The sequence below is a fragment of the Eschscholzia californica genome, unplaced genomic scaffold (assembly GCF_041429995.1).
Source record: "Eschscholzia californica isolate CP2 unplaced genomic scaffold, dmEscCali1.0.p SCAF_4, whole genome shotgun sequence".
Lineage (NCBI taxonomy): Eukaryota > Viridiplantae > Streptophyta > Magnoliopsida > Ranunculales > Papaveraceae > Eschscholzia > Eschscholzia californica.
Window position 1 is genome coordinate 45,936,116 of NW_028238461.1, and position 72,089 is coordinate 46,008,204.

Genomic DNA, 72,089 nt, shown 5'->3' on the forward strand with positions numbered 1-72,089 from the left:
GAAAACTTTTGTGACTTCCTAACAGAAGTAATGAAAGTAGATGACATAGAACCTTTTACCTCAACACAAATATTCACTGCTCTCTGGGTTATTTGGAAAACAAGATGTGAAGTCTTATATCAAAGTAAACATCCTAAACTTCATGAGTGCCTCCACAAGGTGAGAAGTCTAGTGGACATCCAATTAAAAAACAAAGTAGACACTCTTCCTAAACAACCCGTTCCCACCTCATGGATACCTCCACCTCCAAATATATTCAAATGCAACTTCGATATCTCTTTCAAATCTATCGATGAAGATGCTGCCATTGGAGTGGTACTACATAATCATGAGGGTATTTGTATTGCAGAGAAAACTGTTCTTGTCAAGTGCAGATCCGTAGATGAAGGTGAAACCATGGCGGCGCTAAATGCTATACTCTTGGCCAAACAAATGCAGGTGAAACAAATAATGTTGGAGGGAGATTCAAGAAACATCATCTCTGGTCTTAAAGGAGATTTATCCTCAGCTCACTGGACCAGTAAGCAATGGATATTAAAAACCAGAAGTCATAGAAACTTTTTTGAGTTTGTTTCTTTTAATCATGTACTTCGACAAGCAAACAGCAAGGCTAATGATCTTGCAAAACAAACCAGGTTATCGAAGGTTTCACGAGAATGGTGTCACAATGTAAATGTATCTAGGTCCCTCTCGTTGAACTATATCTCTTTGTATCCTAACTCTTATCAGTAATATTATACAGTTCCTTTAAAAAAAAAACTTTCATATTGGAGATGCTATCTACTCTATTATTTATGTCATCATAAGCCTCCTCTTTTCACCCCTCAAACTACTCCAAAACAACAATGAGAAGTATAAGACATTTCAACCATCATTTTTCTTCTTTTCTTAAGGATTAGGATCACTACAAACAGGGGCGGATCCATGGGGGTGCGAGGGGGTGCGGCCGCACCCCCTGGATCATCCCGAAAAAGAAAAATAGTAGTAATATTTTTGTATTTATGCATAGGTATATCAAGTTTATATATACATTATGATGTACTTGAGAAACACAAGGAAGCATCAGCTCAGTGGTTTAATTGTGGGTTGAGATGCTTCTTCGAGTGTGAGAACCTGGGTTCGAGCTTAGCCACAAGCATTTTATTTTTCTTTTTTGATGTATATATATATATATATATATATATATATGTATTTACACCTATTAATATAACCATGTGTGTGAATAACATCAAGTACCCCCTGTGCTGAGGTTGAGTAGTGGGAGAGTTAAAATGTTCCTGTGTGTCCCAATTGTAAGTTGAAATATTTTGACTTTTCTATATTGAAATTCGACCACTATTAGTAATTCGAAGTATTTTAATTTTTTTGTATTGAAATTATATAATTCAACTATCCTATATTCCTATAAAATTTAATTCTGCTACACTAACTCTTATAAAATATAATTTATTTAACATAAATCTATACAAACTTCAATTAATCTACTACAAATCCTATAAAAATCGATTTATCTATCCTAAACCCTGTAAACTTCAACTCATCTACCATAAATCTCTACAAATTTCATTTTATCTATCAAAAATCTTATAAAATTCAATTCATTTACCTAAATCTTATAAACTTCAATTTATCTACCATAAACTCCTACAAACTACAATTGACAAGTATTACAAAGAAAAGACCAAGATATTGTGACTGGCATAGATTTTGTTGAATCATCAAGTTAGAATCCAATATGTACGAGACCATGAGTGTCATTATTGATTTGGAGTGTTTTCTACTTTTGCTTATCACTTTAGGACGAACTTTGTCGGTTACAACTGTTTCCGTTGAAAGAGTTTTTTTTCAGCTATGAAACTAGTTAAAACACGCTTAAGAAACAAGATGAGTGATCTGTGGCTGAATGAGAAAAAAATTCTTAATGAAATTAACAATGAGTCAATTATGCGAACATTTCAGAATATGAACTCTCGTAGAGGTCAATTGTGTTTGTAATCTTTGATGTATTAATATGATTAATGAAAAGAAATATATTGTTAATTACTGTGTTTACAAAAAAAAAAAATTATTTAAGTATATAAATTCGCACCCCCAAAGTGAAAATCCTGGATCCGTCCCATCCAGACATCTTTTCAAAGGATAAGTATATGTTTTCAGACAAATAACACACCTATCAAAGTAAATGAAAGAATGACGTTATCTTCTTCTTAATTTGGTAAATTTTTTGTCTTTCCCAAATAGAGGACAAAACCCACACTTAATCCTCATTTTACCCCTCTCCTTTTAACATTATTACAATTTACACCCAAACATTGATTTTCTCTGCTAAAAAAAACTTCCTGAAACTAGAAAAAACAACAGTATAATCAATGAAGATTTAAAACAGAGAGAGAGAGAGCTACCCAAATTTCTTACACTCCATTAATGGCTTCTGAACTCCACCTTGACAGAAGAATAAAGATCTAGGGCACCTATATAAACAGTTATCAACTAGACTTATAATTGCTGAACCAGGTTTCAAAGCCATTAACGACCTTGGAATTGGTCCAAACAAGTAGTTCCCACCAAGTAATAATCTTACAAATGGGGAAGTTCCCATTGCAGGAGAAACAGTTCTGAGAGCATACTGTGATAGAATCTTCCCTGTAAATCTGTTCTTCTCCAATGTCAGAGCTGAAAGTTTAGGCATTTCCGCCATGAAAGCTGGTAATTCTCCTACAAGCTCATTATAGCTCAAATCCAAAGCTATTAACTTACTTTTTGTGACAGAATTTCTGGGTATTTGTAAAGATGAAAACTTGTTGTGAGAAAGAGTAACTTGTTGTAGAGATTGATGATCAAATATGATTGAAGAAACAGAGCCAGAAAGTTGATTATGATTTAAATCAATAACTTGTAAAAAACCCAAATCTTTAATGCTATTTGGAAGTTCCCCAGTTAGGTAATTGTTTCTCATCAGAATCTGAACTAGGGATGATGGTAAATTAGCCGGAATTCGACCAGAGATTTCATTATTACTGGCATCAATAGAAATTAGGTTTTTGAGAGAACCCAAGTTGGGAAACTCACCATTGAGCTTGTTTCCTTGAATTTCTAATCTTTTTAAGCTCAAAAGATTGTTGAAATTTGATGGAATTGGTCCTTGGAGATGGTTATTGTCAAGGTAAAGTTCTTCAAGTTTAGAGAGAGAAACAATGGAAGTGGGTATGTAACCAGAGAATGAATTTCTAGAGAGAATGAGTTTTTTGAGTCGGACCAGGTTGGATAACGAGTTTGGGATTGCCCCAGTAAAGAAATTATCTGTTAAATCTAGGGTTTCTAAGTAAGGGAAGTTGAATTTGGAAGAAGAAAGAGAACCAGAATAACCAGCACGGTCAAGACTGATTTCTGTGACTCGGTTTAACCCGGAAATGACTCGGTCACATCTAAACCCACAAGTGAATCGGTCACTAAAAAGATGGTCACATGGGTCAAGAGAAAAATCCCATGAACTCAAACAAGAACCAGGAGTCAATGATTTTGGGTCAACCCCATTTTTCAGCTCTTTCAATCCTTCTATATCTCTCCAAAATGTTTTTGAATCTCCTTTAGTGATCAACTCTAAAATTGTTACAAAGAGAACTAAAGAAGTTAGAGAGAAGGTATAAAGATTACCCATTTTTTCTTTCTCTACAAAACTCTCAAATATTGGAGGTTTATGAGAGGTTTTTAGAGATAAGGAAGGAGAAAAGTGAAGGTGTGAAAGAGAGAGAAGTTTGAAACAAGTAACCTTTGATGTTTCTAGAGAGAGAGAGAGAGAGTGGTAAGAGAGAGAGAGAGGTTGTGTAAGAGAGAAGTAGAATGTGGGTCTTTTATAATAGATTGAGGTTAACAGAGATACCACTTTCCATGATTGGATGGGGATGTGTTTGGTTTGGTGCTAGTGTGGGCTGGCAAAACCTATCTTCTTAATGCATCATAATCATGAAAGTTGTTCAAAGAATTTGGCATTCCTTTTTATTTAAACCAGCATAAGCATATTATCCTAAGTTGGTATGTTGGTCCCCATTTTTATGTGTACAAGACCAAATATCTATTTTTTTATTTTGTTTATGAATTTTTTTTTCCGTAAGAATCTCACCGAGTCATAATCTTTCTTCCTCACATGTAGATTTTGAATTGGTTATTGTGATATGATATGTAAAACAAACTGATTTGATACATACATTAATAGCATCTATACGAGCACACAAATTCTAAAAGTAAAGATTCAAAAGTTTGTACTTTAAAAGTTCTATTTGACGCTCTCTATATCGTCCAAACTGTGTTGTTTGGTTAAGTTTAAGGTTTTAGTTTTCGGACTACGAGATTCAGAAATCTAATTATTGTGTTTCTTACAAGATGGTGTGTATATTTACAAACGTTTTGAGGTTTGTACATCTAACACTTTTGATAACTTAAATAGAAGAAAAAGACGAGACATGACAAATCTAGATGAAGATACAGATTTTTTTTTAACTATTGGGTAGAAGAGAAATGTCACGGACCAAAACCTATTATTTACATAAGACAAGAAAGTACCAAACCATCTTTAACTTCAAGGCAATTAGACAAAGAGGATTTTTGAGTGAGAGGCCCAAAAAATGGAGGGTAAATAAGTATTACCCCCAGCCTAAAACAAAAATGAGAACCCAGTCCAAATTGTCATGACAGCTCACACTTTTCTGGTTTTTATTTTATTTATCCCCATTTTACCCCTTTACGGGAAATTTCCGTGTTTTCTGACAATCTGACGGATGACAGCGAAGCAATTAATTCTCCGTACATGACGTAATGTCAGAGAAACATTCAGATTTTTTGAAAATTCAAAAATGGGGCCATTTTTTGACGAAATTTCAGGCAATTTTTTTGGATCCTGGCCACTGTATTTTCTGTTCTTACTCTCATTATTTTTTAAAACATTCACATTTTATCTTCTTCATCTCTTTCAATCTCCAAGAACATAAATTTTCTGTTCTTTCTCTCTCTAAAAGTTTTATGTTCTTATTTTTGGATGTTCATCATTCTTATTTTGCTTCACATTTTATCTTCTTCATCTCTTTCAATCTCTAAAAACATCAAAGTTTCCTGTGTTTCTCTCTCTAAAAGTTTTATGTTCTTATTTTTCTTCATCATTCTTATTTGTTTCACATTTTATCTTCTTCATCTCTAAAAACATCAAAGTACATAACCAAATGGTCAGTGCACAGAACTATTCCCGGTACAGAAGAAAATTCCCAGTTCAAAAGTGTCCAGTATTCAACCAAATGGCCAGTACACGGAACAATTTCCGGTGCACAAGAAAATTCCCAGTACAAAAATGTCTAGTACATAGCCGAATGGCGAGTACACAGAACAATTCCCGGTAGACAAGAAAATTCTCACTACAAAAATGTCTAGTACATAACCAAATGGCCAGCACACAGAACAATTCCCGGTACACAAGAAAATTCCCAGTACAAAAACGTATAGTACATATCCAAAAAATGTCCAGTACACTAAATAATTCCCGGTACACAAGAAAATTTCCTTGTACAAATTAAAAAAAAACTACCAAAAATGAAGAAATTTGTTGAGATTAGAAAGAGATAAGAAATAAATCTGGAAAAAAGAACGAAATTTGTTGAGATTGGAGAGAGAAATTTAAAAAGATTGGAGAGATAAATATGTGTGGGAGAAAATAAAAAAGAAATAAGAAATAAATCTGGGAAAAAGAACGAAAATGGCAAGTTGGTAAATTTTGTAATGGCAATTCTGTAAATTCGTGGACAGTACAAGGTTTAATGTCAGGTGCGTCTGACTATTTTTCAAAAATTTTAGCATTTCCCGGGAATTTTTCGGTGGCAATTTTGTAAATTTATGGAAAGTACACTGTATGATGGGAGGCGTGTCAGATTATTTCTCAGAAATTTGAGAGTTTTCCGGAAATTTTTCGATGGTCGTTTCGTAAATTTCGAAAAGAAGAAGGGTGTTTCGGAAATTCCACCCCCACCTCCTGACCATTGGACCTGCCTCTTATTCTTTTCCTGCAGTGGACCTGCTTCTTGTTTTGGGTGAAGGATTGAGCCTTTTGCCCAACCACAAATACTATATCTTAACACCATAGTTTTACATCACTTTGTGATTTTACTTGAAAATTAAGTAATAATATTTGCTGATAAAGTCAGATAAGTTTCAATTACCCATGAGAAATATATTTTCAGGTAAACAGAGAATCTTTAGGGTTCAAAGTTAAGTTTTATAGTTTGGTGTACTAACCCATAATTACAACTGTCTTCTGCTCATTACCCAACTAATTTGTTTGCTTATGATTTTGATATTCATAATCCCAACTTGTGATTCAAATATTCCATTATCTAACTTCAAAGATCAATGAAATTAGAAAAATGCAGGAACTACTCTAACCTAAGTCAATTAAAAATTCATGAATAATACAGAGTGACAGAAGAAGCCCCACACACTTGGAAAAATCTTGTTTATTTTAAGGACTCTCTCCATGAGAGTGGCAGGTCTGGGAGACTACAGTTAGACCTATATCAATTAGAGGAGTGAACAGAGAGCTTCAACTATAGGTGCGAATAGGGATGTGAATCGGGTTGGATCAGACTTCGTGGGTATTTAGTGTTTCAGTTTGACAGGGCCAGGTAAGACATTCATGTGCTCGATAAGGTTGTTGAGCTACATTTGGTCGGGCGTTTGTTAAAACTGTCGTATATATCCATAATACGTTCTCTTTCAACAAAAAAAATCCATAATATCCAAAGTTAGGCATAGCCAGATAGGTGTAATTCACACCATCTCATGCTGGTACTTGAGGATATCAAGGCATTTTAGGCGTGTTTGTGAAAGATAACAACGAGTGGAACCCAGACTTGTCCTTTAACGCCCGATCAAAGACAATATTCTTATGATCCGCTGACATAGACTGAGACATTCTCAAAATATATGTGAACCTTTTAGTAATCTAAATAATATGGACGTAACATTAATTAGTTTGGTTATCTTTACTTTTTATTATTGTTAACATCAAATTACTGATCTAATTAGAAATATGATCATATCTTAGAAACAAGGTATAGGAAGGTTGATTAAGAACCATATCTTTTTATATAGGAGTATGTGGAAAGACATTCTGTCAATGAGCCAATACGAACTTTTTTTATCTCAGTATATGAAAATGCATTAAGATGTGCTCAAAACTTTTATGATTCTTTATTATAGGAATGGGTCGTGACTGATCATGGAAATAATACATAAAAGAGCAATCTTGGGGACATTCTCTACTAAACCAATAACTTTGAAAACGTTTACTTTCCTCTAAACAATTCAGGTTAGGAATTAATCTGCAAGTTGTATTGCTCATAAATTTGAGCTGGCCAATATTGATTTGTGGGATCTCGATTTTGTTGGTAGAGATCTCTCCCTGTCTTGTCCATCAATCGAAGGAGTTCAGTAGAGAGGAATAAGATATGGGAGAGAAAGAAATGTTCTTCACTTGTATGAAATTTGACTCGAGATCTGAGTCGATTTGAGTTGAATTGGAAATGTTTGTTTTTTGTTGACTAATGTCCGTTTCAGCCCGACTCCAATTAGACATAAAATAAGTATGATATAAGAGTTCGTTATGATGATAGAGTGACTTATAATTTGGTACTTAGAGGATGACACGTTTTCTCATTTGGAAACAAAAGCGGTTCCCACAGTAGTCAAACTTTGAAAAAAATTTGTCTTTTAGTGTACTTTACGTCATTATGTCATCCTCTAAGTCACCCTCTAAGTCATTGTAGCATCTCCCTAACTAATATGCCTCTGGATAAGACAAATCAGACTCACACGAATCAGACTCAAACAACGAGAAATAAAAATATGCACTCCGTACGCATCCTCCCACTAAAATGTTTAGGTGAACTTAAGAATATCTAAAGATACCTTCAACAAAAAAAAGAAAAGAAAGAGTATCTAAAGATTCTTCTTGAAGTCTTATTTTTGGACTCTTAAAAGTCTATGAAACTCCTAAGCAGCTTTGATATGCTTCTCTAGAAGTTTTGTTATTTAAAATAATCAAAAAGTTCATAATGTCCTTATTTACTACCATTTCATTTACATTATCCCAATTCTAACTGATACCCCGTTAGCCGTTAATAAGAGCATCTATAATGTAAAATGTAAAAAAGATCTTTATAATCTTATGCTTCAAAGATTCAGTTTAGTATGATATGGATCCAAATTAGCAGCTGGAAGCCTGGAACGGAACAGTGGAACGCTGTCGTACCCACAATTTCCCGATAAAGTGAGTCTCTCAAAAGAGTATTCAGTCGGTCAATACTTGGTTGCCCAATTGATTGATAGTGTTGACATGAACTCTAAACCTTGACGGTCTCAAATTCGATTCCCCGAGAAGGTTATTGAATTTGGGTTATTAAAGACATAAATAATAATATGTTTGTCGAGATTTAGACTCTAAGTCGTTGGGTAGGTCCTTCTAATTATTGGTTTAACTTAGACGGTTATTCTGCCAGATCGTTGCCAATATCTCAAAAAAAAAAAAAAAAATTAGTTGAGTAGAGGTGTCATTATCTGATTGGTGTTGAGTCTGACGAGGACTTCTAGTGTCCGCGAGTCTCTTTGATGGTCTCGTTTTGTTTACGGTTATCCCGATATCAGAACAGAGCCACAAACGCCCCTCTCTCTCTCTCTCTCTCTCTCTCTCTAAAATGGCAACTACAAGCTTGAGATGCGGCTTCTATCCTCCCCCGCTCCACCATCACCGCCACCAGCTCCGGGTAATCTCTCTCACTCTTCCACCAATTCAATGAAGTTCTTGCGAACCCTAAACAGTAAAACTCAAGTGAAATATAACTGTATTTTTAACTTATCTATACTTGTTTGAATTTCTTGTTTTGTAATACACACTGAAGCAATCAACATTTTCAGAGTAATAGAAAGTAGAATCAGTAATGCATTTCTGGTAATGTAAGAAACGGAAGATGTTTGTTCTTCTCTTAAATATAATTTCAAGCTGGAATTATTGATACAGATATGGAAGATTGGGGCTTTAGAGATGGAGAGAGGAAAAACATCATCAGCGACAACTTTACAAAAATGGAGAAAGAGGTATTTTCTGTACTGAATTTTCTTTTTAGTTGTTTTTAGTTCAATAATTGTGTATTTTATTAAATTTAATGAACACTAATAAAGAATTAAATTAGGGTTTTAGAGATTGTGTTTATCATCTTAGATGTTTAAGTAGGCTAAATACAAATAAAATCAACATATAATTCGAATTCAGTTCTAAGTCGAGCTCGGCAAAAGAAAGGCAGCTATAAACTTAAACAGTCGAGTTTGTTGATCGGTTTCTTTCTACTAGTTGTCACTCTTGGAGTCCATGCATCTATAGTTGCATGCTTTTGGTGCTTTCATTTGCTCTTTTTGGGCTGTTTTCTGTCTAGTTGGTGTTCTTGAATTGGAATAATCGTTTACAAAACTGCATCCCATGATTTTGCAAACCAGTAAGAGTGTACTCAACGGATATTAAGCTGTGTTTGGCAATTTATGTGACCTAGCCCAGGGCACTGAAGAGGATACTCCTTAGGAGTAACAGTGCTCTTTGTAGATTTCAAACCATCCCATTGTAATGGCAGAGTCATTCGGAATGAATCTGCGGCTTTGTACAATCAACCTCAATGCGCTAAATTTTGTTAGTTTTATATATGTATATGGTTAAATTTAACTTGTCATGTTAATTGGAGATTATCCTTCTGTATGAAGCTATTCACACTTTTTTTTTCAATGTTTGGGTAATAAACAGGAGAACACTAGTGTTTGCAGTCAATCAAGACGCAGAAAAATCTTTTAAGAAGACTGTAGAAGTGGATAGGTTGATAGATACGCTTAGAGACGCAAATGCAAATGAAGTAAGTGGATCGTCCTTTCACTTCGTTCTTACTGCTCTAATCAATATTTATCATTGAAATTGGTCTTGTCCTTTTCCCTTGGACTTCAATATGACTGCTGAGCAGGTTTGCTAAAATCTCTACCTTAAGTACCCGTTGTGATATCTGAGAAATAGTTTACGTAGCATTGCAGAAGACTAAGAAATAACAAGGTCAAACAACCAAAAATCATTGTAAGAGGCATAAAAATGCATAAACAAAGAAGAAGAAAAAAGATAACTGGGTCTATTCATCGGTTCAAAGATAATTGACTAAAGATAGCTATTTATATCGTTCAAAAAGAAAAAAAATGTCGTTATTTATAGCCGATGGACTGCCCTAACGGAGCTTCCTAGTTAAAGTGTCCCTCTGGACTTGAACCTGTCTAAACCCCTAACTGTCACAAACCTAATAGCTCCTTTCGTCACCGCTACAGCCGAGACCTCTTTTGGATCCCCTTACGGGTCCCCAGACAACCCTAATGGCATCCAGCCATGACATCCCTACTTCAACTTGTAAATCACTTTAAGCATGTACTACATATGCAGTGTCTCCATAGTGGGCTAGTGGCAGTCAAATGGCTATGAAGTACTAGGGCACACATGCAGGGAGACCAGACCCAGCATTGGTTTGTTATTATTTAAGATATCCCCAAATTGATCAGATAATTAAATAATCCAGAGTACCAATTTTATATGTATTACGAGAAAAAAAAAACATAAGACTGTTGACAAATACAGGTCCTGGACTGGCATGTCCCTTAAATGCATGTTTTCCTCGTGCACGTCACTACAAGGATAATGGATAACCTGTTGAAAATAACGTAACCTGTTTCAGTGTTTGATCATTTATTTTCAACTTTGCCTTTGAACAGCTTCAGAAGCTTGTTGTTGAAAACGTTCTTGCATTCAACGAGAGTTTCTGGATACGGCTTGCTGCAAGAACAGATACATGCAAATCCGAGGATGATAAAGCACGGTTTTTGACTTGGTTGATTTTGACTCACTTTTTTAAATAGCAATCTCAAGATTGGTCTCATAATCCTGTTCCCTGTTTGATATTTCTAACATTACCTTAACACTACCATTGTTACAGAAAGATTACGAGGAATTGGCTTTATCAGTTATGAGCATTGTGGATCGCCTCGTCCATAAGACCCATGTAAGCTTTTCTCTTGATTCTACATTCTCTTACCAGGGCTGGTGATTTTTACAGTATCTTGCTTCCTTTTGTTTTCTTTTATATTACTTTTTCACGTGAATTCTGATAATTTGATAAGTGCACCTTCTGTATTCTGTTTATTTTCACTGCAGGAAAAGATAGAATCGGCAACTGATGTACTAAAGACAATTTTACAACCTGTAGTTGATGAAGTGGAGGAGATTTCGTGGCCTCCAAGAGATCCAAATGCTCTCATTCTGATGGAGAAAGTAAGCTGAAGTTTCTCATGAAGAGATTCTAATTAGAGCATCAGTTACAACGACAAATTGTTGTTAGTTGTAATGTTTTATTCGATGAGATTATAGCCGAAGTCCTTCAAATTTATTAGTTGATGTGATCTTTTGGCTGTGCATCAGGAACTAATTCTAAGGGAACGGGAAGGTCAACTAGATGAGGGTTTTCTCGCAGAAGTTAATGCACAATTACGACAAGTGAGTCTTTTTCTTACTTCTCACTGAGACTTAATACGTTTGCACTTATTGGAGTTTGTTCCCTTGCTTCCTAAACACTAAGACCACTAGTAGGATAATCAAAAGTTTTCTTTGTTTTTCTCTTTTTTTTTTTTTCTCTTTTTTGACATATTTATTAGTCACAATGAAAATGGTAAAAAGAAGCGATAGTTTTCCATATTTGTGAAATTTCTGATTTTATTCTCAGTCATTTGCAGGCAAAACAAGATGGGGATAAACCAGGGCTTGAGGCTATGTTGCAAAAAGTATTGCAACTCTATGCTTCAAAAGTTCTCTCTAAACGTAGTTATGCAAAGAAAGGTATTCTAGCTATCTGAACTCAACAAAAATATTTGTTTGCTTAACTGCTTTTGCCACGATGGAGACTATTTGATATTTTGATGTGATATAAGCTGTGAAATCTTGATCGTGTAGCTCTCCTTTGGTTTGTTGCTGCTCACATAACCACTACCAAGTTGAACTCGTAAAAATTATGTTTCGAACTACACTTATCCAACCACGGAAAAAAGAAATGAACTAGGATAAGAAACCAGCAGCCACTAAGAAATAAGAACTAGTTGCTTATCATATTAGTATTTTTTTCGTTGCTCTTGTAGTAAGTATCATGTTCAACGGAGACTTTGATAATCTTTCTAGTTCTTGATTATTTAATCACATAGTAATAAGCAATCTATTTGGGCACTTGTACTCTTGTAAGGGTATCGGTGTAACGGTATATATATATATCTTGTATTAGTTAGTGGGTGATTCATTCTTACTTACAACGCACAAAAGACATTAACTTAGATTGACAATTTATGGTCCTAAGACGATTATGTGCAAGACCGGAAGTACGGAAGATGTACATAGAGTATCTCACACTTACTCAGGAGTCAGGACGCTACCTCCTAAATCCAACAATAGTATCTGATTGTTCGATAAGAATCTGTTTATCCAACATAGCAAATATTTCTAAGGAGCAAAGGGTATATATCTTATAAGATAGATACCAGTAAGCCTGATGGTATCAACTTTTAAGTTCCTTGGTGAAGCTTACTAGATTATGTTTTCTGGCACAGGAAATGAAATCTTGAAGGCTGAGGAATTCCTTGAAAATATAATCAAAGGTAAAAGTTCTCCTCCGCAATTTAAATAGCTTTTAAGAATGACCTACGAATGAAAGTAAAACACCACAAAAATCCTTTTTCTATTATATGGTTATATTATTAACTCCTGTTATTTATTGAGCTGTAGCACCCGAGGAAGAATGGAATATGTTACTGATCAACGGTCTCAATATTGGAAAGGGTGAAGTTACCATAGAGGAACTATACACAGTAATAAAGAAAAGAATAGAGCGAACTTTGATTCGAACGGTATGAAACACCCTCTACCACGAAATTCTCCGTATAACTACTTCCCATTTTTTTTAAGTTGATCAACTTGTTTGATTTGCAGGAAGGAGGATCTTATCAGCAGAGAGTGCTGACTGAATATTTGAGAGGCATCCAGTCTAGAGCAGAGAAGGCTATTCAAGTGCTTGAAGGAGAGACACAGTAATTTCATTTTCTCCAAAATGTGCATGATTTGGTAAATGTTATTAGAGTACAAGGTTAAAGAATCAACACCTCATGTTTGTATCCGGTATCGACTGTAAAAGCAAAGCTCAGAATCACCTTTTTAGACTATTGTGTGGTGCCTTCCTCCAATATGCATATAGAGATTTTCTCAAGCAACCCACATGTAATTCGATGAAGATGGATTTAGAAAATCTGATAGATTCGCCCATTGAGTATCGGTCACAGCAATCAGCATCGTCACACCGATGGTGGATGTAGGCTATTTGGATCAGTAATAATGTCGGGTTTATTTGCCTCCAACTGACTTACGATGCAACTTGGAACTTCATTAGAGTTCCAGGAGTTAAATAAATCTGACTCGGTAGCATCTTTAGCTAATAAATGAGCCACACAATTAGATTTGGTGTGCAAAACGAAAAAACAATATCATGACGATTATTGGTCTGATTTTACAAGAAGTCTTTTCGTTCCACAAGCAAGTGTTCATCACCATCACTGTGCAGCCTTCAATAATAGCTGGGAACTGGGACTCGTTTCACTAGATCGATAGCCAATCTTGCAGCCTTAGCCTCTGCTTTTATTGCACAAGAAGCTATCACTCTTCTTGTTTCAGCTGTTAGAAATTCTTCATTGCAGTCTCTACAGACGACGGCTTTTGTCGCCAATCTAATTATAAAGGCTGCGTTAGGTTAGAATCATGGTGGAAAGAAAACGTAGTAACCTTTTTTGGAAATAGTAAGATTTAAACTGTAGTGGAGAGACATACATGTTAGTTACTAAAAGAAAAAGATAAGAGCCGACAACTGCTAGTCTAGTTGGCAGTGCATTTACTCCAAATTTCGGAGGTGCATATTCCATCATTTACTCCCTATGGTGATATAACTTTCGACAAAGAAAACAAGAGTTGTAGGTGTAAGAGATTCAAGAAGAATTAAGTGGACATGAAGATTCATTTGTAAGCAGTTCTTAGCATGTACCACCAGATAGCTGGATCCAAAGGTTCCATTGCCCTTGCCCTAAAACTAATGACACCCACTTATTATCTTTAATGGTAGTACTTATAATCGTGTACAGGTCAAGGTCATATTAGGCAGCCAATCAGAGAACAAGCTCTATATATCTACCAATCACAAAGATATATAGAGATAGAGAGGTGGCGGTGGTGGTGTTAAAGGTCAGAGATGACGTCGCCTCCGTTTAGTGGATGATGAAAAGTCTGAATCTTTTTACCAGCCTTACCATTATTAGAGGGTTTGGTTCTTCCTCCTTTAATCCCAAAATCACAACAACCACCATTATTAAAATCCCAACTATCAGAGATCTGAATCGGGGTCGTCTTCCTTGTTTAAGGGTATCTGGAGGAATGGGTGACAAAAAGGTGCAACAGTTAAAGGAGGAAGTGAGATCGATTGAGGAGAAACATGGCTCCGGCGAGGAAGGTAATGATTTATTGAATAATTCTCCAACTCCGCCACCATCAACGACAGTACCACCACTACCAACACCGCCGGAGAAGCCTCTAGCAGGGGATTGTTGTGGGAGTGGTTGTGTTAGGTGTGTTTGGGATATCTATTACGATGAGCTTGAAGATTACAACAATCTACTTAAAATTCACTCTCAATCCAAAACCTAGTTTTTTGTTATTCTCTCTCTAATTTACAGATCTATTTGTTTTTTATTTTACATATTTTCTTAAGATTTCTTACAATTATTGAGAAAATTTTGTATCCTTTTTTACTGTAATTCAGATCAATTTATTGGAAAGTTGGAAACATTTTCTTGGGGAATTTCTTTAATTGTTAGCTTGTCTCAATCATCTTTGAATATAACCATCCTCAATTTGAAGAAGTGGGAAGTATTTGATTTTGCTGATTATTGGAGAATCAATGCCTTCAACTCAGTTAGAAGCTCCAAACTTGGGTTTTTTTTTTTGATGAACATCCAAACTTGGGTTTGTGAAAATTAAATTACATTTTTTTTGTCAGCAACTCCAACCCCATCTTTGCGGGAGGCTGAAAATTTGTGAATGTGGAAAACGTGTGTGTGGATCTTTTGTGAGAGTGCGAAAAACGTGTTTGATTTTATGTATGTGCGAAACAATAATATTGTTTTTTTCAAAGTCGGAGAATTATACGGAGACGACACGTTGGTGGGATGTATTTAAATTATTAATGTGTGAGTTTTTGTTAGAGTTAAGAAAATGTTAAAACTAATTAAATTTGATCCAACAGCTAGAATCAACCCCAACATGTTGGGGGACTTTAACCAACCTTAATCTTGGGGTCGACTGAAGTCGTCGGTTGGGGATCAGCCCCAACTGATCTCCAACCGACTGTGTTTGGAATGCCCGACTGAGACAAAAATTTTTGAAATTTTGACCTCAGGTTGGAGATACTCTAAAAGACCCCAAAAATTTTAGGAATGATCAATTTGGTTCTTGTAGTCTTGCACTTACCAAGACTTGGATCTTAAAACTTATACAATTAGGGTTAAGGATATGAATTAGTGAGATATTAGAAGCAAGTTCACGTTTACGATCGGACTAGTTAGACAAACTTTTAAAGGGCTCCTAGTTTGATATTTTAAAGAATAAAAACTACAATAATATATACATGATTAAAATAGAATTGACAAGATTGAGAACGATGATGTTTAAAATTCTAATAAAAATGAGGGAAACAATTATGTTTTTAAACACGCAAAATTTGTGTCTACAAACGAATAAACAGTCTCACATGAGAAAGTTCTAGTTGAACCATGAATTTTGTTTACAGCTCAATGTGCAGCTAGCTTGCAGCCGACCCTAATATTTAAGAAAGTTGTATTTGGAGACGTGTAACCACAATGTTTTTTTGTTAGAGTTGTTATTCATGGATCGAATGAAGAGTTCGTTGTGCTAATAACATTTAGACGAAAAAAAGAGAATAAAATTCCATGTCTCTCTCTCTCTTTTGTTTTTTTTCTGAAAGCATGTCTCTCTCAATATAAGTAAAACTAAACTTACCAAACATTTTCCGAACTCCTTGATCTATCATACTAATGCGATACATGTCCAGAATGTATTGTAGGTCTTTGAATCTTTATTTTTTTTTATGAAGGAGGTCTTTGAATCTTGAATCACTGAAAATGAATCACTGAAAATGAATCACCTTGTACCACCAGAAACAAAATGTAAAGTTTCGAACCATACAGGGCTATCAGAATTGTTTAACATTTATCTTTTTACATTGTCCTATCTGTATCTAATGATTTGTTTTCACTTTGACACAATGAGCATTTGGATCATGGATACTAGTTTTTTTTTTTTTTTTTTTTTTTTTTGTTGAGGTTCATGGATACTAGTTGATCAACCACAATATTGTTATAGCATTCTTCTTCTTTTTAGTTGAAGTGTAGCATTGGTTTCTATGGTTGAAAAATCAAGCTTTCCTTTAAATATCATACTTCCAAGGGAGGGGCTAAAGGCTCCCGCCCAAAATGTTATTTGGCCTTCGGAGTGCACATGGGACCTCACAATTTGTGTCGGGTGCTTCTAAAGGCACCAGGCCAAAAGGCTGTTAGCATCCAAATATTTTATTGACGGGGGTCAATAGTCATTGACCCGAGTTCTCTATAAGCACCTGTTATTAATGTGGGTGACGCTCACCTTCGTTTGCTTCTTCCATCTTTTTTTTTAAGTATACAATTTTATTACCTAAAATTGGAATCCAGAAAAAAAAAAATCTACAAGCGTCTATCACTCAAATTACACCACTTCTTCCATGTTTTATATGAAAGTTCTTCACTGTACAACAAACAACAAAACACATACATTTGAAAACCTAGTTGATCACAGAGAAGCTTCTCTTCATCTCTTATAGTAACACCAAACATGAAATCTTATAATACCATTTTCATTACAATCTGGACATCTATGAAAACCACCTCCATTTTCTTCTCCCTCTTCTTCTTCCTCTTCTTTCTCCTCATCACTATCTTCTTCATCATCATCTTCTTCGTAGGAAATCTTACAACTACCTGAACATTCCCCCTTTTACGAAAACTCTCGACAACCCACCCTCTATATTCAACTCCTAATAACACTTTTAGCTCCTCTGGAAAACCACTATGCGTAGATACATCTCTTTCGTCAATCTTATCGCCAAATCCCTTTAATATAACCCTAGCTTGACAATAATCTTCATATGCTTTTCTCACCCCTCTTAAACTTGTGAAGTAAATTACTACATTGTTCTCACCATTTGGTGGACATGTTTTTGGTGTTCCCTTCTTCAAGAACAAACAAGCATCGCCAATGAGTTTCTCATATTTTGGTGATTCAAGATTAATTTGGCTTGTAGGGGATAGTCCTTCGGTCGGTTTTCTCAATGTGAAAATGCTCTCTCGATCAAAATTTTCGAGACCTCCATTCAAACTCGATATTGTTTCATATTCAACAACTTGAACCCACACTGGTTTGAGTGAACCAGAGCCATTTTCTTGCAGATTTAGCTTGGGTGATTCATTGTCTTCTAAATTTGAGACTAATTGATGGTTTTCTTGTAATCCTTGTATCGATTGATGATCTCGAGTGGTGGAATTGGGAACCCCATGAAGCTTCGATTTAGATTATCGGGTACTCAGTTTGCTTAGAGAGAGAAACTTTGAGAGTGAGATTTCTTATTGGTTTTGTGAGAGATGGATGGAGGGGTTAGGGTTAACTAAGAAGGGACTGGTGCCTACATAGTTTGTTGGTGCTAATAGAGAAAGGAGTGGTTGGGCCTGGTGCTAACAGAGATGGATGCTAACAGCTTTTTAGTTCGGTGCCTTTAGAAGCACCCATTTGTGTCTAATCCGGAGGCCTACAGCATTCGGGCGGGTGCCTTTAGCCGGAGTCTCTACTTCCAAATTAAACCTCTTTACTTCATTTCTAAGGTATTTTAACACGGTCCGTTTTTATCGGTGCCTTTTTTACCCCTCAATCGGACGGCTCATACAGATAATGACAACACACCTATACCACATCTACGGGTGGATGATTTCCTCTTCAACAAAAATTTTCGTTATAAATCTGTGACGTCAACTGTTTTCCAACAAAAACAGTAAAAAAAAGAAAGAATCCCACTCTCTCCTTGTCCGTTTTATTGAGTAATACAACATTTTCTCTCTCTAAACCTCTCTCTCTCTCTCTCTCTCTCTCTTTATCTTACACAAGAAACTCGCACACTACAGAAAAGATTACAGTCGTTCTAGGGCAGATCAGAGCCAAAGTTGAAACTCCTTTGTCTCTTTCTCTCTCTTCATGGTGTGATCCTCGTTGATTTACCTTCCTCATTATCAGATCTGAGGTAATCTCCGTTTCCACTTCCTCTTCTATTTATAGTTCTCTAATCTCGAAATGTTTTGATCTCTTTAGATCTTTATCTGATAATTGGTTTTAGGTCTTTTAGATCCAAATTCTAGGTTAATTAGTTAACAATTACCTGATTTCACAATTTTGAAATGATCATGGATCTATGTGGTGTATTTGAAGATATACCTGTGAATTTTGATATCTCTGAACTCTGAAGGAGAGATTGGTGATGAATTTGTTGTTTTGGATGCAGATTTTAGGTATTTAGGTTTGTGATATTTGATTGTTAATGATGCTGACGAAATTTGAAACTAAGAGTAATCGGGTGAAGGGGCTTAGTTTTCACAGTAAAAGACCATGGATCCTTGCGAGTCTTCACAGTGGTGTGATCCATCTCTGGGATTACAGGATGGGGACACTTATTGATAAATTCGAAGAACATGATGGACCAGTTCGTGGTGTTCATTTTCATAATTCTCAGCCCTTGTTCGTCTCTGGAGGTATAAAATTCAGCTTATGATCATTAGTATTGTTCATATTGTTAAAACTTACTCCTTCCCTAACTTGATATTGCCATTCTTTTCCATTTTGAGTTTCAACACTTTGTTTCATTATAACTCGAAAACATATTATTTGCCAAAAACTTTCATAGATTTATTGATTGATGTGTTTGCATTTTCTAGTCTTGGTTTCGTGGAGGGATTAGATGCAGTAGTTTGTTTTACGATTATGGGAAATATTGGATTTTGCAGGAGACGATTACAAAATCAAGGTTTGGAACTACAAGATGCATCGATGCCTTTTTACCCTTCTTGGACACCTTGATTACATCCGTACAGTTCAATTTCATAACGAATCCCCTTGGATTGTTAGTGCTAGTGATGATCAGACAATCAGAATATGGAATTGGCAGTCTCGAACTTGCATCTCAGTGTTGACTGGTCACAACCATTATGTTATGTCTGCCTCTTTCCACCCTAAAGAGGACTTGCTTGTTTCTGCTTCCTTGGATCAGACTGTTCGTGTATGGGACATAGGTGCATTGAAGAAAAAAACAGTGTCCCCTGCTGATGACATCTTGAGGTTGAGCCAGATGAACACAGATTTGTTTGGTGGAATTGACGCTGTTGTCAAGTATGTTTTGGAAGGTCATGACCGAGGGGTCAACTGGGCCTCTTTCCATCCAACTCTACCTTTGGTTGTATCTGGTGCAGATGATCGCCAGCTTAAACTTTGGCGTATGAATGGTATTTCTCTCAAATTTCCTCTTATTCTGATCCATGCCGCTAGTCACTATCATTAATACCATGGTTATAAGCTCATCTATCGTCTATATGTGTTATTTATTTATTTACCACTACCTCTCGCAGACAAGGTTGGTGAACCCTTTAGGATAGAAAATCAGGTTATCTTATAAATATTTGTCCTTGAATACGTTTAGAGGCTCATTTAGTGATACCATGGTGCAGGCCAACTATCTCTCCTTTTTTCCTTAAAATTCTTCTACTTTTCTCCTCATAAATGTTGGCTCTCAAGTGTTACAACTTAATAATTTCAGTTCAATTAGTAATCGATTGCCTTCACTGATGCAAAGTGGTCCCATCCTAGTTCAGTTGCATTTTGAGATCTGAAGTTGCAGTAATTTTATCTTCAATGTCTGTCTTATCAAGTTGCGGAATGTAGATACATATGAGTGAAATGATCTGTTTAGAGTGCCATAGATGTATAGGTTGAATACATCCGGAGTTTTCTTCAAGTTAAAACTTTAAAATACATAGTATTGTGTTCGTTACACATTGTGAAAAATGTGATCACAATTCACAAACGCTACTACAGTACATGTAATTTGTTTTAGCATATTAACCTCCTAATTGTTTAACTGTCATGATAACTATAAGTTATATTGTTTCATAAAGTGACAACAAAGCCTTCTCGCAAGTCTTCTCAACTTCGGCGATGAATTTTAGTCAAAATTATAATAGTTTCCACCCATCAGAGTTTAGACCCACTTCCAAGCCCTCACATCCACTAGCTGGCACTAATTTAATAATGCATAGGCCTTAGTGGCTATGTCATCAGTCGACGTTTTGGTAAGGGACTAACAGGCCAAATAGGAAAAACATAGACTATTGGATGAGGAAAAATATATACCACCCCAGGTGACTGCTATATAAGATAGGTCAAGGGATACCAGTGGTACACTCTTTACCTACCGTAATCCGTGACTAGCTTCTCCAACCACACCACTTTATTTCGTTTGGATCATATGCTTCTTCTTGTTAACCCCTTCACTTAATTTAGAGATGTGATGTTGGATCCGTGTACTGAGGAGACAATTTAGTGATATGAAGTAACTTTATTTTATCTATTTTTCTCTTGCAGATACCAAGGCGTGGGAAGTAGACACATTACGGGGTCACATGAATAATGTGTCGTGTGTGTTATTCCACACTAGGCAGGACATTATCGTGTCCAATTCAGAAGACAAAAGTATTCGTGTTTGGGATGCAACAAAGCGAACTGGTCTCCAAACATTCCGCAGAGAGCATGACAGATTTTGGATTCTTGCGTTGCATCCAGAGATGAACCTGCTTGCTGCTGGTCATGATAGTGGTATGATTGTCTTTAAGTTGGAGAGAGAAAGGCCTGCTTTTTCTACGAGTGGTGATTCTTTGTACTATGTCAAAGATCGTTTTCTGCGATTTTATGAGTTCTCTACCCAGAGAGAAACTCAAGTGATCCCAATACGACGGCCCGGCTCCACCAGCTTGAACCAAAACCCAAAAACTCTATCTTACAGTCCTACAGAAAACGCTGTTTTGGTCTGTTCGGATGTGGACGGAGGATCATATGAACTTTACATCATACCTAAGGACAGCTCTGGCAGGGGAGATGGACTCCAAGATGCCAGAAAAGGACTTGGAGGATCAGCTACTTTTGTGGCCAGAAATAGATTTGCTGTGATTGATAAGAGCAACAACCAAGTGCTAGTCAAGAACCTTAAAAATGAGATTGTGAAGAAATCTAGTCTTCCTGCGGGGGCAGATGCAATGTTCTATGCTGGGACAGGAAACTTGCTGTTTAGGGCAGAGGATAGGGTTCTCATCTTTGACCTCCAGCAGAGGCTTGTTCTTGGTGAACTTCAATCGCCACTTATTAAGTATGTTGTTTGGTCAAATGATATGGAAAGTGTCGCTTTACTGAGCAAACATGCCATTATTATTGCTAGTAAGACACTTGTCCATCAATGCACCCTTCATGAAACAATTCGTGTGAAGAGTGGAGCTTGGGATGATAATGGTGTTTTCATTTATACAACACTGAATCACATTAAGTATTGTCTTCCAAATGGAGACAATGGTATCATCAAAACCCTTGATGTCCCTATATATATCACAAAGGTTTCTGGAAAGACCCTTCATTGCTTGGACCGGGATGGAAAGAATCGGGCAATAGTTATTGATCCAACAGAATACGTATTCAAGCTGTCCCTTCTAAGGAAGAGGTACGACAATGTTATGAACATCATCAGAAGCTCACAACTCTGTGGACAAGCTATGATTTCATATCTGCAGCAGAAAGGTTTCCCGGAAGTTGCCCTACATTTTGTCAAAGATGAGAGAACTCGCTTCAATTTGGCTCTTGAGAGTGGTAATATCCAGATAGCAGTTGCTTCTGCTAAGGAGATAGATGAGAAAGATCACTGGTATAAGTTGGGAGTCGAGGCCCTTCGTCAGGGTAATGCAGGAATTGTAGAGTATGCATATCAGAGAACAAAGAATTTCGAGAGGCTTTCATTCCTATATCTCATAACTGGAAATACAGATAAGCTTTCGAAGATGCTGAAGATAGCTGAGGTTAAAAATGACGTGATGGGTCAATTCCACAATGCCCTCTATCTAGGTGATATTCGTGAACGGGTCAAGGTTTTAGAGAACTCCGGCCATTTACCCCTTGCTTATATTACAGCTTCTGTTCATGGTCTTGTCGATGAAGCCGAAAGACTGGCAGCTGAGTTGGGAGATAATATTCCTTCTTTACCTGAAGGGAGGGAATCTTCCCTTCTGATTCCACCATCTCCCATCCTATCTGGTGGAGATTGGCCCTTGTTGAGGGTCACGAAAGGCATATTTGAGGGTGGTCTTGATGACGTCGGTAGAGGAGTACAGGAAGATTATGAAGATGCTACAGAAGGTGACTGGGGAGAAAACTTGGATATTCCTGACCTCGGCGAAACACAAAATGGTGATATCGGAATAGTGTCTGCAGATGAGGAAGGTAACGAAGAAGATGGTGAGGAAGGATGGGTTGCTGAGGACTTAGAACTCCTACCCGAACTTGACACTCCAAAAGCTTCAGCTAATGCACGTTCTTCGGTATTTATTGCCCCAACCCCAGGCATGCCTGTAGCTCAGATCTGGATTCAGAAATCATCTCTCGCTGGTGAACATGCTGCTGCTGGCAATTTTGATACGGCAATGCGCCTTCTCAACCGACAGCTAGGTATTAAAAATTTTGCTCCTTTGAAGCCAATGTTCCTTGATCTTCAGAGTGGAAGTCATTCCTATTTGCGCGCATATTCCTCTGCTCCTGTGATCTCACTGGCAATCGAGAGAGGATGGACAGAATCTACCAGCCCTAATGTGAGAGGACCACCAGCCCTAATTTTCAAATTCTCTCAGTTAGAAGACAAGCTCAAGTCTGGTTATAAAGCAACAACAAGCGGGAAATTCTCCGAAGCTTTACGTATCTTCCTTGGCATTCTCCATTCAATTCCTCTAATTGTGGTTGAATCAAGAAGAGAAGTTGACGAAATCAAAGAATTGATCACAATATCAAAGGAATATGTTCTTGGTATTAAAATTGAGCTTAAGAGAAAGGAAGTGAAAGATGATCCTATTCGGCAACAAGAATTAGCTGCTTACTTCACTCACTGCAACCTTCAGACACCTCACTTGAGACTTGCATTATTCAATGCAATGAGTATTTGTTACAAGGCAGGAAACTTTAACACAGCAGGTAACTTTGCTAGACGACTTTTAGAGACCAACCCAACAATCGAAAGTCAAAGAGAAAGAGCAAGAAAAGTACTGCAAAGTACAGAAAGAAATTCGAAAGACGAAACCCAACTTAACTACGATTTCAGAAACCCATTTGTTGTTTGTGGAGCAACATTTACACCGATATATCGGGGGCAAAAAGACGTTGCTTGCCCTTACTGTAGTTCTAGGTTCGTCCCAAGCCAGGAGGGACAGATTTGTACTGTTTGTGATCTTGCAGCAATTGGATCAGATGCATCTGGTTTACTTTGTTCTCCTTCCCAAATCAGATAGATGAGATGGTGAACCAGGTCAGTAGTTTAAAATTTCTGGTTTACTAAAAGTCTAAGTCCACATGAACTGTACTTCATTGGTTTCTTGCCATCTGTTTCTGGTTAAATTCTCGTTACTATAGATCAATGCATTAATATACCCGTCTAAGAATTTTGATTAGGCCCTTCTTGTCAGACGTTTATCTAAAAGAACGTGAAGTGCTCTTTGCTTTTGTTTGTCTTTCTGATTTTTCCTTATATGAATATTGGTAGATATGATTCTAATTCAGATATAGCTATTGTTCAACTTGTTTCGCTGAGCTTTTTAAAGTTTCTTCATGTTGTTGTTTGGTTAGTTTAATTTTTCTCTTCCTCAGAAGAGGTCTAATCGGTACCACATCTGTTTATCTACTTCTAGCCGTCCCACGAGTTCACCAGCTTGTTGCCATCTCGACCAAGGGGACTATCGGCGATGTATCAGGGCTGAAATGTCGATAGGGTCGAGCCTAAAAAAAGAAAAGGAAACCAACCTATCGGCATTAAAGAGTGGTAAAATTAGATCGTTAGGTAAATCAAGATGCACAATTAGGGCTGACAAAATCATACTGTAGTAATAAACTTGAAACTAAGACATGCATTTTCCATGAACTAGACTTCACCAGTGTTTAACGTGGGTGAGAATAGAACCAACTTCACCCACGTTAAAAGTGGTCAAACTTTTGTCTTTTAAAAATGAAGTGCATAAAAACTAGTAGGGGTGGTAGGACCACAAGGAAAGGTTGAAAGCTCAACAACAATAACACTGAGCAAAAACTGAAACCTAGTACGCTATATCTGTTAAAAGAAGTTATGGGGAAAGCCCTAACAATATTAGGTACTACTCTACTACTCCCACTTCTGTCACTTTGAAAAAAAAAAAAACAATCCAAATGACAGGTTCCATTCTTACATATAGAGATCAGAAGAGCTACTACTAGTACTACCTATGTACTTCCAAAATACCCCTCTTACTTACACCTTGCTTCTTTCTCTCTCTAGAATGTGTAAAACAAGCCCTAATCTTGGCATTACCTTTGTCTTTAAGCCTGACACCTTCTTAACGAACCATAGATGCAAACAAACTCTAGGCAAGGTTCACTATCACTAGGTACTTTCAGTCATTAGTTTTGGGAGAGAGAAGTCTATGGTTATTTCATTTTTTTAATACATAATAATGTGATTATTTTAGAAAGCAATGTCTCAACCACCTAATGATAATTGTTGAATTCTCTTTTTAAATAAGAAAAAAAAAAACTATTTCAGAGTAAATGAAATAGGATTGTGAGCATGCCTTTTAGGGTTTGCTTTTTCAATAATATTCTGCAAAGGCTAGATGTAGATCATAGATGGTAGCCTCTAACAGTACCACTTGTGTAGAGTGTGGTACCCAACTCTAGAGAGAGAGAGAGAGAGAGAGAGAGAGAGAGAGAGAGGGTCATGAGCAGTTTATCCCTGCTATATAGGAAATGATCAAAAACCACAACCCTCACAACTTTCTGACCCACTAACCTTGAAAGGACAAAGCTCCAAAACACAACCAAAATGAACACAATACAAGAAAAACCAGTCATACAATTGGTTCAAGTTTAGACTTCCCACTTTTATTATGTTTGTGTTTTTGGGAGATTTGGCCGTAAATCCATTACAGATTCCCAGGTGATTCTTTTTTTCTTATAAGATTAGACTCCACGAGTCATTATATTTGATACATTAATATATCATGATTGTAATATACAATACATCATGAATTATGGGCATATAAAGATCCTCGGACAGAATCTTAAGGGTATGCAAGTTTATCTATGCCTATCTCTACCTTATTTATTGGCTAAATTACATTGAATAAATCTAAGTGATAAATTACTTCCACCGCGATTCCGTCCCACAACTTCGTAGATTTAAGAGAAAGTGACCACCACTGCACCAAAAAGTGGTGGACAATAGAACGGATCTTACATCTACGTTGGAGAAAGAATGAATTAGAGCTATGTTTGCCATCAAAATCCATACTTACCTTCTCTTCTCTACATATTATGAAGTGTCACAACATATTACATTGGTTTGTTAGTGCATTAAAAAAAGAATATAACTCCTCTTGGGTCTGTCCCAAACTAAGAGTCATCTATTCCTTTTCCTCCAGTCTTAAATTAAGAGTCTCATTTATTCTTTTATCATATTAAAATATTAGTTTTTTCTGTTATGCCCTTGTATTAGTGTTGACAGTATATGGTATATTTATTACTTAATTAAAACAATTTGTATTTTGGTAATAATTTGAAGAGAGATAAGAATAATTTATGTTTTTGGAATGTAGTATATATGTGCTGCTAATTCTTTTGAATTCTACAAAACTTTGCTAAAAATAATAGAGTTAATTCCTATTTGGCCCCCTACTTTGTGACCAGCTTCTTTTATGGCCCCTTATATTCCGTAAATTTAAATATGGCCCCCTTTCTAATGTAAATGTCAGAACTACCCTTCTTATAAATATTTTTTCAAAATAAAATTAAATAAAAAACATGAATTTCCACCTCACTTCTCCTCTCTCTCTCCAACTCACCTCTCTCACTTTTCTTTTCAAAATATTTATAGGAAGAGTATTTCTGACATTTACATTAAAAATGAGCCATATAGGAAATTGGTCACAAAGTAAGGGGGCCAAATACGAATTAACTCAAAATAATATAGGATAAAATTGGAAAAGTAAAATTTGTGAAAAAATACCTTTTCAAAATGGAACATTTAATTTGGGACGGAGAGAGTACATTGGTTCATATCATATTATCTTATAAAATATTATGGAAAAGAGTTGTTTGCCATGATATGTGACTTTGGTACCGTATTCTATTCTATAATTCATTAGTTTTTCAAGACAGGAAATTGGACGGAAGATCAAATTTTAAATAAGTTAAAAAGTCATTCTAGTTTTTTGTTAAAAAGATAAATTTATATTTTTCTTTCTTTAATATCCATATATTTGTGTTCTACTTGACTAAACGCTCAACATTTTTTGCGAAACTCTTGTATGTTGCGAAACTCTTGCAAAACTCTTGCAAGGTGTTTCTAAGTTTTTGGAACGTGTTGTAAAACTCTTCCAAAGTGTTATAAAGTTGTTGCAGACCTTTTTGCATAGTTGTTGAAAGGTATTGCAAATCAGGGAGTGAAGACTAAAAAAGAAAAGAAATTAATTATCATTTCTCACCGCAACGAAAAACTTCACAGAGTTTTGATCTAAATAAATTCATATTTTTTTATTATTGATAAAAATAAAATCATATAAAATTGCATTTTGAAAGTTCATATTAATATATGTAAAATCACATTACAATTTTGTAGAGAAACGAAGAATGTGAAAAAAGTAATACAGTTACTACGATCTTTTCCACAATTTTGTGCACTTAGAACATCTCCACAAGGACATTCTAACAAACACTCCAAAAGTCTAATTGTTAAGTGTCAATGAAAATTCTCAATCCTAAGTGTAAATGAAGATTCTCAAACCTAACTGTCAACGTAGAGACATTCTAAACTTTTGTTTGTCTCCAATGGAGATCTCTAGAATACCTCTGCTTAATACACATGCCACTCTTCAGTTCAATAGATAAAAATTAGTTAAAAAACAAGAATTTCTATTCGTTAAAATTTTAAAATGACACTTGGAGAGTCAAGTATACACTCTAATTTTAGAGTATCTCTTGGAGTGTCTTTATTAATAATGTTACCCATCATGATAGCGTGTCTAGTTGATTGTCCCTTAAAAAATATATTTTTTAACAAAATCTCTACAAATCCTAAGTGACACTCTTAAGTTTTAGAGTTTGAATGTCTCACTAGAGATGCTCTTAGACGCTTAAAGTGGACAATATGCCTATCACGAAACCGAAATAGATCCTTCCTAGCGTACTTCTGAAGCGCCCTCCACAATTAGTCAGTTCTTTTCGATTCCATTATACTGCCATGGATTTATTCTGTTTCTCCATTTCTCCACAACATTAATGTTGAAATTAAAAATCTTCGTAGTTCTTGACTACTGTTTTGCTATAAAGTTCTCGAGCAAGGTTTTGTTATTCTGTATCAGAAACAAAATCATGCATACCGTAGTCATACTACTTCTTGCAATTTAGCCAAAAAGAACATCATTTTCTCACTTGGTAAGATCAATGAAGGACATTTCCTCGATTTTTCAGGACAGACAATTCCGTTTAATATGCATAAATGCATGAAAGTGTTCTCATCAAGTTGCTATAATGAAAGCATCAAAGCTACAACCTGTTCTAGTCGCAGTTTCCTGCATGGCAAGTGGTACATTGTTATCATGATTTAGCTCTCAACTATAAGTCCTATGGTTGAAATAATAATCGTAAGAACGGACATAAGCAAATGAACAATTCGTCGATAAACAAGGGAAATATCTTTTAGCGTAAGCGCCAATGCTTTTATTAGATGCAGAAAGAACACAAGTACCATGAACAATCATCTTCCATGGTAAATCACAATCTAAAACACAGACAACCCATCACATTAAGAACTAGGAGTGATATCCAAAACGAAAAATGCCAACGAAAACGAGAAATAGTAAGACAACTTCATATTAGAAGCAAACCACAAATCCTGGTCATTAAGACTTCTCTTTGTCAAAGAGAAGAAACACGAAAATCGTTACCCAGGATTTAAATTTTACGAAACAATTCATCTGCAGTTCATATTTCAGAAACAAAATAATATTCAACAAAAAGTAGCCCTAAAATTGAGTAGAACCCACAAGGATCAAACAACACATACACAACCCAATGTGAACATAAATGAATATCAATATTCTAATGTTCTCTTAATTACTTATATCTAATCGATCATGATTCGTGACTAAGCTACTGCAGACATATTCTTTATTAGATATCTGTTTAGTTTATGTTCATGCGAAAATCTACAGCATAACATCTCAATAGAATAATTAACAAATTCTATGCTCCTTTTATAAGAATTTAGCAATGCTAGCTTTTTCACCCACCAAAAAGATGTTCAAAATATAATAATTTGATACTAACCAATATAGGTAATGATTCTTAGTTTCAGAAAGATCAAATTATAAAGAAAAGATGCTTGCATATATAGATATATATGTGAAAGATGATGAACAGATCGCTAGATTAATATATAGTAGTACCTTATCGAATTGATTCTGCTTCTAGTTACGGTATCTTCACAATGAATCGAAATCTGCAGTTCTCCAATAGGCTATAGTTCTTTTACCATCAATTATTAAAATATATTTATCATCCCTAAAATGAATGACACTAATTGCATGAACTTGGGAAGCATAATATCCGTAAGACTCATTTTCTGCACCTCTATATTGCACATTTTATACAAGAGAGCACGCAATCGCACAAAAACATATATGAAGGTTTGGTTATACATTACGTTCGAACATACACAGTTGGATAGCGCAAGGTATTAGCATCAAAAAAGTTATTCCATTGAATTATGTACTTGTTTTATAAATTTTCTTTTCCAAATATGGGATAACACCTTTAACCCGACATACTAAGCATGTAACTGGATAATTATTGAGTGAATACAGTATATTATGATGAGTTCGACAATTTCAATTGAAAGCTTTCAATTGCGCAGTAGATTAGAACATGAAGTTAATTTATCATCAAACTCTGTCATAAATTGACGTGTAATCTATAATTTATAGCCAAATAAGAAAAGGCCTTCATCCACTTAACATAGCCTAGATAGTTTACGTCATTGTACTACTCCATTTAACAACAAAATTATCATGAGAAAAACGTTTTTAACTTGATATTATTAACCACTCCACAATGAAAATATCTAGGAGATTCCACCGACGACATGGCATTAAGGACTTGTCATCATGATCTATTGTGAATGTTTGTTATTTACAACATACGTCCCCAAGCCATTGCAAAATCTTTGTTTCAAGTAAAACTACAAATATTTCACCGAAACAATATAGTGGTCATCGAATTGATTTATGAGAATGCTTTCTCGGGAAAAATCATGTTTCCTTGCTTAATTGAGATTTATTATCTTCTAAATCTACGAAACTAATGCATTATTTTATGCTTCATTTGATACATAACTTAGCAAGGCAAATAAGGGAAAGTGGTCTTCATTAAGAAGGTGACACATGTTTCTCCCAAGAACTCTTGAATTAATAATCTCTAGATCATTCTTACAAAAAATCATAATTAGGACCATCTTTTACGGGATTTACTCACGCGTGAAGATATTTCCACGAAGAATAACATGCATAATTCCAATTTTGTCCATGAAGATTCCATCATCAAAAGAACATTACAAAAAAAAGAAGGAAAACACATAGGAGTTTTCATTCACATGTGATGATGATGAGTGTTCAGCATGAATGGAAGCACACACAAACTATCAAGGAAGTAGGAATTATGTGAAAGCAATACAAATGAGAATGGAACAATGGGTTGACTTGCATATACTGTTAGAGCTAGGGCAATAGAACAATTAAAAAAATAAGTGAACATGGCAGTTGATATATATGGGTCATAGAGAGTAGGTAAAATTAGGCAAAATTTTCTCACTCTAAACAATTCTTCTTTTTTAACTTATTCCTAAATCTGCAAAGATATGAAGGCATTTCTCTGACCTAGCTAGTTAACTTACTCATCTGCACATAAAATGTAGGGCTCTTCCCACCCATACATACAATACTTTGCAGGCAATCAATAAGGTTTGCATTAAAACAAAAGCATCTAATCATCAACACTCCACCCCATATTATCATGAGTAGTGAACTTTGCTTAACAACAGAAAGAAAGTCACTTCTTCCCTTGTCTTCTTTTATATACTACTAACTAGTGAGAGAGAGAGACTAGAGAGAGAAAGAGAAAGCAATAAGCCATTTTTTTCAACTTATTCTAACTTTTAGAGGTTAGAAGCCAATGCATGGATAGACTTTAAAGAGATGGGCCTCTCTCTCTCTCTCCCCATCTCTCTCAAAAATCCCATCAACATAATTTAAACTACTATAGTGAGAATGATATACTAAGATTTTTTTTTTTTTTTTTGCTCATAAATCAAAGTTGAATGAATGGCCCAAGAAAAGCACGTACAAATGTCCCATATGAAAGAGGCAAACCAACGGAAATTCTGGAGGAAAAAAGTTACTTTCAACTTGACAACCCAACCACAAACACCCCCCCAAAAAAAAATATCCAAAACAAAGAAGCAAAGCATACCCCATTCATATGATTATGAGATAATTAGTACTCACTTATAAAACTTAACAAAAGAGATTTGTATTTGTAATAACAACAACAACCCAAACAAACAAACCCCTAAAAAAACATTAGTAGTAAGACAAAAAGATGATGAATTATAAGACAAAAGTAATTTAGGAGTAGATTAATTTCTCATTCATGATAATTTGTTAGGGGATTACCCTTTTTCTTAAAATTTTCTCTTGTACTAATAACTAGTCCTAGTTAATTGGTTCAATAATAATAACTTATAAATAGTAACTAGCTAATTTGACTAAATGAAGAACAACAATATTAGGGAGAGAGAGAGGGAGAGAGAGAGGGAGAGAAACTTGTTAAGAGTGATGAATTTTGTTGTTTCAATTCTTTGATCAAGATCTTGGATGAGGAAAGAATTGCGTACCAGCCATGAAGGCATTGAAAGGAGTTGGGTAAATTGAAGAAGGATCAAGCAACGTCGTTGCTGCTGCACCGGAAGTACTTCCTCCGCCGCCACCCTCACTACCACCACCACCCGGACCACCACCACCGGCACCAGCGGAGGAGGATTCGCCGGGAATGTAATGAGATTCAAGGCCTTGATCGTAAAGAATACCCTTGAATACATGACCACCAATGTTAACAGCCGTCTGATAAGCGTATTGCTCTTCAGCATCATCCATGGCACTTACTCTAACACAGCGAAACACTGCGGTTGAATTTACTTCAGCTGGGAAATTCCCCACTTCTAACCCTAGAATGTTATAACAAATGAAGCAATTAAGAAGAAAGATTTATAGAGGAATAAACATAAACCATAAACAGTACTAGTAATTCATTTCTCTCTCTCTCTCTCTCTCTAACTCTTGAGTAATACTATGAGTGAAAGAGAAAGGAAAAGAAGAAAGAAAGAAAAAGAGAAAAAGCTGGTTTTATTTAGGGTGACGATTGATTTCGGAATTTTGGTTTTTGTAACACGCAAACGATATGGGCTATCTTGATGATGTAAAATCTCCTTCAGAGCAGAAGCACCATCACTCACTGGTACTTCTACAACCTCTAACTTCACTCTCTTTCTCTCTCTCTCTAGATAGAGAGAGATAATATTCTCTGTTTTTGGTGATGATAAAAAGAAGATGACAGTAGAAGTGAAGTACTAACCGAGTGAATTAGAAGGTAATCGAGTAGAAAGAGAAGAAGGATGATTCTCTCTCAATCTTTTAGTAGTAGTATTAGTAGGAGTTGAAGTTTCTCTCTCTAAATCTTCTCCACTTCCTCTTTCTTGGAGTTGAAGTTGTTGTTGTAGTTGGCGTTCTCTTCTTCTAGAAGCAGGAACCCAAGTACTTTTAACATGGGTAGGGCATTGAAACCCTCTACTCTTACAACAAGTTCTACATCTCATATGTATACAATCTTTCTTTGCTTGATTCCCACAATCTTGACAACTTATCCCTCCACCACCACCACCACCACTTCCTCCTCCATACCCTCCTCCACCTCCTTGTCTCATCATCATGGTTGTTGTTGTTGTTGTTTCTTCCCTTGTACAGTGTGGTGGTGAAAACTCATCTGAGTTGTTATTATTATTAGATGATCTTCTTCTTCTTCTAACACCCACTTCTTCTAACCCAGAAAGGTAATTCCTTTGAACACTTTGTTGTTGCCATAACTCAAAACCCTTGTTGTTATTGTATGAAGATGATGATGATGAAATTTCACCACTTTTGTAAAGGAATAAGGTTTCAAGAGGGATTTCGTTAGATGGGTTTTCTTGGTTATTACTACTAGTACGGTTATTTATTCCTCTTCCTAGTGAGAACCCAGCCATTGTGTTGAACAATTAGCTGAGCAGAACTTCAATTGGATCTGAAAATCCATAGCAAATTATAAACCTCACTTCAGTTTTTTCTATTTTTGGGTATGAAAGGAGATTAGGGTATTCCTGTTTGAAGAACAAATGCTTGTTGTTTAAGGTAGAAACTAGAGAGAGAGAAAAAGAATGAAACCACTAGTAGAAGAAGAAGATAGAATAGAATAGAAAAGAATGTGATTTTGGGTATTGGGGGGTTTTTCTTGGGGATTTTAGGATTTGTTTTCTTGTTTTAGTTGGGAAAGAGTGGTTGGGGATTGTTTTTGGTTTTTGTTAGAGAGAGAAGAAGAAGAAGAAGAAGAAGAGGGGAAGGAAGAGATTTGCAGCTTTTGGGGATACACGTTGGATTTTGTTCTGGGTTTTTGGGTTGTTGTATTTTGAAGAAGTAGATATTGATGATGATGATCAAATCGATCTGATGATTCTCTTTTTTTTTCCTTGAATAATTCCTTTAGTATTTAACAGCACACACTGTATGCATTAAAGATGCAGAATTACAGCTTCTCTTCTGCAACCGCCGCCATGACACAGCACCATCTTCTCTCTATATATCTCTTTCTCTGTCTACCCTTCTGCAGTCTCAATTGAAGACAACAACCAGATTACAGAAGCTACAACAGAAACCCCACCTCTTTTAACTTTCTCTCTCTCTCTCTACTTCTCCTTTTCATTGGTACTGATGATCATCACCATAATCCCTAAAAACCCATTTTACCAATTTCTACTTTTCAATTAAAACACTCTTCTTGATTATCTAAACTACCCTTTTTCTCTCTCTCTAAATGTGTGTTTATTTCCTTCAAATTTTTGATAGATGATTATTAAACCCACATGATAAACTGTACAAAAGCTCTTTTAAGTTTCTTGTTTACTTTGGAGTACTTACTATTCTTTCAATGAGGTCTCTTTTGTATTGATTAGAATTAGAATTTCATCCTTGCTGAAAGCAAAACTTGTTAGGAAGATAAAACTAGTTTTTGGTACAAGTTCATAATTTAGCCTAAATTTAAGGATAAAATTATGAGGAGTTTTTTTTCTTTTTGTTGAAAGGGAGATCTAAAATTAACAAATAAGGGTACGATGATTATACATATTATGATAAACCAAATAAAATTGTACCAATAATTTACGCATTTGTAAGCATCATATAATAGAATAACTAAAAGAAAAATAGTAAACAATTTAGAACTTTGTCTCTATAGGCTATAGTTTAATTCTAGAAGTAGGTAGATTTATTATACATGAATTTATTCCACATTATAATATAAGAATTGTTAGAAATAAATTAATTTTAAGATTGAATATAAACTAGTTAAAGGTAGAATGAATTTAAATATGACATGTCTTTACAATCATTTGTTATACGTCTCTCTTCCTCTCAGTTTTGCATAAATCGTTGTCTTTTTCTTTTCAAGGAGGAATTCCTTCGTTTGAATCCACTATATTCATGAATGACAGTGTTTTTCGTAATTTTCTATCTGAAGTGAGTGAAGTGGGGTCGAATTAGGAGACAAGACAAGCCAGAGGAAGATGGTCGAAGAAATGCGATCATGAGTATTAGATTGTAAAGAAATCTTGATCAAACCTATTGACTCACCAATTTTTCATTTGATGGTGCTTCATCATGGTCTCCCCTCTTTTCCAACTGTAAGCTAAGAGCGTCTCCAATGCTAAACTTAAAAAAAAAAAAAAAAACTTTAATTAAATTATGTGTCAAGTTTCAATTGAGATTCTCTATTCTCCAACACAGCCCAAAAAATCTCTAATAGGAAGAGCGACATCTGTTATAAGCAGTACGTTAGAAAGGTCAATCTATGTATTTGTTCTTCCTTTACCAAACTAGTTTAAGGAGAGTGTTATAAGGATTATTTAATAAATAATGCTAAAATATAAGGACTTGAATAAAAATTAACAATAAATCTAATATTCTATTCACTTATAATTTTGTCTCACATAAACAACTCATCCCTAATATTGATCACTACTATCAACATCACCATTAGTATTAACTAAAAGAAAAATCAACTCACTTGTAACATTTGATTGATACAAGTGTCCGTACCATAAGGCACGAGATATACCCTAGTATAAAAAAATAACTAAAAGAAAAATCGTAAACGATTTAGAACTTTGTCTCCATAGGCTATAGTTTAATCCTAGAAGTAGGTAGATTTATTATACATGGATTTTATTCCACATTATAATATAAGAATTGTTAGAAATAAATTAGTTTTAAGTTTTAATATAAACTAGTTAAAGTATAATGAATTTAGATATGACATGTCTTTACAATCATTTTTTATACGTCTCTCTTCCTTTCTGTTTTGCATAAATCGTTGTCTTTTTCTTTTGAAGGAGGAATTCCTTCATCCGAATCCACTTTATTCATGAATGATAGAGTCTTTTTCATAGTTCAACAAAAAAAAGACAGAGTTTTTTCATGGTGTTTTTATGTGAAGTGAGTGAAGTGGAGTCGAATTAGGGAAGAGGACGAGCCAGATGAAGATGGTCGAAGAAATGCGATCATGAGTATTAGATTGAAGATGTAAAGAATTCTTGATCAAACCTATTGACTCGCCAATTTTTCATTTGATGGTGCTTCATCATGGTCTCCCCTTTTTTCCAATCGTAAGCTAAGAGCATCTCCAATGCTAAACTTAAAAAAAAAACTTTCATTAAATTATGTGTCAAGTCTCAATTGAATTCTCATTTTCATATCGCTAAATTGAGTGTCTCTAATTCGAGTTTTTCTCCAATGCAGCCCAAAAAAACTCTAATAGTTACACAAGTCACACATATTTAATAGGAAAAAAATTAGTTTTTGGTATAGGAAGAGCGATATCTAGTATAGGCAGTACGTTAGAAAGGTCAATCTATGTATTTGCTCTTCCTTTACCAAACTAGTTTAAGGAGAGTGTTATAAGGATCATTTAATAAACAATCTAAAATATAAGGACTTGAATAAAAATTAACAATAAATCTAATATTCTATTCACTTATAGTTTTGTCTCACACAAACAACTCATCCATGATATCGATCACTACTATCAACATCACCATTAGTATTAAAAAGCTTGCAAGATACATAAGTTTATTGTCTTTGTTTACAAGCTTTTAATGATGCCTCAAGATCTCACAGATGAGGAACCACCATTAAAAATGAGGCAACCTACATCAAGAAAGAAGAGTCATTTGACTTAAACGAAAACATCAACTTAAATGAAAACATCGACTTAAACGAGGGCATCGACTTAAATGAACATTTTTAGGGTTTTAGGTCGTTTTAATTACCGTAAAGGATTTTCGGTTGGGTCGAATGAAAAAAACAACTAATTTCGCTCGGCTGAAATCTGTTTGTTTTCTCTGCCGCTCTAGACGATATTTGTTGAACTTTTCATTGGTTCTGGATGAAAATTTTCACTATTTTCACTCACAGATTTTTCTTTATGCTAAGTGAAACTTCTTTTATGTAAATGTCGCTTACCTTTCCTTGTTTATATTCTTCATTGAAAAATCAGTTCATCATACAAAAACATATTAATTCGTTTAAAAAATGAGGAAGAATTCTTACCTTTCCTTGTTTGTATTCTTCATTGCAACATTGATACTTGAAATCTTCCAAAGTTACTGTAATCAATGTTAAAACCCTAAAAATCTATGGAAAAGTCAAGCAATAACAAGAGGTACAAATCCTTCTATAGAGATGAGTGTTGTGTTAGTTATCTAGGGTTAGGGACTTAGGGTTTTCATCTTTATCTCCCTCTCTTTGATCCAAACGAACAGATTCATGGGTTTCTATCTCTTTTGGTCGAACATGTTTCGAGGGTTTCTCTTTTGAGTTTTGATCGGACATAGTTTCAGGGATGGTCTAATGTTTAATTTTGGGATATTTTGAAAAATAGTGGCTATCTCTACCTAAGCTAAAAGGCTTGATCTCCCTGTCTAATGCACTGCCTTTACTAACCATTGCTCTTCCTATAGCAAAGACCTAAAATTTTAAAAGAGAAAAACTTTTTACTGGTCCTAAAATTGAATTTGATTAATAAGATACTGAAGATATTCAAAAGATATGTCAAAAATATAGTTTGTAAATGATAGATTTCAAAAGTAAATGCCTCTTTTCAACAAAAAAAAAAAAGTAAATGCCTCTACTTCAACATAAAAGATCTTAACTGAGTTTTGCATTGGAGTGTTTAAAAAAAACTCTAAGGTAATGTTTGGTGCGCGGAAATGCAGAGAGAATCTTATTCCTCAAGGAGTCGGATTCATCCTAAATGAGGAAATAACAAATCCAAGGAGCTGGTGGGTTTGTGATTCTCATTCCCAAGAATGATTTGGTTTAATATTTATAGTAAAAATCATCCTTGATAAAATATTATAATGACTAATATTAACATGGTCATTCAGATGATATTTTAACTTAAAAAGTTAAAGACTTAGGTTTTTAGCCACCACAATAACAACTTTCTCACTTTCTCTCTCTTCCCAGTTTTTTTCTTCTCTCTCGTTCTTTGTTTGTACAAATCAATTTCATGACGTTAAAAATATTAGCCGAGACATTTATTTATTTTAAATCATTTTTTTAATACAACTTAAATTGGTGTATCGCGTTACTATGTCATATTTACGAATTCGAATAAATAATGTTGATTATACATATAGAAAAATTGACCTATATTTCATGTAGTTTAATTATAAGGATATAACAGGACAATTATAAAAGTTTACATTTGCTATACGAACCAAACACCAGGTTAGGAATCAACGAGGAATAGAATTCCTATTCCTGCATGGTGAAACCACACATCAAATGAAAATAATCTGATTCTCAGGAATCATGTGATGGGAATGTGTTTCACAAGAATCACACTCCATTCTCGCGCGCAACACATGGCCTAAACAGCTAAACTCATCAGTGACACTCGAGATTTTAAGATTGCGTCTTGTATTGGATACGCACTAACAACTTAATACAACTTGGGTCGGTTTTTGTAATTTTACTGAACTGATATCTCATCATATGGGAAGCACAAGACATACAGAGGGATTTCCCGAACTTATCGAGTTGGCAAGGACATACTTAAGATAATGAATCACTCCAGGCTCAAAATTGTTGGGTTCTACCGGATAATGATAGAACTAAAATAAACTTTGACGTCGCATTCGCCGGTGAGAAAGTTGCTCTAGCAGTGTTTGTAGAGGACGAGATGGAGAATTCATAATGGCTATGACTTTACTTACCCGGGCATCGTCCGTATTGGAAGTCGAGGCAAAAGCGGCGATGGCGTATTCTATTCCTAGATACGATTGTATACTGGAAGGAGATGCATGATCGATCGTGAAAACATGCTTAGGGAACCTGAATATGGCCATTGGAGAATTAAATCAACATTGACATAGATTAAAAGAAAAGCTCATATCTTTAGAAAATATTCGCTTTTATTTTGTTCAAATTTATTATCGAAACATATTTTTTATTTAAATTTATTTAAAATTGACGAGATCACCGCAACTCTTAATTTTCATTGTAATCCAATTGACAGCCGATTTACCCAATGTCCCTTTGAATTCTACTAGCAAATAAATAAAGGCAATTGTCTCATTAAAAAAAAAAAAGATAATTTGTACGGAAATAGAATAAAAAATTAAAATGACAATCATATACTAGAAAATTTGTATGAAATTATGCAAACATGAATGGTAGTGGTGGATTCAGCTTGGTGTTTAATTAGATCTTTTAGAAAAAAGTGATAATTTTATGGTCTTTCTTCGAAGCAAAACCCCACCAATTGTACAACTCCACCCCACCCCCCATATTCGATTCATTGGATTTGGCGTGTGCCGAAAGTCGAAATGTCTTTCAAAACTAGCAGGACAAAAAGTTCATTAAAACCTAAATTTAATACATTAACTAATTTGTTCTTTAAGTAAAAAGGTTGCTTCAAAACTTTAAATACCCATGTGCATGATATGACATGACTTGAACTGATAACAAATGGCAGCAGTAGTAATTAACATCTGCAGTACAAACGCTCTAACAAACACTCTAAAAATTTAGTTGTCGTGTGTCAGTGAAGATTCTTGTTTTAAGTGTCAATTCAGAGACACTCTAAATGTTCTTTCTCTCGAATGAAGATCTCAAGAATACCCCTACTTAATATGTCATTCTTCAGTACAAGAGATAAAAAATAGTTAAAAAATAAGAGTTTCTATTAGTTAAAATTTCAATTTTTAATGACACTTAGAGAGTCTGAAGAAAACACTCTAATTTGAGTGTCCCATTGGAGAGTGTCTCTCTTGAGAGTCTCTATTAATAAATGTTCCACATCATTATAGAGTATCTAGTTGAGTGTCCCATTGGAGAAGGTTTGCTAACAAAATTTCTATAAATCTTAAGCGGCATCATAAGTTTTAGAGTTTGAATGCCCTATTGGAGATGCTCTTAGAAATGATAAATTCGCAAAAATATTATAATAAAGATTATCAACTTTTATTTTGTATCTTTCATTATTCTTTTTGTTAGTAAATTTAATAGTCGACATCATTTTTACTTACTTATCTTTCATTTCTAACGAAAAAAGAAACCTTCCTACAATATTTCACATTTTTCAAAGGAAATGATGTCGCTGGCGACCCCAACAACTGAAAAAAAAATAATGAAAACCCTGCTCTTCTCCTTCCACCACCATCATCTGTCTTCCTCGCCTCTTACTTCTCACTTTCTTCTCTTTTCTTTCATCCATTGTGTTCAACGAAGGGGTGTTTTTTCCTTAGCCCGAGTCCTCTCAAATCCCGACGAAGTTCGTCTAGAAGTTGAATCACATATGAACTTCGCCTATGATTCAACTACCAGACAAAGATTCGTTTGGGAGAGGGACTTTCGTCCCAAATGCAGGATTTTGGAAGAGGGTGGCGAAGGGGAAGCTCCTCTTCGATGGAATAGTAGAGTGAATGAGAGAGAATAAAGGATAAAGATGGGGGACAGAAAGAAGAAAGAAAACAGATAAGAAACTGAGAAATGATGATGGTATTGGTTGTTTGGTGGTGGAAGGGGAAGAACAAGAAGAAGAAAAAGATTTTTTTTTTTACTCAAGAAATGTGGTCGTCAACGAGCTACAGACCGGTAGTCGTCTGCGACCTAATCTTCGACGAAAATATAAAAAGAATAATATGGAGGAATTTTTATTATGAAAGGTAAAAATTATGTTGAATATTAATTAAATTTGACTAACAGAAAAATAAAAAAGAGAAATAGAATTTATCATCTTTTAGGTCTTTTAAGGGGGCCATTTTGGTGAGAGGATCATCTTTTGGGGATCAAATAAAATTATCCTTCATTGTTAGGCATATCAAAGTTTCTATATCAGACTATTGTTATTCAAAATTATCCAGGTTAATTCTATTTTGGTTCTCTAAAAATTATTAATTCACTGAAATGATCGTCTGAAGATGACCAACTTCCAAAATAATTCTATTTTCTTTCTTTTTCTTAATCAACTTTAAGAGTTAACATTTTCTTTCCAAAATAACCCCTCACCGAGATTTTTTTTCTTCTTCCATCTTCTCATCCACCGTCACACCAGCTGTAAACTATGATGTTCACTAATATTCTAAGTAGAATCTCAAACGTATCCATACGTCTAACATTAGGTTCCCTACCCATTCATGTTGTAGTTCAATCTGAATTGATTAAATCCACTCTGAAGTGAGTGCATGACAATGTCAATAGTCAACTCTTGACAGAAGGTAACTCTTAGCCTTGCCAATGTCAGACCCTTTAAAATCTAATATATTGAGGTTGACCTAGAGAGACTAAAGGAAAAGCGGAAACGAAAGAAGGTGGGAGATGAGGAGAAGTGAAGAAGATAAATAGAGAAGGAAAGTAAGAAGAGAGAGAAGTTAGTGTAGGTGGTTGGCAAGAGGTCTTGTGGTGGTGGTCAGTTGACCGTCTGCCGGTTATCCTTCTTCGACAAAGATAAAGAGAGGGACTACAAAGATATTGATCATAATTAAAGTTTACTAACAAAAAAAAGTTTATAAAGAAATTATTTGGAAGTTGGTCGTCTTTAGGGTTCTTTTTGAAAATTAGTCATATTTAGGGTACCAAGAAATTAACTAAAATTATCAAATGAAGAAGGCATGAAAAACCCAAAATTTGGGCTCAAATAAGAAAAAAAAACATCCAGAAAAATTAATGTGAAAGAAACCCATTTTTTAATACTTTTTAGACTGTTAACAACATATATAATTATATTGTTAACAAGACCGTCATATTTGTTCATAATCTCATTTTTGCCCTTCTATGTTGACAACATATATAAATATGTTGTTATAAACTGTTGACAACATATATAATTGTGTTGTTATAAATTGTTGACAACATATACAATAATGTCATGACTTGTTATAAAATGTTTATGACATATACAATTACTATGGTATATCTCGTGTCCTAAGCACGAACAGTTGTATTAATCAAATTTGACGTAATTTTAACCCAGTGTTTCTAAAGGCGCCTCATAGTATTGCTCTAGGTGCCCCAGACATGCCATCTGACTTTCCATATTTATTAGAGTTAATTCCTATATGGCCCCCTACTTTGTGACCAGCTTCCTTTATGGCCCCCTTTTTTTCGTAAATTCAAATATGACCCCCTATTTTCAAGTAAATGTCATTACTACCCTTCTTAATTTTAAATTTAAAACATTTAAAAAACATTATTTCCACCTCACCCCTCTCTCTCTCTCCACCTCATCTCTCTCTACAACTCATCCATCTCTCTCTCCAATTCACCTCTCTCTACAACTCACCCATCTCTCTCTCCAATTCACCTCTCTATCTTTCCAACTCACCTCTTTCTCTTCCAACTCACCTCTTTCTCTTCCAACTCACCTCTCTCTCTTCCAACTCACCTCTCTCTCTCTCTCCAACTCACCTTCATCTTCCCCGATTAAGGTCGCCGACCGGAAAATTTTCCGGCCGGCGACCTCCAAAAAAAAAAAAAAAAAAATTTCCTCTCATCTCTCTCTCTCTCTAAAAACTCCGGCGAAGGGGGTTTCCCTTCGCCGGAGCCGTGAACAGACCGATCTGGTCTGTTCACGAGCAGATCTTTCAAGGTCTGCTCCTGAACAGACCAGATCGGTATGTTCACGAACAGACCAGATCTGGTCTGTTCACGGCTCCGACGAAGGGAAACCCCCTTCGCCGGAGTTTTTAGAGAGAGAGAGAGATGAGAGGAAATTTTTTTTTTTTTTCTTTTTGGAGGTCGCCGGCCGGAAAATTTTTCGGCCGGCGACCTTAATCAGGGAAGATGAAGGTGAGCTGGAGAGAGAGAGAGAGAGGTGAGTTGGAAGAGAGAGAGGTGAGTTGGAAGAGAAAGAGGTGAGTTGGAGAGATAGAGATGGGTGAGTTGTAGAGAGAGAGATGGGTGAGTTGTAGAGAGAGATGAGGTGGAGAGAGAGAGAGGGGTGAGGTGGAAATAATGTTTTTTAAATGTTTTAAATTTAAAATTAAGAAGGGTAGTAATGACATTTACTTGAAAATAGGGGGCCATATTTGAATTTACGAAAAAAAGGGGGCCATAAAGGAAGCTGGTCACAAAGTAGGGGGCCATATAGGAATTAACTCTATTTATTATTGCTATATTATGGGTACCCTAACTTTCTGATATTATGAGGCACTTTGCATTTAAAGGTATGTAACTCTCATGAACTTTTCAGAGGAGAGAAATAATTATGATCATCCATGTAACATTGTGATTTAATCACTTATGAATGAAAATGTGTTTCGCTTGGTTAAAAAAAAAAACTTTCTGATATTCTTTATTTTCTTTTGTTTCTTTTTATCTTAAATTAATTATTTTATTGAGAGAGAAAATTCAATTTCTTTTTTTTGACTCTTGCAATTTATTTTGTTTTCTTTATTATTAAGAACTTTTAATCAAAAATCTGGTTCAGGGACTTTTCTAGACAAATTTTCTCATAAATTAGTCAACTTCAAAGATCCACCTAAACAGGTGGATCTTTGAAATTCCTACTTTGGGTGTACTTAAAAATTGTTGTCAAGCCCGTTTGTTGTGGTGCGGGGCTTTCTTGTTAGGAGTTTTTCTGGATTGACTCCTTAAAATGTGACCGAATTCTCGCTTCACATAAATGTTTTTTTTTCTTCGTATCTCTTCAGTGGTGTTAATTTCTCCTTATCTGAAATCTCTTTTTTTTCCCTCGAACTCCTAATCTAATTTGTCTGTCTCTGTAGCATCCACCTCGTATAAAAAAACTTATTTTTTCACATAAATAAGCGATTTTTTCTTTTTAAGTCTTTTTAAGCGAGCCGAATAAGTGTATGTGTTTAGTATTTATTTTGGGAGTCTATTTTTTTATTTTCTTCTTATATTCTAAAATGATACTTTGTACATAGAAATTAAATTTTATTTATTAAAAATTTATACGCCAATAATATAGGAACGTCCCGAACTTTCATTCTAAAATAATACTTTAAAGTTCGAGGGATGAGATTTAAGTCCAAAATCGTATGATCAACGAGTTTAGAGACCAAAGATAATCTGAAATAGAAAATAAATCCACTCAAAGTAAATTACATGTCTATCCTCTTATTCTCTTTTACTGCCTAACCTATCCTAAGTAAAAAAAAAAAAAAACAACCCAAAATAAAAGATACCGTAATATATAGAGATTCATTACATTTATTTCTTCAAAAACAAACTTTCTTTCCCCGGAAAAATTTGTCTTTTTCGTTTAGCATAACAAAAAAAAGTAGCCTTTTCCGTTTCAAAAAAATAACCAAAAAAAAAGTTGCCTTTTCCTCAAATATCAAACCAAAGAGAGAGAGAGAGAGGGAAACTCTTATCTTAAACACGTCCAAAATAAACCTAACAGAGAGAGAGCATCGAGTAGGAGAGAGGGAGAATCCATTGTTGGTTTCATTCATCATCATCAACAGTAAAGAGTAAATTATTTTGGTTTTCATCATTTTTGTTGTTCCTTCAACTTTGTTTATGATTTAGATTGATTTCTACAACACAAAACGAATTAGGTTTTGATTTTTACAACTTTAACTATGATTTATTTTTCTGAAATTGATTAGTTAATAAGAAATTTCTAGGGTTTAGTTGTTTCGAAGTGGTTTAATGGAAGTTATTTTCAAAACCCTAAATCAGTTCAAAGTGAAGAGTATGTTTCTTTTTTGCATGCAACAAAAAATTTGTACTGTTACCTTGTCTCTGTTGTTGTGTAATTTCTTTGAAGAAATGATTTCTGCTTAAATTTTTTATTTTAGACCGACAATTTAGGGTTCTATCTAATTTAGGATTTTGTATTGTAGACTTTCAAGCATAGTGTTAGATCCAGAATATAGTTACTTTCAATAAAAACTTAATATTTTGTCTAGCATTATTAAGTTTCTTATAAAACTTTATCAATGGTTACCTGTCAAACCTGATTTTTTGACAACCATAGAACATTACATGGTGTAATATGGGGAAAAAAATGAGAGAATAAATTAGATTGTAAAAACAATGTCATTTTTTTGTCTAGCATTTTTGAAGTTTATCATAGAACCTTGAAATGGTTACTATTCAAAACTGGTTTCATAAGAAAAATGACTTGTTTGACTAACATTTTTAGTTTCTTATAGAAACGCATAAATGGTTACAACCCAAAGATGTTGAATTGGTTTGTTGTTTGAACTTTGACATGCCTGATTGTAGGTTGTATGTGATTTTGCACATGGAAGAACTTTATATCGAATCGAACTATAAACATTTTCCTAACTAGATGCCAAAAGATGATTGGACAAAACTAGCGAAAAGGAAGAGGAGTGAACTAACTTGGTTGTTGCTGAATGAATCGAAGGATATATGGAGAAAAAATGTTTAAGTACTTTAACTTGTATTTTGCAACGGACAATGTAATAAAACGTAGCAAACATGTTTATGTTTTAAGTTTGAATAACATCTTGAGCAGTTATGGGATTATTTATCAATGTACTATAATACCACAATTATATTATATTTTAGATGTCGTTCAACAGGTTTATAGATACGATAAAGATATTACTCAAATTTCTTGGACATTACTGAAACTATACAATTATAATACGTGGTAGGGCAAAAGCATGATGAACTCAAACACTTAATGTTGAATCCATCGATAACATATATAACTAAGGAAACAAATAGTTCGTACAAAAATATATCAAAAATCTGGACATTTTGATTAAAATATAACAAAGGCTAAAACCAACCTGCTTTGATTGTATTGAAAATTGCTAAATTGCTAAAAACATTAAACAAATTTTTCTAGCATGGTCCAATGGGTATAAAGATACCAGTAGGATGTTGACAAAATTTCTCCAGCACTACCAGCATTTTTCAGTTTTTTGACATTTTGTAACTTACTCTAGCCAAATACATATGAGTATAAATACGATAATATCGTAACCATTGATAAAATTTAATAGGAAATAAGAAAATCCTCTTGTTTAAATACGATAATCTGGTAACATTGATCAAATTCTCTAAACATATAAAAGACATAAGTAGAATATTTATGTTTCTAGCAGAATAAGTAAACCTGCATAATCAAAATTTTAGTTAGTTATTATATAGCTGTCGTGCAAGAGGCACTATTGTGGTAAGCCGGTTTTTTACACCGATCGCAAACCCTCATTTTTTTGGGTATGTTTCCTGAGCTCTCTCTTCTTACTGTCCCTGGTCTTCCCGGTTTTCTCTTTGTTAACGGAGGTAGTGTTCTTGTTTCATCGATGTACTCCTTTGGCTCATCATAATTTGGTATTGGGTAGACATAACATTGATAAGTGTTGACGAACGCTTGTTTGGTGAAAATGATCAAAAAAAACTTGTCGTATCACCATCATAATTCTTGATGCACAACATGGCATGTTGACAAGGGATACCATCTATCGACCACCGACCGCAACTATATGTGAGATCAATGAGATTGACAGAGTAAGATACGAATGTAGAAAATGCTAGTAGATGTCACTAGAATCGATAAAATGCTATTAGAATACGGAAAATGTAACAAAAACAATTTCACCTTATACATTTTAATTACTAAAAAGTATTTGTTAACCTACTGTAACAAATTCATTCAACTGATACTGATAGAATGTAGAATATGCTAGTAGAATCAATAGGGTGCTAGAAAAATAGTATTTGCATTTTAACCTACTGCAATAAATACATTCAACAGATGCTAATGGAATGTAAAAAATGTTATTAGAATCAATAAGATGCTAACAAAATAGTATTTGCTTTTTAACCTATTGTAACAAATTCATAACATATGCTAATAAAATGTAGAAAATGCTAGTAGAATACCGAAAATGTAGCAAACACAATTTCACTTTATAAAACTTTTTTATGAAAAAAATATTGAATTAATGGAGATTTCAACATTCACTTTTTACCAAAAAGTGATAAAAAATGTTACATATAAGTTTTTTGTTAGAATAAATAATTTTTTTAAGAAGATTGTAGTAATAGAGATTTATAGATTCTGACGATCAATTTAAGTTGGACATACCTCACAAACGAATTTGTAGATGTCTAATTAGATCGAGATAGAGATAAAACGCAAATCACAACTTCATACTTTCTTGAAGTTCAAAGAACAAAGAGTTACAGAGAGAGAAATTCGTTTTTGGGATTGAGCATCTCGTTTTAGGTAAATATCCATTGATTTGGTAGGTTACTTTAATCAAATACAACGGATTTAGAAATAATATACTTTCTTGAATTCAAAGAATATAGAGTTACATAGATAGAAACTCGTTTTTTTGAAAGTGCAACTCATTTTTGCTAAATATCCACTGATTTGGTTGAATATTTATGGAGTTTATGGAAATAAAGATTGGTATTAAATATCCAACATAAATATTCTTTCATAAAATATATGGAAAGAGTTATTAACTTAACCAGTATAAACCTTTGGTTTACCAATGGTTAAAAAATATTTATGAAAGGGCAAAAATGAGAGATAATTAAAGGATTGATGCATGGGGCCCACCAAATAGTTAATTTTTGGACTTATTTTACATTTTCGGTTTATTTTGGTTTTATTTTATTTATTAATTTAGTAGTGGATATATGACTCATTACCCCCCCTATTTTTGGACCTTAAACTCAAAAATCCATACCAAATTATGATGAGCCAAAGGAGTACATCGATGAAACAAGAACACTACCTCCGTTAACAAAGAGAAAACCGGGAAGACCAGGGACAGTAAGAAGAGAGAGCTCAGGAAACATACCCAAAAAAATGAGGGTTTGCGATCGGTGTAAAAAACCGGCTTACCACAATAGTGCCTCTTGCACGACAGCTATATAATAACTAACTAAAATTTTGATTATGCAGGTTTACTTATTCTGCTAGAAACATAAATATTCTACTTATGTCTTTTATATGTTTAGACAGTGGCGTGGCTGAAAATTTGGGGGCCCGGTGCGAAATTTTTATCGGGCCCTTATATTGCAATAAGACAAAAAAAAATCATGCAATCTAAATTGTTGTTCAAAATAAATTTGATTAATCCAAAAAAAATCACAATTTGATTATATGAATTATAATAGTATTCATATCACAAACTAAACATATGATTAAAGATTCTACATCAAACATTGGTTGCTTTTACTTAAATATTATTAGAAAAACAAAAGAAAAGAAATACTAATGTGGTAGAGAAAAAATACAAACATATTAAATTTAAGGAGTTCTTTCAACGCAAAAAAGAAATTAAAGGAAGAGTTCAAGAGAAAGAAAGATAAGAATATGGAGAGGAAGAAAAATAGAAATCTCAAATGTTCAGTTTTGCTATTTTATGTTTGGTTCCGTATTTAACTTATGAAATAACAAAGATAGATTATTTAGAATTATAATAGAACCAACTAACCTATTAACCACTATGCAGTTATTGGTAGGGGCTGTAAAGTAGTTTTATTGGGCTTTACAAATTCATGACCCAAGTCAAGTCTTAGTTGCCTCATAAAACAAAAAAAACAAACCAAAATTTACAAGCTAATAGATTCGAACTCACGACCTCCGTAGCACGGGACAAGTAACAGACCAGCTGAGCCAACTTCCTTTTGTGTTTTGTAGCAGACTTCTCCCTATATATCATGTTCTTGTTTAAATTTTCTAGAAAAAGGGCCCTTTGGGAGAGGGGGGCCCGGTGCGACCGCACTGCCCGCACCCCCTCACCCACGCCCCTGTGTTTAGAGAATTTGATCAATGTTACCAGATTATCGTATTTAAACAAGAGGATTTTCTTATTTCCTATTAAATTTTATCAATGGTTACGATATTATCGTATTTATACTCATATGTATTTGGCTAGAGTAAGTTACAAAATGTCAAAAAACTGAAAAATGCTGGTAGTGCTGGAGAAATTTTGTCAACATCCTACTGGTATCTTTATACCCATTGGACCATGCTAGAAAAATTTGTTTAATGTTTTTAGCAATTTAGCAATTTTCAATACAATCAAAGCAGGTTGGTTTTAGCCTTTGTTATATTTTAATCAAAATGTCCAGATTTTTGATATATTTTTGTACGAACTATTTGTTTCCTTAGTTATATATGTTATCGATGGATTCAACATTAAGTGTTTGAGTTCATCATGCTTTTGCCCTACCACGTATTATAATTGTATAGTTTCAGTAATGTCCAAGAAATTTGAGTAATATCTTTATCGTATCTATAAACCTGTTGAACGACATCTAAAATATAATATAATTGTGGTATTATAGTACATTGATAAATAATCCCATAACTGCTCAAGATGTTATTCAAACTTAAAACATAAACATGTTTGCTACGTTTTATTACATTGTCCGTTGCAAAATACAAGTTAAAGTACTTAAACATTTTTTCTCCATATATCCTTCGATTCATTCAGCAACAACCAAGTTAGTTCACTCCTCTTCCTTTTCGCTAGTTTTGTCCAATCATCTTTTGGCATCTAGTTAGGAAAATGTTTATAGTTCGATTCGATATAAAGTTCTTCCATGTGCAAAATCACATACAACCTACAATCAGGCATGTCAAAGTTCAAACAACAAACCAATTCAACATCTTTGGGTTGTAACCATTTATGCGTTTCTATAAGAAACTAAAAATGTTAGTCAAACAAGTCATTTTTCTTATGAAACCAGTTTTGAATAGTAACCATTTCAAGGTTCTATGATAAACTTCAAAAATGCTAGACAAAAAAATGACATTGTTTTTACAATCTAATTTATTCTCTCATTTTTTTCCCCATATTACACCATGTAATGTTCTATGGTTGTCAAAAAATCAGGTTTGACAGGTAACCATTGATAAAGTTTTATAAGAAACTTAATAATGCTAGACAAAATATTAAGTTTTTATTGAAAGTAACTATATTCTGGATCTAACACTATGCTTGAAAGTCTACAATACAAAATCCTAAATTAGATAGAACCCTAAATTGTCGGTCTAAAATAAAAAATTTAAGCAGAAATCATTTCTTCAAAGAAATTACACAACAACAGAGACAAGGTAACAGTACAAATTTTTTGTTGCATGCAAAAAAGAAACATACTCTTCACTTTGAACTGATTTAGGGTTTTGAAAATAACTTCCATTAAACCACTTCGAAACAACTAAACCCTAGAAATTTCTTATTAACTAATCAATTTCAGAAAAATAAATCATAGTTAAAGTTGTAAAAATCAAAACCTAATTCGTTTTGTGTTGTAGAAATCAATCTAAATCATAAACAAAGTTGAAGGAACAACAAAAATGATGAAAACCAAAATAATTTACTCTTTACTGTTGATGATGATGAATGAAACCAACAATAGATTCTCCCTCTCTCCTACTCGATGCTCTCTCTCTGTTAGGTTTATTTTGGACGTGTTTAAGATAAGAGTTTCCCTCTCTCTCTCTCTCTTTGGTTTGATATTTGAGGAAAAGGCAACTTTTTTTTTGGTTATTTTTTTGAAACGGAAAAGGCTACTTTTTTTTGTTATGCTAAACGAAAAAGACAAATTTTTCCGGGGAAAGAAAGTTTGTTTTTGAAGAAATAAATGTAATGAATCTCTATATATTACGGTATCTTTTATTTTGGGTTGTTTTTTTTTTTTTTTACTTAGGATAGGTTAGGCAGTAAAAGAGAATAAGAGGATAGACATGTAATTTACTTTGAGTGGATTTATTTTCTATTTCAGATTATCTTTGGTCTCTAAACTCGTTGATCATACGATTTTGGACTTAAATCTCATCCCTCGATTTGGTATTGGGTAGACATAACATTGATAAGTGTTGACGAACGCTTGTTTGGTGAAAATGATCAAAAAAAACTTGTCGTATCACCATCATAATTCTTGATGCACAACATGGCATGTTGACAAGGGATACCATCTATCGACCACCGACCGCAACTATATGTGAGATCAATGAGATTGACAGAGTAAGATACGAATGTAGAAAATGCTAGTAGATGTCACTAGAATCGATAAAATGCTATTAGAATACGGAAAATGTAACAAAAACAATTTCACCTTATACATTTTAATTACTAAAAAGTATTTGTTAACCTACTGTAACAAATTCATTCAACTGATACTGATAGAATGTAGAATATGCTAGTAGAATCAATAGGGTGCTAGAAAAATAGTATTTGCATTTTAACCTACTGCAATAAATACATTCAACAGATGCTAATGGAATGTAAAAAATGTTATTAGAATCAATAAGATGCTAACAAAATAGTATTTGCTTTTTAACCTATTGTAACAAATTCATAACATATGCTAATAAAATGTAGAAAATGCTAGTAGAATACCGAAAATGTAGCAAACACAATTTCACTTTATAAAACTTTTTTATGAAAAAAATATTGAATTAATGGAGATTTCAACATTCACTTTTTACCAAAAAGTGATAAAAAATGTTACATATAAGTTTTTTGTTAGAATAAATAATTTTTTTAAGAAGATTGTAGTAATAGAGATTTATAGATTCTGACGATCAATTTAAGTTGGACATACCTCACAAACGAATTTGTAGATGTCTAATTAGATCGAGATAGAGATAAAACGCAAATCACAACTTCATACTTTCTTGAAGTTCAAAGAACAAAGAGTTACAGAGAGAGAAATTCGTTTTTGGGATTGAGCATCTCGTTTTAGGTAAATATCCATTGATTTGGTAGGTTACTTTAATCAAATACAACGGATTTAGAAATAATATACTTTCTTGAATTCAAAGAATATAGAGTTACATAGATAGAAACTCGTTTTTTTGAAAGTGCAACTCATTTTTGCTAAATATCCACTGATTTGGTTGAATATTTATGGAGTTTATGGAAATAAAGATTGGTATTAAATATCCAACATAAATATTCTTTCATAAAATATATGGAAAGAGTTATTAACTTAACCAGTATAAACCTTTGGTTTACCAATGGTTAAAAAATATTTATGAAAGGGCAAAAATGAGAGATAATTAAAGGATTGATGCATGGGGCCCACCAAATAGTTAATTTTTGGACTTATTTTACATTTTCGGTTTATTTTGGTTTTATTTTATTTATTAATTTAGTAGTGGATATATGACTCATTACCCCCCCTATTTTTGGACCTTAAACTCAAAAATCCTTTAAAGTTTAGCTCTTAAAATAATATAACGTTCGTTGTAATCTCAAACATTAGTTTGGACGACTTAGATTTGAAATAATACAAGTTTGATTTTAACAAAAAATTTCAGATTTTCAAAGTTTCAATAAAAGGTTTCCGAATTAATGATCAACGACTTTAATGTCCGGACCTTTCAAACTTTAGTGTTTTGAACATTTAAAGTTTTGAACATTTATGTGCCAAAACACTTAAAAGTTATGAGATCTTTAGAGGCTCGGAACAAAAAAGATCTAATAAAACGATCTTAACGAATAACAGACCCTAGATGTTCTTAAAAACATGTATAATGCATTAGCCAAAATATTATTTTTCTGTTAATGGGTTTGACAAATACAAAGGATAATATGCATAACATTTTAATTTATGCAAAAGACAAATAAAAAAATGCGCTAGTCTAAACGTTTATGTTGAAAGCATAACAAAAAATGCGAAAATCATTTCTTTCTTCACAAGACAAATCGAAAAATGTTTTAACCAAAATGTTAGTCTTAATCAATGTGTTGTCAAATGAAAAACAAGAAACATAAAACATTTTTGCAAATCAATTTTTGAGCAAAACGGATTTGTTACGAAATTTACAAAATTGTTGAGAGAAAACTGAGATTTGTGAATGAGTTTTTTATAATATTATTCAGGTTTGGGTCTAATTTCTGTGAATTATTGAAGTCAATATACCCTAAATTGTAGGGTATGAATTGTATTTATAGAAAGGAGAAAGAGATTACAATTACATGTATGCCCTTGACAATAATATGAAATACAATTATATACATTTATACTAACACCTCCCCCCCCCCCCCCCCCCCCCCAAGACGAACACCCTCGAACAACAGAGAGCTTGAATCTTAACTCATTGAATCTTGATGTTGACAATCCTTAGTAAAAATGTTTGTACTTGAGATTTGCCCAGTAAAAATTTGACTTGCAATTTGCCTTCTGTCACTTGCTCCCGAACAAAGTGAAAGTCTATTGCTGCATGTCTTGTTCGGGAATGAAGTATTGGATTAAATACCAAGTAAGTGGTGTTGATATTATCACAATAAACAACTGGTGTCGAAGGTAAAGTAATTCCCAATTCTCTTAGAAGATTTTGAAGCTAGAAGATGTCGGCACTCGTGTGTGCAACTGCTCTGCATTCGGCCTATGTTGAGGATCTAGCCACTGTTCGTTGTGATTTAGAAGCCTAAATGATCAAGTTTGATCCAAGAAATACACATGAACCTGTAATAGACCGACGATCATCTGGTGAACTGACCCAATCAATAGAGGAGAAACCAAGTAAAGGACAAACTCGAGCTCGTTGAAGACATAAACCTTCATTTACAGTTCCTTTAAGATAGCAAAGTATTCGTTTGGTAGAAATTAGATGAATTGAAGATGGTGATTGCATAAATTTAGAAATTTGATTTACAACATACGCAATTTCTGGTCGAGTCATCGTTAGGTATTGTAGGGCTCTCACTGACTTCTGAAAGATTGTGGGTTAGTTAATGGTTCACCATCTGATTTTGATAACTTCTTACCTATTAATACTGGTGTTGGTACTGTCCACCAGCCTTTGGTGCAGTGGTTGGACACCCCTCTTCAACCCATGAGGTCGTAGGAGCGAGTCTCGGTGGAAGCATTTTGCCATAAAGATTTATCCTATGTAATTTAGCCTATAAATAATGTAATAATTTGTCGGGCTTTAGGCCTCTTCGTTGTTGGGCTTTAGGCCTCTTTCATTGTTTGTCTAAATTAGGCGGTAATCGTGCTTATTACATCTTCATGATGTATCAATGCCTTGTAACGACTAACGTAGATCGTAGTCGAACTTCTCAAAAAAAATACTGATGTTGGTACTGGTTTGCGATCCACCATACCAAATTTTTGAAGAAGGTCTTCAGTATATTTGTGGTATGTAAGTATGAGTGAATCTTTATCACGACAGGCTTCCATGCCGAGAAAATAAGTAAGAGTACCTATATCCGTCATCTCAAAATTAAGTTTGATATTTGAGATCAGAGATTGTAAAGAAGAAGATGATGAACCAGTGACAATTATATCGTCAACATATAATGATAGAATAGCGAGACCCGTCGGTGATCGATTATAAAACATTGAAGGATCAGAAATTGAGGATTAATTTGCTAATTTTGGAATACCATGCCATTGGGGCTTTTTTGAGTCCATAAATGACCTTCTTCAATTTACGAACATGATTAGGAAATTGTGTATTAATGAATCCTTGTGGTTAAGTCATGAAGACAGACTCAGTAAACTTATGATTGAGAAAAGCATTCTTAACGTGTAATTGACTAACCGACCAACTTCTAGAAACAACCAGAGATAACACAGCTCTAATTGTGGTCGGTCTTACCACCGGACTAAATGTTTCATCATAGTCTATTCCTCGTTGTTGTGTATGTCCACGAGCCACTAAACGAGTTTTGTATCTTTGGATTGTGTCGCCGGCTCATAGCTTAACTTTATAGATCCACTTACAGTCAACCAAATTCATACCATACTCATGTGAACTAAAATCCAAGTGTTGTTTTTGTTCAGAGAAGAAATTTCATCCTCCATAGCATGTAGCCAGTATTTATGTTTCGAAGCTTGAAAACAAGTAAACAGTTCTTCAAGCTTCGAACCACTGGCCAGGTTAATATCAGAGAGAGTAGATAGGGAAGAAGAGGAAGAAGTGAGTAATACCTTTGGTTTTCTTGTGACATCTTTACTTCTAGTGATCATCTGATGAACATTTGAGGTGAGACATTTGGGGATTAGGGTTTGTATTGGTAAGAATTGAAGAATGTACAATTGAGGAAGAAACATTGGTGTTATTTAGAGCAGGGAGACAGGATGGACCACCAGTTGAGAGGAAGTGGTCAGATGTGGAGATGTGCTGGAAAGTTGAGGGGTCACAAAGACAGGTGGCGAAGGAGATATGATGACGCGGTGGAACGATCATGTTGACCAGTTATTGAGTAACCGCCTGGGTGAGATTAAACATGTGGAGAAATCATAGGGGCATGTGGTTGATTAAGGGATCTGTGTATTGGAGAATTGATACGTTGTGGTGAGGAAGAGACATGGGTAATTAATCGAACGGACGAACTTGTCTGAGGGAGATCAATAGACCAGTATAAAGGTGAAGGTCACAAATTAGGGTTTTTAGTTTGGGTTTTCGTTGGAGAAGGCAAGGCAAAGGGAAAAACTTTTTCGTCAAAGATGACGTTCTTGGAGATGTATAGACGATCAGAGGATTCATCCAGACAACGATATCCTTTGTGTTGAGGAATATACCCTAAGAAGATACAATGTTTTGTTTTAAGATCTTGTTTTGAAGAACGACATGAAGCAAGAAGGGGAAAAGACCCGCATCCAAAGGTTCGAAGAAAGTTATAATCCGATTCTTTGTGAAAAAGTTTTTGAAATAGAGAAATGCCATCGTGGATTGCTGAGGGTAGATGATTAATGGTGTAAATGGCAGTCGGAAAAGCATCCGACCCGTACTTTAACGGAACGGAGGATTGATGAAGAAGGTAAATAGATGTTTCGACAAGGTGACGACTTTTCTTTTCAGCCACACCATTCTGTTGTGGTGTGTGAGGACAAGTTGCCAGATATGTAATGATGCACTCTCCACCACCATCTGTTTTGTAGGACTTTGATGAGTTTTGAGAAAAGAGGCTCTTGATACCATGTGAGTTGCAAGTCAAGATACCCTAAATTGTAAGGTATGATTTTTATTTATGTAAAAGAGAAAGATATTACAATTACATGTATGTCCTTGACAATAATATGAAATACAATTATATATGTTTATATTAACAATTTTTTAGTGCCCCTCAAATTTTGGGTTTTATAATTATCCTCCCTTAGAACATCTCCAACCCCAGTCTGTCTTAGGCCGAAAAAAACACTTTTTCACTCAAAATTTTTGTGCCTCAGCTCAGCCTCTAAAATTCAGCTCCAGCCCCAGCCTCTCTTGAGGCCGAAAATTTGTTCATGTGGGAAACGCGCGTGTGCACTTTTAGTTGGTGTGCGAAAAACGTGTGTGATTTTATGTATATATAAAATACGTGTTTGAACTATTTTTCGAAAAAAAATTTATTCGGGGACCGACATTTGGTGGGATGTATTTTAATTACTAATATTTAAGTTTTTCTAGAATTTAAAAAAAAAAATTAAGACTAATTAGAATTACAAAAATGTATTTTGATTTTTAAGTTATTTTTAATTTTTTAGTTATTTTTAATTGTTTAATATTTTTTTAAAAAAAAACAAAAAAAACAAGTAGATCTGGCCGTTGGATAAACCAACGGCCAAGATCTGTCTCCAAGTGACCGTTGGGGTCACTTGGCCCTCCCTTCAGTCGCCCTTAATGTTAGGGGGGACTGAGGGAGGAGCCCCAGCCTGCGCTCCACCCGGCTGAGCTTGGAGCGCTGGGCGGAGATCATAATTTCAAAATTATGACCTCCGTTCAGCTGGGGTTGGAGATGCTCTTATGTAAATTTTTAGTGTCAATTCATCAACTTATATGGGGTCACTCATTTATCCGCCCATGTATAGACATATAAAATAATGATCGTGGTGGTTAGCTCCCATGTTTTGTGAAAGGCGACCTAGCTCGGCACAAAACCGCAATATCGAGCAATTGGTTTCAAATTTAGGTACACGTGCTTGGCAAAGATATTGGCACGTACAAATACGTTCAAGATGGCTAAGTTATGGCCACAAAGAGAGTGTAAACCTCGGTGCTTTCAATTTGTCTTGTATTGATTAGATGTATGAACATAAAATACATCCAGAAAAAACATAATCTATCTCCTGGGATCATTGTTAGGGTTGTCCTAAGATGTCTTTAGTCGTCAAATATTTAGAGGATAGGAAAAAATCTTTATCTTTTGAATGCTCTTTTATTTATATTCTAACTCATCGACAACGCATTGATGAGCAAAAATAAACGGGAAATTTTTCTGTGTACTCCTTGATACACTTCATTGTGGAAGTGGCTAATGAGATAAGAGATATTTTGGTATTTTCATAGTCTTTCAAGATAGTGAAAAGACTACATTACCTCTTGTCGTATTCAAGAGAATACGTCAGGGAATGGACTATGAGGTCCTCCTATCAGCATTGTCGAGCGAGGCTTTAGTATCAGGGCCGTGTGGTGGGGGGTGCGGGCCGTGCGCACAGGGCCCCCCACCACACGGGGCCCATTTGTTGCTCTTTTAAGGGTATAGGAGATTAATTACAGATAGAAAATTCAGAAAGTTAACATATAGCTGAACCAGCTCGATTGGTTTGATGTGTGCTTGCATACCCGGAGGTCATGAGTTCGAGAACAATTAGGAGGGACATTTGCATTATTTTATCAACACAATACTTATGCTCTTTTTCTCTAAGAGCACAACACTTGGTGCTTTCTGTCTTTTTTTTCTTTTTCTTTTTGGAGATCACAATGCTTGTGTGGTTGTTAGTTGGTTATGCCATATTCAATTTTAGTTTGATTTTAATATCTCTTTAGTTAGTAAGTTCTTGCAAATCAAATAAGTATTAATGGTCGCAAACAAATCACGCTTCATCACTCTCTAGTGTGTATCTCCTTCCAAAAAATTTCTTTCTCTTGTTCATCGACCTCACCTCTTTTTCAAGTTTGTCGTAGGTCAAAATATAATGGACAATCGTACATTGAGAGGATGATATTTCAATCTTTCTCGTATCTTACCAGACAATAACATTTGATTATTTCAAAAAGAAGTTTTCATGAATAGTGTTATGTCCTTATTCTCGAAGTTTAGTTTTCATGTCTTAAACTTCAAAATAATAGTTTATGAGAAAAATAAGACCCGTCAAAACGGACAAGTTTTACATGAATAGTGTTACGTCAATCATATATTAACATCATACATTGAGTTTGGATTCGTCAATGATTCAATATTTTTGTTATAGTTAAATCATTTCAAAACAAAAACTTGAAGTAAAAGAAAATTTTCAACTCTCGTGTTTTTCACAGAAAGAGGCCTCGTTTCAAGTTTGGTACCGGACCCCTAAATTGTCAGGCACGGCCCTGTTTAGTATCATCAACTTAAGTGACAATAGTTTTAAGATTAAGTAGGTCAATCAACACCAGGGATAAAATGTAGCTTGTGGGATGTTTAAAAACGAACAAAATGATTTGTGAACAAAATTTTGGTAGTGGTCTGTATCCAAGAAAATATTACTACTATATACTTGGAAAAATTTTGGTACACCTTTTTAGAATTACAACTCATTGTGGCATATGGTAAATAAAGAAGATGAGGATAATAAATGTAGATCTAAAGGACACGTAGAGAATATGAAACGTACGGTAATATGTATTAAAAGTAGAGATGAGGGACTATATTATTAAAATAAAAAAGTAGAAGGAGTGGGGTTGGATTTGAGGAGGGGAGATTTGATGAAGTGGGAGTCCCAACAATTGTGTGTCTCTTGGTTGTCATTCTCGAGCCCTGTGTGTGTCTTCTTTATTCTCTCTCCCGGTGGTGTTTACTCACGGGGACGTTGACTCTCTCTCTCTCTCTTTCATTCTTTTTAGAGAGAGAAAAGAGAAAGAGAGACACAGAGTTTGTAAAGAGAAAGTTTCTCACTGGTGTCTATACCTTTACTCCAAGAGTCGGATCTGGGAATGAATTGAGTTGTTTAAGGGACCCTGAAATGCAAAACTTTATATTTACAATTAACTAAAGGGTTATTTCCTCCCTTACTTTGTGATCAACTTCCTGTGTAACTCCTTATTTTATCAAAAATATCCAGATGGTCCCCTTTTGTTCGTTACCGTTAAATGTCCGTTAACTATCTCTCCTCCATCTCATCACCTCTTTCTGCCACACCATCTCTCTCGCCACCTCATCATCTTCTCCTATAAGGTATTCGGTCGGTCAAAATTTCCGGCGACCTTCATGCTTATTTTTTTTTCTCTCTCCACTAAGGTCTGGAAAAAATCCAAACCAGATATGTTGAAGCTTCAACGACTGAAAGAAATAATTTTAGAGAGAGAAAGTGTGATTGACATGGTGGTCTCAGGTTGTGTTAGGGTTTTCCCCTCATTCGAATGCCAATCAGATCCTGGTTTTTCTGGATCGGAGAAATCAAGTTTCGGTGGATCTAACGGGAATCCTAAATCTATTTGTGGTTCGTTTCGTTTATCATCAGATCTTTCTTCTCAGATTCTTAGGTTCCTCCTAATTTTGTCCGACAACTTAGTATTGAAGCACGCCGGAACTGTAGCAACATCGGTATTGCTCAAGTTGTAGCTGCTTCATGGTCGAACAACAACAACAACATTACTGGTGTCGCTGCTTTTCCCGCTGAGATCGACATTCCTATTCTCGTCGATGAAGTGGTCAACGTTAATGGCGGTGATGGTAGTTGTAAAAGTAGTAGTAATGGTGTACAGTTGTTTGGTTCGACCGCTTTTGAAGGCCTCATTTTTACGCTCTGACGGGAGCATCGTTGTTCATGCTGGTATTCTCTCTCCCCCTCTCTCTAGATTGTTCTTTGTTGAGAAGAATAACAAGAATGTTGTTGATTTTGATGATTTTTCTTTCTTTCATTTGTTTGATTTGTGCAGGTGAAAGATTAGGTCGGGGAATTGTTACTGATGGAATCACCACTCTGATTGTTAATACTTCTGCTTACTAGTTTCAGAATTCAGATGAGCTTATAGATTTCAAAGTTCTTGTTTTAATGGTTTAAGAATTTAGATGAGCTTATAAAAAAATAGGGTAGTTTCCCCAAACCCTAGTGGAGAGAGAGGGAGAGAGATTCTTTTCTAAAAGTATGAAGGTCGCCAGAAATTTTGACCGACTGATGACCTTATCGAAGAAGATGATAAGGTGGCGAGAGAGATGGCGTGACAGAGAGAGGTGATGAGATGGAGGAGAGAAAGTTAACAAATATTTAGTGGTAACGGACAAAAAGAGCCCTATGGGTATTTTTGATAGAATAGGGCCTAAGCGGGAAACTGGTGACAACGTAGGGGGTCTTTTGGGAAATAACCCTGAACTAAAATACGACTTAAATGGTTTATAATATTTATAGGCAAATATAAAAAAATAAAAATGTAAATAATGGGAGAGAGAAAGACTTTCAAAATAATATAAAATATAAGATTTTATCTTTTGTTTTTTGAGGAAAAAGTGAAATTTTTTTATTTATCGTAATTCTTTTTTCGAAATATATATTTCGTTTAAATAAATTCTTACGATTATTTTATAAAAAATATATTTTTTTTTTTCAAAAATTTTACTCGTACCTTCATTTGGTCCCTACCACAACTCCTAGCCTGATGTGGCGACATACCACTTGAGCGTGGAGCAACTGGAGAAAGAATGGTGAGAGTATATACTCCAGTTATATGCCGCCACATCAGGCAGAGGTGGTGAGGGACCAAACGGAGGGATGAATACAATTTCTCATTTCTTTTACTATCAAGAGAATAATTATTCTTTATTATTACGTTAATTACCAAAAGAAGAAAGTTTTATTGAGTAAATAACATTAGGGTTTAATGCTATTTGACCTTTAATTTCTAAAAAAACTCATTGTTTTAACCCCATAAGTGTCCGACAGTTAATTGGTGTCAAAGAGCCAAAAAATAACTTTCCATAAAATTACCCTTCACACCAAAACAAACTAATTCCTATTTTTATTAAAGGCGACAATGCCTCTTTTATCTCTCCTCCATTTATTTAAGTCGCTCCTATACTTCATCTTTCCCTCTCACTGCCTCACCATCTTCTCCAGCGAAAGTCGCTCCTATACTTCATCTTTCCCTCTCACTGCCTCACCATCTTCTCTAGCGAATGTCACTGATGACCTTCAAACTTCTTCTCTCACATTTTCTTCTTTCTCTCCCCTCATCTACTTCTTTTTTTTTTTTTCTCTCTCTCTCTTTCTTCTTCTTCTTCTTCTTCTTCTTCGTATTCTTCTTCTACTGCTCCTCTTTCTTCTTCACTATCTCTCTCTAGGTTCCCCTTCGTCAGTAGGAACCTCGACCAAAGGAAACACTTCTGCCAGAAGGGTTTCCAATCACTTGAAGAGAGAGAAGAGAAGAAGAAGAAAAAATAAAAAAAAGAGATAAAGAAGAAGAAAAAGAAGGAAGAAGAAAAAGATGAGAGAGAAAGAAGAAGATTTTGTCGAGGTTTGAAGGTCGCGGAAAATGTGGCCATCGACGACCCTCATTTGTGAAGATGGTGAAGTGGCGAGAGGAAGTAAATGAGGGGAGGGGAGATAAAGAGATGGTGTGGCCTTTAATGTTTGTAATTTTTTTTTGAAATTAGTTATGTTTTGGTTCCCAAAAATATTTTTGGAAAAAGTTGATTTTTTAAAGTTTTGGGACCAAAACTAACTATTGGATACTTACAGAGGCCAAAACAGTGAGTTGGCCACAAATTAAGAGTTAAAACAAAATTAACCCCCAACATCATTGAACAATTTATGTAGGTTTGTTTAGAATTTTTCGTTTTGAAACTTGAGAGTGAAAACACAGACGGAATTATTTATTGAAAGATAACAAACTGAATAATAGATTCCCAATGTAATGATTATCGTAGATCGTAGTCAATTTCCAATAATAAAAAAAAGAATAATAGATTCCCTTATATAACTTCCTACCATTTTTCTTCCCCCATAATTGTGCATGTTGTATCTTTAGGGTTTACATTAGGTACACTATATTACGTACCGGTAGTGTACCAGGTCACGGAGATCCACAAGTCCTAAATCAGAATTATGGTTAATGTCAAAAATTGATAACTCAATTGGCGGTAAGACATGTACTCTAGAACCATGGGGGTCCCAAATTCGATTACCATCGGAGGTGATATCATGGTTCATTGAATTTAGGTTATTAAGGTATAAGTAAAGTAATTTAGTTGTACTTTAGGCCCGTAGTTTGATTTAGCTTTGGGCCTTAGTTTAGTTGGACTATAGGCACCTTCCTGTAAAGGTTTAAAGTTGGTGGTTATCGTGCTTATCGCATCTTATTGATGTAACTATGCTATTGTAATGGCTTTTCTAGTCAATTTTCTAAATAAAAATTAGATTCACATTTTTGGCCTTCAGGTTTCACTAGTGTGACGAACCAACTGTTTTGGTCTCAGTAAGTATCCGAGAATTTGTTTTAGTTCCTGAAGAAATATTTTTTACGTTATGTTTCTCGAAAAGTTATTCTTAAATATTTTCTTTTATCCACATAACCTCTCTCTATTTTCTACATGTCACACTTTCACTCAAACACTTTATTTTCTTATATCCTCATCTCTGCTTTTTTACTAAGGTCGCCGTCAAAGTCGCTTGACAACAACATTGTCGGGCGACCTAAAAGAATTTTTTTTGTCCATGTTCTTCTCCCACCACCGTCTCTCTCTCCCCCTCCTCCTCTTCCTCTCTTTTCTCGCTTATCTTTTCTCTCTGTGTATATATATTTTTTTGTAAGGCGGGTCGTTTGTAGTCGCGAATTTCATGCTATTAGTTCTAGCTCTACATTAGGACCATAAGGGCTCTATCTATCTAAAGGAGGTACATACCCCTCTCGTATAATGGTACAATGCAGCTGAAAACGGAAGTTTAGGCAACCACTTTGAAGTATATAGGTTATTAAAAAAAATAGAATGAATTTCTTATAATAGACCCCCCAAACATTACCCATTTGGTTTTGGGTAGTAATTTACAACAAAATTATAAAAGGAATAGTTTGAATATTTTATTTCTTTTATCCTTCCCCCAAAATCTCTTTAAATGTGAGGATGGGTGTCAATTAAGTCATCATGTAACGACAGAAAAATAGTGTAAACAAGAGTGATTGAAATTTCTTTTGTGGGTAAAAAGATGAGGTGAGGCTAAAGAAAACCGATCCATTTTTATCACCTCATATATGTTAATGTCTATTATTTTTTGCTTCTCGACCTCTCTGCCTTGATAGATACCCCTGAAAACGACTGACACCGCCCATTCAAACTTACACCCAAAAGAAAACAAAGTTCTATAGACACCAACAATAATCAAACTGTCATATCGAATAACAATGGTCGTGGTTGGGCTAAAAAAGAAACAGTGGTGCCTATAGAACGTTCGCTTTGCATTAGAGAATCAATCCTCTGTAACAGCCAATTAACAATATATGCCCTGAAAGTATATCACTAGTAACAGCCAATTCTCTTAATGCAATGGTAAGGAGTAATAAGTATGAACAAACCTAAGATGATACTAGTACAAATATTATTAGTATTATTATATTTTATCCATACAATGGCAATGTTCACAATAATGAAAATGACAACCCCTAAGAGACATACATATAGAGGTTTCGTTAATAACTTATAATGTGACAGGGATTACTATATACATAACATAAACGTAGTTACCGCCTTTATCATTACTGAAAATGAAAGAGGATTTGAATAAATATACTTACTACTTGGGGTTGTTGGAAGTTTGGATGGCAACAACACCTGAGACCATAGAAGCAACTCCACAGACATTATGACCTTTGCAGATTTTATAGTAACCTTTCTCTCCCCAGCTCTCTCCCCATGAGTTCTTTATAATCCAGTATGGTTTCTCCTTCATCCGAATGGGAGCATAAGCATCGGCCCCGTATCCAACGAGTAGAACCCCGTGATTTAACGATCTCTTCGAGCAAACATATGGGCATGAAACTCCTCCAACATATGTTTGCATCCAAGCTGCATTGATACCCACTGCATCCAATCCAACAAACTCCACAGTTATTAAAAAAAGATGGCTTTTGTTTGAAACTTAGTATTGTTGAGAACATGACCGAATATGGTCAAAATAAAGATAACAAAAATGCTCAATGGTGTAGCTTTTTGTTTTCTTAATCTGACTTGCCTGAGTCCAACTTGCTCGAATACGAGTTATCTGAGTTTGACTTGTTTTAGGCAGGAGCACGAGAGTCTTTTCAGACAATGGGTCGACTTCTTTCTTGTCTATAGAAAAGGGCCCTAATCAGTTTGACTCAATTTTCAGGCAAGTCAGATACACGAGTCAGATTAAAAAATTGTTCGAAAATCAGACTGCAGTAAAATCAGAGTCGAAACAAACAAACTCAACCCCAAGTGTCTAAAATACTAAGGAGAACTAGTTTAAATATGAACCTGCAAGAGGGCCAGTCTTCACGAGATTTGCAGCTATTTGTTCTTCGTCGAGAGAGATGACGGTAAAGTTAGAGACTGATGCAGCTATTTTTGTCTTGTCAAATTTGCAGGTGCCATCTCTCCCGGTGTATGGATAGTCCGACTCTTTTTGAAGTCCGCCTGCTTGAAGTGTGTACTCGAAGGCACTGGTCATTAGCCCACCGTTGCAACCCGCATCACATGAACCTGGTGACTCTGGATCACACTACAATATCGTATAACTTCATTAATACCTACAAATATACTGCATAAACTTCCAGTTACCACACATCAAGAACATAAAACTAATGCAACTTTTTTTTATTAGAGGTTTTGCCTGAGGCCAAGAATTGAAAACCACAGCGTCAATTTCAGATGCCATGTAAATTGGGATATATGAACAATGTCATACGGAAAGGAAAAAACGTAAATTAGAGTCACAGCTCAGAAATTTTTTGGTTAAAAGCTCGTAAAAGAAGTCACATATTAGTTATCTAATAACACATCTTTGGAAAAGGGCAGCCTGTAGCTGGCTTGCCACAATGACAACAAATACATATTTTTAGTGATGGGTAAGAAAGCAAGTACTTGTAGAAAACACATAGAATATAAGCAGACTATTACGTTTGTAGGCTTCTCACTCAAAACCAATTGACAATTAGTAGAGAGACCCTGCATATTGTTTATTTGGTCAGGAGACTGCCATTTGTACATGTAGAACTACTCTCATACGCTCCTTCATTGTAAAGTTCTTTGAGCGTAACATATCTTTTTGCTGGGTGAGACGGAGCAAGTGTAGGCGTGGCTCTAATACTGATACCGTATGAAACTACGTGGACATCCAACTCAAAACCAATTGTCAATTAGTTCAGAGACCCTAAACATCAGTTAACTAGTATACTTCAACACTAAAGAGTAAAGACAAGGTCAACCAGAGATAATTTAATTGATTTCAGTCTTTCTTAGTTGAATGATCATTTACATAAATCCATTGGTTTAGTCAACAGGGACGTAAAGGTGAGACAAACAATTTCATAATTCATACCTAATAAACGAGTCAGAGCCGATCACCCAAACTCCAAACAACAATCACAGACAACGAAAAGGTTCATATAGGGAGAATAAGCAGAACACACCATTAATTCGAAGAAATATAGTTGAATCAACACAAAAAACCAGAAACAGTCAACAAGTTTATTTCTTATTCACAAAGATTGGGAAAATCTTAACCCTAATAAGCATTAAAAGGAATAAGATGTATGGCTACGCAACAGTGAAAATAAATAAGAAGAGACGAACCACATGATCGCAGTCCACAAGCTGTTGCTCACTGAGACTAACAAGATTCCCTGTAGAGAGAAAGTTGGCTCCTTCCAAGGCACCTGTTGTACTAAAAGACCAGCAAGAACCACAAGAGCCCTAATTTCACCAAAAAAACACAATTTCAGAACAAAAATTAGGGCATCAAAAACCACATCTAAAAGGGCAAAATCATTTGAACAAGGAGATAACAAAATTCCTTTACCTGATTCTTAACTCCAGTAACAGCACCACGTTCTCTCCAATCAAAATCAGTGGGAAGATCATCAGTAGGTAAAATTGGAGCTTTATGAGCATCAACTGGAAGTTTAAGACGATTTAAACCAAGATAATTCCTCCTAAACTCCTTCGGAGTCAGATCTGAAAACTTAGTAATTCCATGAACAGCAGATGGATCAAATCTCTGGTGTCGTTTAGCACGGCGTAAGTTAGATTTAAACACAGATAATCTATAAGCGTGTTCTTCCTGATCACCATAAATCTTACCGAACTTCTTCACGAAGTTTATGAAGTGATGTTCGGCGTTCAAAATCAAATCGTCAAGATTCGATTCCGGTACGACTTGACGAATCAAAAGATCATCAGATTCTTCGGCAAATGCGATTAAAGAAGTTTTAGATAAGAAGATTGAGAGAAGAATCAAGTGAATAAAACGAGATTGATGATTCATTGTTACCAGTCTTACGGAGCTAGGGTTTAGAGAGAGAAAGAAGATGGAAGATTTTTTTTTTCTGTCAGTACAGGGAGTAGTAGAGAAGAAGGTTGGTTGGTTGGTTTATCAGATTAGATTAGAGCCAATTGAATGGTAGTTGGAATTTGCTAAAATCTCTTGATCCCGCGCGAAAGATTGTTAAATGACCGCGCTAGATGACGTACTAAGCATCTTAACCGTTACTATTTTAATCTTCTTCTTTTTTTGTTATTCTCGAGGATTTTTCTGATGCTCAGGAACCGTGAGTTAAGAACTTGGTTGTTGGTACTGGTGAGTTCCCGGTTTGATGGATCTTTCTTTCGTGTAGAATTGGTAATCTTGATGTGAGAGAGATATTATCGGGGTTAGATATTTCCGCCCAAACTATTTGAATTTCCACATCCAATCTTTTTTTTTTTTTTTGTTAAGAGATTTCCACATCCAATCTACTAGTCTGATTTGAAAGTGATATTACTCAAGTATGGCAAACTAAAAGCCCATTAGCTATTGATAGTGTGATCAATTTTTACACCTAGGCTAGGCCCAACCCAAATAACAAACTTTCGTTTTTGAAGAATGCATGACAAGCGCAATCCATACACGAAAACCCTCACCTCCCAAAGTATTAACATCCCAACATAGACGGACAATGGACGTTGTTTTTAAGCAATGTGGGATTATCACAGCCATCCAATCTTAGAGACGAGTGGTCCCCAGTTCTGATATTCTACCTCTGACGTGTCAAGTGTGACTGGTCTGATTAACGTAGGAGACCTTAACCGGTTCGAGTCTCTCTTATAAGTTGTTTTGGCATCTCACTGTGCCTTTACCGAACAATTGTAAAACTTCGAGCCCATCTTAGGCCAGTATTAGTTTAGTACGAGAGATTTTGTAAGGTGTTAGATATTGCCCCCAAGTTATACAGTCCAAAGCCAAATTATGGGTGTCTATAGAACTTCGTAGACGAAGTAAGACCTATTGACTGGGCCTTAGTAGGGTTAAGAGTTGTTGAATATGGGCTTCACAAATAAGGGTTGGTACCCCTACGGCCCTACCAGGAGGTTCTATTTTCTCTTGCAGGTCTGCTTTATGGATTGACACTGCCTTGAATCATCAAAATTCTCTTGGCACTCTCCGTGTCTCGGAACACCTTTCATTTTCCAAATACGAAGATCCAGTGGGAAACTCAAGTTATCTAATCCAAAAGTCAAGTGACATGGGTCCTGCCGAAAGCGAAAAAACCACGTTTCCTTCGCCCTATTTGAAACTTGGAATCTCTCAGTGCGTTGGGTCACTTCGTCTGTATGTCTTCCATCTCACTCTTAGGGACTACATAACTCTGGATTTGTGATTTTTTTGTTGGTGGCCTACCTTAACCCATACCCATTTGGAAAAACCCCATATCTAGGTGAACAAAACTCCTTTCGTGCGAGTCTAAAACTTCACCCATCCATCTATAGATTCATGTACTTGTGGGTATAATAATTTTAATCTGCTTAACCTACTAGTTATGTTGCCTAGATTTCAAGTGTTAGAGTTTGATCAAGTATCTATAGATGGATGTGAGATTATTGGCATATGATGTGAATAATCCCCCAAAAACCCTTCGGGTCGAGTCTCTTTTCCATGTGATGTGAGATTATTCGCATATGTGACAACTCAAAGGCAATCTTTCTATATAAGCGAACCATATAAACCAAATAATCTCCACTCACCAAAACACATGTTCGAACAAGCTCTAACGATAACGAAAAGACGAATGCCGATGAAGATTTTGACAATGACTAAAGACTAGCTAGGAATCTACCAAAATTGTCAATTCACCACTTGAACAAATAAACAGCATCTTCTTGTTTTCAAAGATTCCAATACCAATGGTCATCTAATCATCTTCCCCAATCAAGCAAACCCACAATGGTTTATCTTTTTCCTCTTTTTTTCCTTTAATGTAAAGAAAATTCATGACTAGGATGACTCAAAATAAAGATTTTAACTTTTCAAAGTGATAACCAATGGATTATAGGGATACCCTTCCTTTTTTGGGGGACCCTCCATGAATGGTTTTGTGTATACTGGAGAGAAGGCAAGAGTAGTAATGGAGATAAGGTCATTCCCATGAACACGGACATTCAAAGGCGCATTATGTCAAATTGGGGTACAATAATGTAGAGAGAGCAGCAAGTGGGAGAAAGAGCTCTCATCAAAAAAAAAAAAAGTGGGAGAAAGAGAGAAATTGCTTCCATAGAGAAAGAGATAAAGAGTAGTTTCATTTTCCTCAACTAACTTTTAAATTTTTTTTGTAACGTTTTGTGTTTGTATCTGTTGTGGTGGTCTTCATTTGTAATAACGACCATGACATGACTATAGAAGTTATTAATGGTGCTTCCTCCGACTCTAACTCCCTCGAATATTCTATCAAAGATGGTATTTCTCTCAAATCGGATATCGAATACTTAATGTCGTGTTCCATGTGGATGACCATCTCCTAAGTTTATTTAACATTTTTCAATCCACAATAAATAGATTCAACTACTTTTTGAAAGTTATAATTATTTATTATTCCAAATTTTAAATCAACATCATTAACAAACCCTTAACGAATTGCCGTTATAGTAACTCCAACCCCAACCCGTCTTAGATCGAAAAAAATTATTTTTTCACCCAAAATTTTCAGCCTCAGCTCATCATCAAAAATTCAGTTCCAACCCTAGCCTCTGTTGAGGTCGAAAATTGTGTATGTGAGAAACACATGTGTAGATTCTTTTGTGGGTGTGCGAAAAACGTGTGTGATCTTGTGTATGTGTGAAACATGTGTTTGAACTATTTTTGAAATAAACTTTTTTCAAAATTAGAGAATTATTACACGTTGGCGAGATTATTTTAATTATTTATGTGTGAGTTTTTGTTAGACTTTACACAAAATTAAAACTAATTAAAATTTTAAAAAATTAAAAGTAATTACATTTTTAAAAAATAAATTTTTTTTTTGGAGATCTAGCTGTTGGATTTTCCCAACATGACCGTTGGGATCCTCAACGATCATGTTGGGGACCTTCAGCAGACCCTAAACCCTAGGTCGCCAGAAGAGGGCGGTTGGAGCTCAACCGATTGCGGCTTGACCTCTCCGCCTGAGGCCGAAAATTTGAATTTTCGACTTCAACCTACAGAGGTTGGAGATTCCCTTAGATTCGCTTGTTGGTAAACTCCTAGCAAGTGTTTTAGTCGATTGTCGTCGTTGTCAGCTTCGCATATACTGGAACAGTGAGGAAGCCAGTCTAAGACCGTTGCGAAAAGTGTAAGGCTGGGTGTGTTTGATTTTTTAGCACTTATAAGTGCTATCACTTACTAAGTGATAATCACTTAATAAGTGATATCACTTGTAAGTGATATGGCGTTTGTTTTCTATCACTTCTAAGTGCTTGATTTTTGTTTTTATATTAATTCTAAATGTCATAAAAATGAGAAATTGTCTATTTTGACCTTAAAGTATTTACATATTAGCATTTCATACTAGTTCATTATGCTCGCGAGTTTGGATACAAGAGAATTACGATTTATGAATGCTTTATGTTGAAAATATTAACCTCAAGTAATTAAAAATTATGAAGAAGAAAGAACTTACTTTGCATCATGGAGTTTGGATGGTTCCGCGATTAATGAAGGAAGAGATGTGAAAAGAATTTAAGAGAAAAGCTTAGGTGAAGGATGAGTGAAGAAGGAAAAGGGACATTGATAAAGTCATAAAAAAATTTTTTTTTACTTATCAATTGTTTAAGATTTTCTTTTTAGTTATAATTACATTAGTAATTATTATATTCGGTAGGGGATAGAAATGTCTTTTTTAGCACTTAGAAGTGATGTTCACTTATTAAGTGATGTTCACTTACTTTGCACTTACTTTGACCCCACTTACAAGTGATGTTCACTTATTAAGTGAAAAAACAAACGGCCTAAAACTACCGGCCCGTGAAAATTCAAACACCCTCTTAATTAGGTGGTAGTGGTTTTAGTGAAATTCAGAAATTCACACAATCAGATAAACATGGGGTCAATTCATGATGTTCCAAACCTTAATGCGTCTCTGTTTTTTTTCTTTTTTTTGTTGCTAGGTCTCTGTTTTCTTGATTATGAAAGGGAAAAAAAGATAGTCTAAAATGGGTGAAAGTTGAATGGTATATTCATACTTTCCATCAATTCACTACCATTACTGACCTAAATCACAGAGTCACAACAATTATCAGTAAATAGTGGTGGTGGCCCTTGAAATAAAATAAAAAATTAATCTGAAGTTCATCTCTAAATGGGAAAATATCTAGACATGTAACTGTATACAAAAGAGGGTAGATAAGAGAAAAGAGAATAAAAAAATTCCGAGAGATTATTGATTTTATGAGAAATCCAATTTTGGATTTGTAATGGATAAAAGAGAAATCGTCAAATGTTGGGCACAAAACTCTTTTTATGATCAAATGTATGTATATATATATAGATGTAGTCAGAAATTTAATACAATGGAACACGAATGATCGACCTTGTGCTAAAAAATATCTTGGGAAGTTTTAAAGAGGTCTTTTGATAGTGTTATTTGTACCTTTATGATGTTAATACCCTCTTTAGAAATGCCTTCTCCGAGAATAAGCATTCTCCCTTTTTCTTCGACTTAAGATTGGTGGTTTCGAGTCAATTTGGTTACAAAATCAATCCAAGTCCAAGTCCATCCATTTCAAATTCAGTGGATTTGATGCGATTTGCAGTTGAAAACTACTGTCACTATTAAATACAACTCTTATCAGTGGACACCAACCGATTTATTACTAATTTTGACTCAGCTCTACCAATTCTGTAATAAATTCAGCTGAAATACATTTATGTTAGGGCGACTGTAACTAGTGCAGTCAAACTAGATTTACCAAGTTAAAGGGGTGTGACCGTGTGAGCGACACCAATAACACTTTCAGAAGGCGGCTTTAAAATGTTTATTGTTTATAAATCCAAATTAAATTTCTTTTATGCAATTTAGTAACAAAAATTTCAACCAAAGTTCTATATGAGTGGGTGTGCTTTTTGGGTGTCTGCGGTGGTGGTATAGCGAATCACTTTATGTGCTTAAAAAAAGGGAAAACCAAAGTTCTTGGACAATCCGAAGTGGGTAGGTCCTACTAACAGTTTAACCAAACACAATAGAAAAAAGCTTGGGAAGATATTCGAATCTCCAAGAGTCATTTTCCTACATTGATCTTTTAAAATTTCTATTTTATTTCCCATATGTTTTTTACTAATCCCATCATTAACAAAACGAGAAACGGTGGTTGTTAAGATATAATGTTTAATTCTCATCAAAAAAAAAAAAAGATATAATGTTTAATGAATATGATCTACCTAATTATGTCATGGTTGAAATTATTCACATAATAGAGAGACAATCCCATCAACAAAAAAAAGATAGAGAGACAAATAAATTAAGCTATAGATTACTTTTATGAGATTCAACATTGTTGTGCATTTATTGAAAATATTTATTGAAAGAACCTTGTTATTCAATTACCCTAGTGATTCACCTAGCTAGAGGCTTTTAGTGGATATTTTGCCTATGTCTATTCAAAGAAAATTTGTTTTAGGATCTACTTACATTAAAAAGAGAACAAAATATGCGTAAAGTCATGATAAATTTCACGATTACGTGAAAATCAAAAATATATGCTAAAAGTATTGACACGATATTTAATGTTGTTACACTATTTTAATCTTCACAACGACGAGTTCATGGGGGTGATTCGTCATCTGGGAAACTAGATACATGTCTATCTACTAACAACATTACAAAATATCCATCTTCAACTTATGAAACACTATCTTGTAGATCTTCAAATATCTTGAATTCTTCTTGAATACTTAGCTACCTAATATATCTGATTACGTCATGTACAATATATACGATTCACATACATGCTAATTGTATTCATAAGGAGTATTATATTTTAGAAATACTTACCACCTTAGCAGTACGTCGTTTTAGCTTTGGTAAACCTTTCAAGAGGGTGGTTAACAAAAAATTACATATGTAGAAGGGAAATTTAGTCAAAATTTCCTATAGTTTTTTTGTTTTGGTGAAAAAGGACAAGTCAATTTTTAGTCTTCAACTCCCTATGTATTTTTTTAATTTTCAACAGTTTTGCAACACTTTGCGACAATTTTACAACACCTAGCGACAATTTTGC

The 72,089-nt window shown here is 34.8% G+C and overlaps 5 protein-coding genes across 6 annotated transcripts; 2 read left to right on the plus strand and 3 right to left on the minus strand.

Annotated features, from left to right (window-relative positions):
* Nucleotides 1-2,183: 2,183 nt before the first annotated feature.
* LOC147545191 (uncharacterized) lies at nt 2,184-3,837 on the minus strand. Its single transcript, XM_086637532.1, has one exon. The coding sequence runs from the start codon at nt 3,656-3,658 to the stop codon at nt 2,399-2,401; it is 1,260 nt and encodes a 419-aa protein (XP_086493658.1). The 5' UTR covers nt 3,659-3,837; the 3' UTR covers nt 2,184-2,398.
* Nucleotides 3,838-8,632: 4,795 nt separating this feature from the next.
* LOC147545192 (uncharacterized) lies at nt 8,633-14,987 on the plus strand. Of its 2 annotated transcripts, XM_086634324.1 has the most exons (13): nt 8,633-8,801; nt 9,056-9,132; nt 9,827-9,932; nt 10,825-10,923; nt 11,046-11,111; nt 11,264-11,380; nt 11,528-11,602; nt 11,839-11,941; nt 12,700-12,747; nt 12,875-12,996; nt 13,079-13,315; nt 13,587-14,199; nt 14,275-14,987. In XM_086634324.1, exons 1-11 carry the CDS (start codon nt 8,733-8,735, stop codon nt 13,178-13,180), a joined length of 984 nt encoding a protein of 327 aa, XP_086490450.1. In that variant the 5' UTR covers nt 8,633-8,732; the 3' UTR covers nt 13,181-13,315; nt 13,587-14,199; nt 14,275-14,987. The 2 variants fall into 2 exon arrangements, with proteins under 2 accessions (XP_086490450.1, XP_086490449.1); XM_086634323.1 differs by having other exon boundaries at nt 13,587-14,987.
* Nucleotides 14,988-18,015: 3,028 nt separating this feature from the next.
* LOC147545193 (Coatomer, alpha subunit) lies at nt 18,016-24,150 on the plus strand. Its single transcript, XM_086634325.1, has 4 exons — nt 18,016-18,527; nt 18,786-19,032; nt 19,285-19,779; nt 20,915-24,150. Exons 2-4 carry the CDS (start codon nt 18,822-18,824, stop codon nt 23,863-23,865), a joined length of 3,657 nt encoding a protein of 1,218 aa, XP_086490451.1. The 5' UTR covers nt 18,016-18,527; nt 18,786-18,821; the 3' UTR covers nt 23,866-24,150.
* A 7,127-nt stretch (nt 24,151-31,277) lies between these two features.
* On the minus strand, nt 31,278-34,113 carry LOC147545194 (protein SHI RELATED SEQUENCE 1-like). Its single transcript, XM_086634326.1, has 2 exons — nt 32,285-34,113; nt 31,278-31,877 (listed from the first exon to the last, which is right to left on the minus strand). The coding sequence occupies exons 1-2, from the start codon at nt 32,949-32,951 to the stop codon at nt 31,516-31,518; spliced, it is 1,029 nt and encodes a 342-aa protein (XP_086490452.1). The 5' UTR covers nt 32,952-34,113; the 3' UTR covers nt 31,278-31,515.
* A 28,813-nt stretch (nt 34,114-62,926) lies between these two features.
* On the minus strand, nt 62,927-67,484 carry LOC147545195 (Papain family cysteine protease). Its single transcript, XM_086634327.1, has 5 exons — nt 66,322-67,484; nt 65,386-66,278; nt 65,160-65,279; nt 63,843-64,086; nt 62,927-63,425 (listed from the first exon to the last, which is right to left on the minus strand). Exons 2-5 carry the CDS (start codon nt 65,848-65,850, stop codon nt 63,139-63,141), a joined length of 1,116 nt encoding a protein of 371 aa, XP_086490453.1. The 5' UTR covers nt 65,851-66,278; nt 66,322-67,484; the 3' UTR covers nt 62,927-63,138.
* Between the last annotated feature and the right edge of the window lie 4,605 nt (nt 67,485-72,089).

Excerpts from the sequence above, each read along its gene's own strand:
- LOC147545191 (XM_086637532.1), bottom strand. The coding sequence starts at position 3,658 with ATGGGTAATCTTTATACCTTCTCTCTAACTTCTTTAGTTCTCTTTGTA.
- LOC147545192 (XM_086634323.1), top strand. The coding sequence starts at position 8,733 with ATGGCAACTACAAGCTTGAGATGCGGCTTCTATCCTCCCCCGCTCCAC. Across the intron at positions 9,133-9,826 it reads TTACAAAAATGGAGAAAGAG|GAGAACACTAGTGTTTGCAG; the intron begins GTATTTTCTGTA and ends GGTAATAAACAG. Across the intron at positions 11,112-11,263 it reads GCCTCGTCCATAAGACCCAT|GAAAAGATAGAATCGGCAAC; the intron begins GTAAGCTTTTCT and ends TTTTCACTGCAG.
- LOC147545193 (XM_086634325.1), top strand. The coding sequence starts at position 18,822 with ATGATGCTGACGAAATTTGAAACTAAGAGTAATCGGGTGAAGGGGCTT. Across the intron at positions 19,033-19,284 it reads GCCCTTGTTCGTCTCTGGAG|GAGACGATTACAAAATCAAG; the intron begins GTATAAAATTCA and ends TGGATTTTGCAG. Across the intron at positions 19,780-20,914 it reads TAAACTTTGGCGTATGAATG|ATACCAAGGCGTGGGAAGTA; the intron begins GTATTTCTCTCA and ends TTTCTCTTGCAG.
- LOC147545194 (XM_086634326.1), bottom strand. The coding sequence starts at position 32,951 with ATGGCTGGGTTCTCACTAGGAAGAGGAATAAATAACCGTACTAGTAGT. Across the intron at positions 31,878-32,284 it reads ATTACCTTCTAATTCACTCG|GGTTAGAAGTGGGGAATTTC; the intron begins GTTAGTACTTCA and ends ATAACATTCTAG.
- LOC147545195 (XM_086634327.1), bottom strand. The coding sequence starts at position 65,850 with ATGAATCATCAATCTCGTTTTATTCACTTGATTCTTCTCTCAATCTTC. Across the intron at positions 64,087-65,159 it reads TTGTGGACTGCGATCATGTG|TGTGATCCAGAGTCACCAGG; the intron begins GTTCGTCTCTTC and ends ACGATATTGTAG. Across the intron at positions 63,426-63,842 it reads GAAGACTGGCCCTCTTGCAG|TGGGTATCAATGCAGCTTGG; the intron begins GTTCATATTTAA and ends GATTGGATGCAG.